General features: G+C 33.3%; 1 protein-coding gene and 2 long non-coding RNA genes across 5 annotated transcripts in view; all 3 read right to left on the bottom strand.

Annotated features, from left to right (window-relative positions):
- The window catches only part of LOC141704461 (uncharacterized), a 1,809-nt gene extending 47 nt beyond the window's left edge, over window positions 1-1,762 (bottom strand). The window contains exons 1-2 of the mRNA XM_074507713.1: window positions 317-1,762; window positions 1-211 (exon numbers count right to left, since the gene is read on the bottom strand). The exon at window positions 1-211 is cut by the window's left edge and continues 47 nt beyond it. Of these exons, the coding sequence (XP_074363814.1) occupies window positions 1-211; window positions 317-1,762 (1,657 nt within the window). The remainder of the gene's footprint in view (window positions 212-316) is intronic.
- Window positions 1,763-34,148: 32,386 nt separating this feature from the next.
- LOC141704464 (uncharacterized) lies at window positions 34,149-35,294 on the bottom strand. The gene is made up of 3 exons (XR_012567965.1): window positions 34,721-35,294; window positions 34,547-34,650; window positions 34,149-34,316 (listed from the first exon to the last, which is right to left on the bottom strand). It is a non-coding gene; the product is annotated as an uncharacterized LOC141704464 (long non-coding RNA).
- Window positions 35,295-36,098: 804 nt separating this feature from the next.
- Window positions 36,099-37,599, bottom strand: LOC141704462 (uncharacterized). Of its 3 annotated transcripts, XR_012567962.1 has the most exons (4): window positions 37,371-37,599; window positions 37,112-37,216; window positions 36,657-36,840; window positions 36,099-36,239 (listed from the first exon to the last, which is right to left on the bottom strand). It is a non-coding gene; the product is annotated as an uncharacterized LOC141704462 (long non-coding RNA). The 3 variants fall into 3 exon arrangements; XR_012567961.1 differs by lacking the exon at window positions 37,371-37,599 and having other exon boundaries at window positions 37,112-37,333; XR_012567963.1 differs by lacking the exons at window positions 37,112-37,216; window positions 37,371-37,599 and adding an exon at window positions 36,936-37,002.
- Between the last annotated feature and the right edge of the window lie 34,490 nt (window positions 37,600-72,089).

Genomic DNA, 72,089 nt, shown 5'->3' on the forward strand with positions numbered 1-72,089 from the left:
ATGCCATCGATAACTTCTCTTTTTTTACAGAATTTTTTGGACTTAGCTCCATTCTTATTCCCATTTCAGCCATATCAATACGAACAAATTCTCTATCTTTTGTCTTCCCGGGAATATTTAGCAATGTACCAGTTAAAGCCTCGCATATATTTTTTTCTATATGCATCACATCGAGGGTATGGCGAACTGGAAAAAACTTCCAGTACTCAAGCTGAAAAAATATAGACATCTTTTTTCAAATTGGTCGAGGTTCCCCTTTTTTCCACCGAGGTTGGTTTTGTGTCTTACCATAAACATGGTCCGCTAGTGGTAGTACCCTTTCTAACACCTCCTCTCCAGTTAAAGGAATAGGTTCTGATAACTTCTCCATGGTGTTATCAAAGGCTGATTTTTGCCTTCGATATGGATGGTTTCTGGGCAGCCATCTACGACGTCTCATAACCACCGTCTTTTTGTAAGTAGCCAACCTGGTAGCTTTTGTTTTATCAACATAAACTACACAAGCATTATATCCTTTAATGATGTTACCCGACAAGTTTCCTAAGGCTGGATAATCACTAATTGTCCATAATAAAATTCCTCTTAGTATGAAAGACTCTTTCTTAAATGCATCATAAACTTGTTTCCCATGCCACAATTTCTGTAAATCTTCTATAAGTGGTTGAAGGTATACATCAATATCATTTCCAGGCTGATTTGGTCCGGATATCAATAGACTTAGCATAATGTACTTTCTCTTCATACAAAGCCAATGTGGGAGGTTGTAAATTGAAAGCAACATAGGCCATGTTGAGTGATCACTTCCTGGTCCATGGAAAGGATTAAATCCATCGGAGGATAAAGCTAACCGAAGGTTCCTAGCCTCTGCAGCAAACTCAGGCCACCTTTGATCGACATCCTTCCATATCTTTGAGTCATCCGGATGTCTAATTTTACCATCATTTTGTCGCTCGGTTTTATGCCAAGTCATGTCCTTTGCAATCTGAGCTTTATTGAACAAATTTATCAATCTCGGTATCAATGGAAAGTACCATAGAACCTTAGCAGGGATCCCTTCCAATTCTTCTCCTTTCTTGTTTAACTTCCATCTAGATGCCCCACATATTCGGCAAATCGTCTCATCTTCATCCCTCTCACCGCGGTATAAGAGACAATCATTCGAACACACATGTATTTTTTCATAATCCATGCCTAAAGTACATAAAGTTTTCTTGGCTTCACCAAAAGATGAAGGCATACTGTTGCCTTCCAGAAGCATTGATGCAAGCAAAAGAAGGACATCGGAAAAGCATTTATCAGAAATACCATGTTTTGCTTTTAAATTATACAACTTGACTAAAGCTCTCATTTTTGTAAAACTCTCGCATCCAGGATAAAGTGGTTCATTTTCACCTTGAACATGATTCATAAAATCAGAAGAATCTAACAAAATATCCTCATCATCGACAATATCCTGCCCCATTCTCATGTTTGTAAGATCAACGGATGATTCTGAAGTTTCCTGTTCAGAAACTACATGACTCTGTACATAATTTGACTCTCCATGCCATATCCAACACGTATAGGTTTGATCAATACCATATTGATAAAGATGATCCTTAACAGTCTGAGCATTCCAAGATTTACTATGAGCGCATCTTAAGCATGGACAACTAATTTTATTTTCTTTAAACCCATTCAGAAATGCAAAATTTAACAATTCATCCACTCCAAGTTTAAATTCTTGTGTTCTTCTATCTGCTTTCAACCAAGATCTATCCATTTTTACTCAACCAAGTTTAAACCCATTATTTTGCTCAAATTCCACAAACATATATATTCCATAAAACTCGATATGGACCCTTATTAAAATTCTCCAAATAGATATGAACCCTAATTTCAAGTTCTCCAAATCGATATAAACACCAAATCCCCAAATTGATGTGAATTCAGCAGAAACTTACCTGAGTTCAGCAAAGTGAAGTTCCCCTGGATTACTTCAGACATCAAAGAACTGAGACAAATATATGGTTAAGAAATGGTGTATGAAGGAGACAGTAAAAGAGGCATAATAAAACATAGATACTTCAGACAGACAATGATCACGTATAATAATGCTAGTCAAACTACTTTATTGCTAGTCAAAATTATTTACACTTTCCCCCTCTTTCACCAGTGTTCCCACTTATATTTTTTTTGAAAAAAATAGAAATTTTCTTAAAGTAAAAGAATTTGGTTTCTTGGTTTATTTAAAACTCAGGACAACCGTTTCAACAATATTGCATTGTAAAAAAATGTAAACACAATGGTTTGTAGCATAGTTTATTTAAAATCTTGGACAACGGTTTCAACAATTTATCATTGTAGTAACACCTACAAACAAGTGTGTTTTCAATAAACCATTGTCGTATTATATCAACTTTTTCGACAAACACAAGGACTATAAATGATTTTGTAGGCTTCGAAGACATGCAACAAGAGGAACAATTGACATGTTAAAACTTACATTATTAAATATATATTTAAATATCACTAATTGTTTATGAAATAAATTACAAGTGTCTTCTTTTAATTTGTTACATTATAATCATATACTATATGTGCATTCAGTGGTTACTTTCGAACTATATAGTCGATAACTCTATATAAAAAATTCGGGATTTGTTAAGTTTTTAAATAGACACTATATTCGTTACAAAAGCGAAACGAGTCATTTTAATGTCGACAAATTTGAATATTTCGCCTTTAATTTTTGTTAATTTTTGTTTGATCTAGGGTTTAGGGTTTAGGGTTTAGGGTTTGGTGGAATAATTTTTTCTTATATAAGACAACGGTTTTTGCAATTTCCCATTGTAAGAACATGTAAATTATTGTGTCGTCCTTATCATGTCGTGTATTCAAAATCCAAACACAAATACTAAATTATTGTGGTGTGTTAAAAATTGTCGGGTGTAGCTTATATAAACAACTTTTTAGATACACTTAATTTATACATGACCTCGTTTACTTACTAATTCATTGCCTTTTTCTAATTTTTGGAAAATTACCTTCGAGCATGATACTCAAGATTCCTGGTATGTTATGAAATATTCCCTAAATTTTGCCAACATACAAGGAGAATATTTCATAACATACCAGGATTCTTGAGTATCATGCCCGAAAGTAATTTTCCAAAAATTAGAAAAAGGCAATGAATTAGTAAGTAAACGAGGTAATGTATAAATTAAGTATATCAAAAAAGCTGTTTATATAAGCTACACCCGACAATTTTTAACTCAACACGATAATTTAGTATTTGTGTTTGGATTTTGAGTACACGACATGATAAGGACGACACAATAAGGTACACGACACGAGATACACAACTGAGAAAATTCAAAATTATGAATTAATTAATATCGAAATTATTTAGAAAAAAAATCAAAATGTTACTTCAAAATTTTCCCAATCGTAGATTAAGGATAGATTTAATAGTAACCGTTGTTTAAAAAATATTTAATATTCTCTTCTTTTCAATTAATTTCTAAAAATTATGAATAATTCACTCATCAATCAATTAAAATACACCGTTGGTTTGGTAAAATACTAACAATCCAAGCCGTTGGTTTATTCCCCAAAATTATTTCACTTCCCCCTCTTTTCATTTTCATTCCCCCCTTTTGTTCCCCCCTTTGTGATTTCTCTTTTCTTACCCGATAATACTTCATTCCCCTCTTTTATTTGTCTTCCATTTTCTTTTCTTAATTTCTAATCGAAGCAAATCTAAGAAAGGTACTTGCATGTTTTAATCTGTTCAGTTCTTGGTTGTTGTTGCATGTTACTTGATTAAGCTTGTTCTGTTCAGTTCTTGTTTGCTCTTGCTTGTTCTTCACTGGTTATGTTCAGTTCTTGCTTGTTCTTGATTTGTAATGTTTTTACTTGTTTGTTTTGATTCTTATGCTCTTCTTTTCATTTTCATTCCCCCCTTTTGTTCCCCCCTTTGTGATTTCTCTTTTCTTACCCGATAACACTTCATTCCCCTCCTATTTCTCTTCCATTTTCTTTTCTCAATTTCTAATCGAAGCAAATATAAGAAAGGTACTTGCATGTTTTAATCTGTTCAGTTCTTGCTTGTTGTTGCATGTTACTTGATTAAGCTTGTTATGTTCAGTTCTTGTTTGCTCTTGCTTGTTCTTTATTGGTTATGTTCAATTCATTCTTGTTCTTGATTTGTAATGTTTTTACTTGTTTGTTTTGATTCTTATGCTCTTCTGCTGTGATTCTTTTATATTTTGGTTCGATTCTTGTGAAACCCTCGTATGTTATGTAGTTCTTGTTGGATTTTTATAAAACTCTCATATGACTTGTTTCTTTGGTATTTTTTTAATTGTTGTTACTTGCTACTGATTTAAATGGTTCACTTTGATGATGTCTTGGTTAGTTATTAGATTTTGTTTCTCATAAAACCCACATTATTAGAGATTTTTTGGTGGTTAGATTTTGTTTCTCATAAAACCCATATAATTTCTTAGCTTGGCAAATCCTTCCTTTTAATGGTTTGTGGTACACAGATTATGGCTCCTCCAAAGAAGAAGACACAAGCTTCTCATAAAAAAGCAAAGTCTTCTCCAAACAGAACAGCGATGAGAGTTGTGAAGGCTATAAGGAAAACACAATCATTGAACAAAGTTAACCCCTCTTGTTCTTCTCCTATATCTATCAAGAAGAATCTGATATCTGAAAATTTAAAGAAGAAGTTGTCAAAGAAGAAAAAACAAGTGGATTCTAAGAAAAAGAAAGTGGATTCTAAGAAAAATCCAGAAATACCGGAAGGACTAAAACTATTGAAACGTGGTTGTGTCACGATGCACAGAATTCTGAGACGGAAGATAATGAATCAAAAGCTTACTGTGACCTTCAATGCAAAAGGGGAGCCGTATGGTGATGAAGATGGAGAGATGCAGTCGTACATTGGAGTTTTGGCACGGACCAAAGTCCCCATTTGGCATGATGGTTGGAAGCAAGTTCCTGAGCAGACAAAGAATAAAATTTGGGACTGTGTGCAGGTATAGTAAATTGTCTACACACACATGCCTATCTTTCTCTTTGATATTGGTTTTTTTTCTTTTCTTTCTATAGATTTTGTTCATTCGTTAACTTGCATATTTGAATTTTTTTGTTTCTTATGTACGTAGATGGCCTTTATTGTACCTCCGACAGCAAGGAAACTGGTATGGGAATCCGCTTGTCAAAAGTGGAGAGAGTTCAAATCCCGGCTCACGACAGAGTACATCCTTCCACACCGGAATCAACCAGAAAAGCTCACTTTTCCTCCGATTGACTACACGTTCATAGAAAAGTCGCACTGGGAGATGTTTGTTGCTGATCGTCTCGGAGATGATTTTAAGGTAAACTTTTTATTATTTTTATTTATTTATCAATTTCAATAATTGATAGGTATTTAGCGTGATGTTTTAACCTTGTTGGTGCTTTTTTCTACAGAAAATTCATGAAGAACAGGTGAAAAGAAGCCGGATGAATGAGTATCATCATCTAATGTCTCGAAAAGGTTATGCCAACCTAGAAATGGAATGGGTTAGTGATGACAGCCTTAATCTACTTAGTCTTTGTATATACTTTGTGAGGTAAATATGAATTTGTATCTTTAAATCATTAATAAAACATGTCGTACATGCAGTTGAAAAAACATCCAGAAGAACCGATAGATCGATCGGATGCCTGGGTCCTTACAAGGAAAGACAAAGATGGTAATTTTAAAAATGAGAATGTTAAAGAAAAAGCTGAGAAAATAGTAAGTTATTCATTTATATTTCAACCGAGAATATTCATCATAGTTCCAATTTGATTTATAACTTCTTCTATACTGTGGTGTTTTTAGGAGTTGCTCAAGAAGAAGGTTAAAGAAGGGGAATTGGTAGAAGAAGGTAGAAATGATGTGTTAACCATGGCGCTCGGTAAGCCTGAGCATGGAGGCAGAGTACGTGGGCAGGGGAGCCACGTGAAACAGTCTATCTATTTTGATCTGCCGAGACAGAAAAAATCAAGGACTATTGAGGAGAGGATACATGAGGGGGTTAAAAACTTTATGGCTGAGGAGACTCCGAAAATTATAAAACAGAGAGATGCATTTTGGACTGCTGAAATTGAAAAGATCATAGCAGAATTGAAAATGGCTAAAGGTATTGGTCAAAAGGGTAGCCCAATCATTGATTCCCAACAAGGAAGCTGCTCAGGTTTAAAGGGCGTGCCTCAGTTCGTAAACGAGAATAATAGGAATGATATTGTGAGGAAAAAGCTGAACGTGGAATCTGGGGATGAAGGTTCAGATCATGGTGATGAGAGGAATGTAGAATGTTTTTCTAAGGACAATATTGGATATAAAAATATTGAAGAGGAGAATGAGCATAATGTTTTTTTTCAAAGGTGAGGAGGCCTTTATGGTTGACGCTGATAATGAGTTTGTTGAAATTGAGAATCATCCTAAAGGGTTGAAGTTGGATGGTTTATCCGGTGTTTGTCAACTGGTAATAGGATCAGTAAGCAACATCGTAGCATATGGTCGGGTTGATGAAATCCCTCTTGCTGAAGGATGTGAGCCGACTCTTCACGGAATATGCCTTTCGAAGGAAAATGCAAGAGTGTCCATTTCTTATGCAATTCAAGAGGATGCTAAGATCCCATTTCCCGTAGGAGATGGAATTGTAACTGTGAAACAAGCAATAGGTTCTTTTATTGCATGGCCAACGGATCTCGTGGTGGGGAACACAAGCAGTACCCAAATTTTGTCTACTCCAAAGGTAAAGATTGATGATAGTGTGTGTGTAATTGATATATTTTGTTATGTTTTTACTGTGTTAACGTGCATGTTTTTATTTTTAGAATGTCAAAAAGCGTGGTGCGAAGAAAGTTGGTTCCAAGAAAACAAAGAAGCATGTAGTGATAGAAACTGATGATGTGGAGGATGAGCTTCATGTAGAGATGGGTGTAAATTACCATCATCTTTAAAACGGTTGTGGATGTGGGCAAAGGATGCTTTAAGTGATGGAAGAACCGTAAGTTTTCAGTTATATGAACAAGCATTTGCTGTCACAAAGAAGCTAGGTGATCTTTCTGCAAGATATACATTCCCTATGTGGTAGAGGTGAAATATCCGGATCGATCATTACCATATTCATTCAGTAAGTTTCCACGTACATTAGCTTTTTCAATTTATTGTTAATTATCTTGAATTAAAAATGAGTGCATTCTTATTTTAATTGTTCTCTAAATAAAATTAAATTAGATTCCAACTATTGTTTAATTTGTTTACAGCTTCTTGTATGAGTTTTTGAAAAAGAATAAAATGACGAATATGATTGCTTTTGTGGATCCGGGTATGGCTGGAGCCATTGGTTGTGGCAATTCAGGGGAGAGGTCACGTGCGCTTGCCAACCGTTTTATGAATGCTAAGGAAGGACAATGCTTTCTTATTCCTTTCAATGACGTGTAAGCATTTCTCACTTTATAAGTACACTTCATATTTTATGATCTCATTAAGATGTTTAAGTACTTGTAATTTAATTTTCATTTTTTTTATATTTTTAGTGAATTTTAGAAATTTGTAGAATATATTTGTATGGATGGAACTTTAAATTTGGTAACTTGTAAATTAATTTGCTAACTTGTAAATTGTTAAATATATAATTAAATGAGATATAAGTAATTTATTTAATTATTTCTTCAAGTTACCTTTGGTTATTTTTGAGGTAACATCTAACTGCATAATTAAATTTCTGAATGACACATCTTCTCATGCTTTGATAGGAATCACTGGTCACTAACCGTTGTTGTTCCAACGACGGAGGTAGTATACCACATGGATCCTCTTAAGCGTCGTATTACAAGCGATGAATGGGTAGAAGTTGTTGATAAGTGAGTCAATATTTTTAATTGCTTTAGGTAATTTACGCAAAATGTTTTTTGTTGACTTGTACTACTTTCTAACAGTTCGATAAAGATGTACAAAGAGAGGCTGAATAAGGTGAATAAGGTTGCCAGGAAGAAAATTTGTTGGGAGAATATGGCGGTAATAATATTTTTTTATAATTTCTCATATATGCAAGTAAAATATGTGATTAATTTTATTTTCTATTTTTTTTCAGGGAGTTCCTTTGCAGACAGGGGTCCGGGACTGTGGCCTTTTTGTCATGGGATATATGAAAGAAATTTGATATGACAAAGAGCTTCAATTTGCAACTAAGGTATGATTTTTTCTTGTTTTTAATTTTAAATTACAACTTTATGTCGGCTGGTACTTTATTTTCACTATCAACACAGTAGCTTACAAAACTGTCAAAACTTTATTTGATTTTCAGTGGATTCGTAGAGGCAATCTGGCTTACAATGAGGATGACTTAAACGTGATTAAGATGGACTTCACCAAATTCTTCATGAAGTTTTATTCATGTTAAGTTAGTCTCGCGAATAGTTTATATGTAATTTGTGATGGTAAGATGAACTAGTTTAAGTTATATTGACGTTGTTGGTATGGTGTTTAAGTGGAGTTTTTCTGAACTTTTTGTGGTTGTTGAAGTTTGGTGGATGTATGTACTTATGGTTGAAGTGGATCTTTGGTGTAGTTGGTAAATTATGAAGTTTATCGGATGTTATGGTATTTATCGCATGGTACATTTGGTTTTTGAATGGTTTGGTATTTGATTTTGCAATTTGTATTTGTAAAGGCTTTATTTATAAATAGAATAGGTATAGGACCATTGCTATGTTTGATAGACAATTGTTTAGTAAAATAAAAATATCTATTGTGCTAAGTTATACTAGACAACAGTTGGTACATAAGTAAACCATTATCCTAAGCTATATCAGACAATATTTGGCACAAAAGTAAACCATTGTGCTAAAGATATTCGACAATGATGTTTTAAAAGGCATACACTTGTATGAACCAAACTTATACAACTGAATAGTAGAACTTAAACATTGTGCTTTAATGATTTGCACAATAGATCAAATTACTAACACCATTATATGTACAAATCCTAACAACACTCTGGGATCACTACATACCATTGTTAGATTAGCTTCTAACAATATCTTGGTCATTACAAAAACTATTGTGAGCATTGCTAAAACACAATACCCAAAAACAAAAAACTGTTGTCTAAAGTATGTCATACATTTGTTTTCTTAATAAAAACCATTGTGTAACTAGATGAAATAAATACATAAACCGTTGTAGGAGTCAATTCACATAACACTGTTTTTAACTATTGTGCCTCTACATTGTTACAACGGCTAGAAAACTGTTGTTTGTAGAATATTAGAAAGGGTCATATGCGTTGTGTGAATAAAATGAGATAAAGGCTTTATATTCAGTTGTGTGATGTATTTGTTACAATGGTGTATAACCATTGTCTGAGTACCAAACACACCGCCCCCGGATAGACAATGAAATATTCATCTTTTAGACAACGGTGTAAAACCATTGTCTGATTCAATATTTCTTGTAGTGCAAGTCATACCGGGGTTTGTGCACTCTGCTAAGCGATTGAAGATGGTGTGTAAATGACAACTAATATTGTCTCTTCCAGTAAAAAACTTTGGTTTGTTTACAAGATTTGAATACAGGAAGCTCCAAATATCTTGACGATAGTCCTAAAGAGATTTCAGGTAATTGTTGTCTAAGCAACAAGCGTTAAAATACTCATGTACTGATCCTTAAATCCCTTGTTCTACACATTGAGTTTGAGGTTTAGCCATAAAGATCGAGATTTTTGTCCACCAAAAAAAGCAGTTTGGTAGGTTTCGCGTGTAATATAAGCAGCTTACTATTTAAGGTGTCCTTAGTGATACCCATTGGCAATTTTTTTTTTGGTAAGAGCAGTTCAACATTTTAGTTATTATCTTTATCCATTGTTTAATCAACATGGTAGCCTAAATATATTGTAAAGCCATTAAGGCTAACATTCTATTTAAATTCCCTACTAACTGGTCTAGTTGCAGAGCTATTGCTTCTTTCTATTTAAATTTGTTGAGTTTCTCTATTCTTTAATAGTATATTCAGAATCATGATTTTGCTTTCTCAGGAAGGAAATTATGGAAAGATAAACAAGTGTATTACTTTCCCAGAGATGTTGGATTTGATTTCGTTTATGACTGTATCAGATGATATTACATTACCTATAGATATGCTTAATGCATCTTTCTCCGGGAATTACATTACCTACTTAATGTAAGGTCATTTTTTTTCCAATACTGTGAATCTTTGACGCAACAGTTCTCCAGTATCAGAATCAGAAACTTGTTCAGCAGTTAGACGTGCAGAAGCATGAGTTGCACAATCTTGAAGGCAGAATAAGAGAACTTAAGGACAAACAGTCCACATATGATGAGATATTAATCACAGTGAACCAACAATGGAATCAGGTTGCTTCATCTTTTGCACGTCTCATTATTCTGCTGTCACTATATAATTTATGTTATTATTATTTTAACTATTTTCCTTGCTCTTCTGATATAGTTGGTTGATGATTTTTTTTTCTTGGCACACGTGTTGGGGCTGGAAAAAGTACAATACGGATGTTGGATCGTGCATAACGTGTGAGAGGTTTTTAACGATATTAGTTTACTTTGCATAATACTGGTGATCCCATAAATGCATTGATTAATTGTATCTTATCTGTAATTTAGGTTCAGTTCCATCATGTCCTGCAGAGGAGATATTTCTTTGTAGAATATTAGAATTGAGTTGTGGAAAGAGACAAAGCTGAAAGCATAAGGCAGGTTTTGCATGGGAAGCCATCCGGAGAAGGTCGGGAAACTTGCCTATTATTAAGTAATACTATATATAAACATTGCTTATTATTATTATTCGCCAGATTATGGAACTCCTCTTGTTGCTTTCCGGCTATCTGCTCTATTACAATCTTAGATATTGTTGTTCTTTATAACCATTTAACATTGACAATGTGCTCTGTTACAATCTGGAGTATGCAGATACTGTTGTGCAGTTGTCTAAGATTGACAATATGATGAAAGAGGAGGCTAATAATCTGCATGAGGTGATTGAAATTCTACATTTGAAGCATAAAGAATATGCTGAAGATATGCAAGGCAGTTGGTTCCGGATAGATGACACTGAGGTAATGAGTCTCTTCTGAATGGATCATATATTCACAGTATTGGAAAAAAAATTGATCTTATCCCTTGTTTATCATTCATGACTAACTGTTGCAATATTTTTTGATAAAAGTCGGTTATTTTCTATCTTTATACATATAAAGAACATTAATAGATTTTAAAAACATGTAATTTTTAGATTTTTTATTCACAAGTAGGTGGTTGTATCTTCTTCGTGAGTGTAAATTGGGTATAACAATGATAGCATGTCAATAGACAAGTTTATAGGAATGTTTATTAGTTGATACGAAAAGAGTGAATATTGTGAGGATTCAAATCATGTTCCATTTTTTGAACTTGTAAGTTTGTGATTTTTTTCTTAATGTAGTGTACTATACATGATTAGAAAAGATCATAAAGTAATGTACTTCAGAACTATATTAGAGCTCACTACAGAACAGTACATTAGAAGGGTTTACTTGATATTCAATAATCATAATACTGAAATCTCAAGCTGCATAAAATTTCAGTGGTACTTTTTGTTTGGAAAGTAACTCTTAACTGTCACCCAACTCACGTCTTTTAAACTTACTGCTTTTAGGAAAATTAGATTGTAGTGCTGTAAAGTTTATAAATTTCTGTTTCCTTTTACCCTTTTGTTATCGTGCAGGTTGAATCTCCCTTTCCACCTTTTGATAAGATAGGCATCAACTCAGTACAGAGGGAGGTTGAAGAAATTATTCTCGATATTTATGTTAGCAGGGATGACTTAGCAAACATATAACAATAGTTTGGTTTTGAATGATTCTGTAATAAAATTAGATACTTGATATTTATGTTGCTGAATATAAGTGTTTAGTTAGTTCATTATTTAAATACTTTCAATGAATAAATACTAATGTCAAAAAAATAATTGTACATCACTTTTAATATATAAATATTGATGTCTAAAATGCAATTGTACATCAATTTTAGTGAAGAAAAACTGATGTCAAAAAAGTTGATATACATTGCTTTTTCCTAAAAAACCGATGTCAAAGACTAACATGTTCAACTCTAAAAGGAACATAGACATCACTTTGTTTGGGATACAACTGATGTCTAAGTGCCAACATAGACATCACCTTTTACTAAATAAATCGATGTTTAATATCAGATTTTACATCACCTATATGAAAATATTTGATGTCTATGTGGAAAAAAACATAGCCCATTATATGTTTAATTTGTTGTAATAGGTGTAATTTATTTATTAAATTATTTATTTCTAACATTTTTTTTGTAAAAAATAATGCATGGACATCACTTTTTTTCCCAGAAATGATGTCTAATTAAGTAAAGACATCGGGTTATGGCCGATGTGTAGAATAGACATCACTGACATCAACATCGGTTGCCAAACAACATAGACATCGACCAAAAACCGATGTCTATGGGCATTTTCCTTGTAGTGTTACAAGTCTTAAAGGGGGTGAAGAAATAGAGAAAACCATTTTCTACCATCAAAGAATTGCAGAATTTGTATCTTTAGAGTTACTAGCATCAGGACAAAGTTGTGGATCCAATAACTTGTTCATTCGTAGTATACAGGGGACGTGCCAAGTTGGAAGGCTTCAAAGTGAAGGCGGAAATTAATACTGACCAAAATAATGGAAGACATGGCACAAAACAAATTAGAGTCTGATTTAATAGCTTTCAGAACCCAGCCTACACTAACTAGTCCATATTCAAGTCATCTGTAAAATAGGTATTACAAAATTAAGGCAAGAGGGGTAAAAATAGAGTAAGCTAGATTACTGTTAGCATCCAAGTGGTGTTTTTAACTTCGCGAGGATTGGATTGCACGTATCGATGGTTGAATGTACATCCTGAGTGCATGTCCACTTTATGGTCATCTCGTAGATGTGAAACCAGAAAGGGAAGAGTGCCAATTACAGCACATTCTGATCCAGCATATGGGCAACTGTATGGTTTAAAACTGCATCCTTCTTCGTGTTTAAGTTTGTTGTCATATGGAAATATCTCCGGACATCCTAGTGTGTAATACTTACAAGGAAGTTGAAGCAATTCCGCTACATTCTCCTGAGCCAGGCACCTGATATATCCCAGTTCTTGTCTACAAGTAGGACATCGATTATAATCCTGCACTTTACAGGTTAAACAGAAACAAAGTGTGACCGTTGTGACACCGCAAGGATGCATTCTGTGGCGAAAGGTAAATCACTAGTATTGCCAACATTTGAGAGGAAGATAAGTCATAAACACTTATATGTGAAACAGCAGTATATTGAGTGGATAAATTGGTAGAAGAAATTAGAGCAACTTGCCTCTTCCATGTATGTGGATCTTAATCATACATGCACTCGTATACTCACCGAGCAGTCCAATTCTCAGTCCACAACATAGGCTTGTTGGGACCAATACACAAAGGTAGCATTCCACAAAGCCCATCTTTAGAAATCCAATAAACAGGTAATAGATAAAACAGAATGCACAACACCGCAACCAAAGAAAATGCAACTTTTCACATTAAAAAACAAACCTAAAATCCCAATCAGTTATCACGACTTTAACCTTTCTTTCTGGACCTATTTCAACCAAAGCATAAAAGATTTTGAAAGCCTCCAATGCTTCATCTTTGTTTTTTAAAAAATATACCCACATATATTAACTAAAATCGTCCATGGAAAGAAAAAAAACCTCTTACCAGATGCAGTTTCAAGATGAAATAGGCCACAAAGATCCTCATGAATCAGTTGCAGAACTTTTGTTACATTATTACTTGCCTTCGGGGGAAATTTCTTTCTAGTTTGCTTCGACATCAGACAACCCTTACACACCTCCTCTGGCTGATTGATCTTAGGCATTCCGTGTTAGTGTAGGTGCCCTAGAGGCAATACATTATTCTTTTATCTTTATGTCAGTTGATCATTCAATAAATGTATTTATTATGACCTTAATTACTGCGATATTTTGTTAGCATAATAAATGTCCTTAGAATCATGATACAAATTGTATAGTTTAAGTACATGACTTGAACTTGAGATTATATAATATATCATATTCTTAAAGGTCCCTAGTCGAGTATTATTATATAGGACAATAATAATACATAGATAGACTAGTATGTTGTTTGACAAGATAACCACATCTCATTGGTTATAAGTATGGGGATACTGAAGTCAATACATAGGTACATGTGAGAGTACATGGTACTGGACAGACCCACAGTGAGATTCTTCATGTTTAATAAAGTCATAAGAAAGACTCACAGTGATAATGGTGTAACGATCCTTTGACTTGAAATCATTATATTTCTATACGAGGATTAATATACTTTGACTACATTAAAAGTTACTTTTGATCGGGTGATGATAAAAGTGGACATCGGGTATATCATGAGTCGTATGAGAAATATGAATGATAGATAAAGGATTTAACCCTCCTATAATTAGGAGAGATATTATTGGCCTCTTGATTGAGTGAGATTATAAAAGCATGGCCATGCTCAAATAATGATTTGTTTCAATAATCTACTCATGCATCAAGTAAACCCAGATTAAATGTTGAAGAGGATGACTAAATACATGCCTCGAGTTTAATCTATAATATGTATGGTTAAAGGGATTATATTACACGGAAAAACATTAATCACGAAAGGTTTTATCTAATCACGATTTAATTATTGTTTAATTGGGTAACAATGATGTATTACTAGATACCGCTCATTGTTTATAATTTTATTAGAGAATAAAATTATTGCCAATTAAATAATAGCCTATAGGGTCGCACAAATAGAGCACTTAATGGAATAGTTAATTTAAATTATGGATTTAAATTAATTGATGATTATTTGAATTTTATTATAATTAAGTAAGACTTAATTGAGATAATATAAATTCGAATTAAAAGGAATGTTTTTGCCCATAATAATTAAGTATGACTTAGTTATTAATTAAATAATAGAAATTCGTTTTTATTATTTAATCCAATACCTACTAGGGTTGGGCTTTGCTATTATGGGCCTTTTTAATCAGTCATTATAAATAGATAATGAGAGGTTAAAGAGGCTTGAACGTTTTTAAGAAAACCCTAGCAGCAAAGAGAGGCAGAGGCAATTCAGATCGTCAAGAAGGAGGCTAGTACATCCATTCCGTAGTCAAGTTCGTGAGACGTTCTTGAAGGTGCTCGTGTGGATACCATAGAGGTGTTTCTCCGAGAGGTAGACACAAAGCGTGATAGCTAGGATCTCCGTTGAGTTCGTAAAAGTTAATCTCTTGAAAGGTATGATTCGTTATCTCCATAATCTGCCCATAATTATACATGGATCCTGTTTTTGGGTTTCGAATTTTTGTTTTATTTACGTTTATCCGCTGCGTTTTATGCCTTCGGAACCCAACAATGGCATCAGAGCTACGTGTATAAGGGGCTGATTTGGTTACGTGTTTACTGTATTTTTACAAGTATGCATGTGTGATGAGTCTGCCATGATAACAGTTATGTTATATGAGTCTGCCATGATAACAGTTATGTTATATGAATGATATGATGAATCTGTTAATGATCTATATGATGATACTAGTATGTTTAAGATCTGCCATAACTCATATGTATGCGATCTCTTAAAATATGTATACTGATACACTTATCGAACCGCGTGGTTAGGGTTTCGTTTTTAATTTGTGCTTATGACATATGCTTTACTTATTTATTATTCTTGATTGGATCATGATAAGTGATAAATAGTATGTCATCTTTATATGATCTATCATGTTCTTTAATGGTTACTGAGCATGGTGCATAGTTATGGCCTTAAGACCTTAGTTGTAATGGTTTATTCTTTTGGTTTGTAATAAATACGACTTGCATGTCGTTTTCTATTTGTAGTTGTTTTATCTCAAATGTAACTCGAGTTCTTTTGTAAGTTCATTAGTATAATTCTTAATGTAACATCCTAGAAGGACAAGGGAAAGAGGAGGCATCCTATGGAGGCCAAGGAGACAATGGAAGCAATAGAGAAGACATATGTAATAGTTATTTTTACACCATAGATTGACCTTGATCTTTTCATTAGCCTGAAAAGATCACATAGGATTGGGCCATAACTATTGCACGTTTACTTTACGTACTTTTCATATGATGTATAAATAGTATGTGTAGAGTAGAAAAATGCATGTTTTAATTAGATTAATGATGTATGTATGTATTAGATACATCACCCATGCCATGCCTTTAAACAAGATAAAATCTGTAACGACTCAAGATTTAAAATTAACAAACGATCATGAGATTCTCGTGTTTATGAAACACGGAATAAAATACGAATTTTCTTTATTTCTGACATGGGGCGATTTTGTCAACAACGGGTTCATAGAACTTGTAAGGCTGTGGGTTTTAAGCGAGACCGATGTGACTCCTCCACTACCTGGAAATCAAACCATTGACGAGTATTGATTTGAAGTATTTTATTCAAGGAAAAATTGGGAATCTCTTTATGATGGGATCATGATCGTTCTAAATTAAAATCCCTAAGTAAAAATATTAAGTTTTAATCAGATGCTTTCCAATGAATGAACACTCATTAAATCCTAGATCGATAAGGGGAAGGGCTGTCAGTGGCAGGGGACTCCTATCTATCATGGTGAAATGCGACGAATATAAACGGTTATATTCGGACGTTGTATCATTGGGTCTAACTTAACTGAGTCATCATAATAAGGTGAATATAAACGGTTATATTCAACTATTATGAACTTAGAAGCATAGAGTTTGGTTAAAAATCTATTAGATAGATAAGATCAATTGTTGTTCACCAAATTATCCAAGAATTATATATGATATAATTGACAACTGTTGTCTACCTAAATAATCATATTTTAAGGATACCAGTGGTTGACTTAGAACATGACGAAATATGGATCTTGGCTCACTAGAAAGATTTATGGGATATACTTTCCGAATTAATAGTTAGGGCTATTAATTTGATAAAAAAAAATAGTGGGAGATATATTACGAATATATCATAATCATATGAACATAAAATTTTAACTCAGACAATCTAATGTTTATTTTGCGCTTTTATTATTGTAGATACTGAGTAATGGCAAACAACACAAACACACTATCCGTACGTTCAGTCCTTGAGAAGGACAAGCTGACAGGAGGAAACAACTTCCTAGACTGGCAGAGGAATTTGAGGATTGTCCTCAGGCAGGAGCGCAAGCTTCATGTCATTGATATTCCTCCTCCAGGCCCCCTTCCTGAGGGTGCTACTGCTGATGAACGAGCAGCACGCACAAAGGATGAGAATGATGCAAATGATGTTGCATGTCTTATGTTGGCAACTATGAGTGCTGAGCTTCAAAGACAACATGTGCATATGGATGCATATACTATCAATGAGCACTTGCAAAGCATGTTTGCAAGCCAAACTCGTCAAGAAAGGTTCAACACGAGTAAGTCACTTTTTAATTGCAAACAAGGGGCGAGTGAACCAGTTGGCCCACATGTTCTGAAGATGATTGGTTACATTGAGTACCTTGAAACTTTGGGTTTCCCGATTGGTCCGGAAACTGGTATTGACCTAATCATGAATTCTTTGAACAACAAATTCACTCAGTTTGTTGTGAACTACAATATGAATGAATTTGACAAAACACCTACTGAATTGTTGCATATGTTGAGAACATATGAGACCAACATGAAGACAGCTGAACCTGCTCCCATACTGATGGTGGGAAATAAAGGTAAGGCCAAAGGGAAGGGAAAATGGAAGGGTAAGAAGAAGATTGGATCTGATTCTACAACCAAGCCAAAGTCAGGTCCCAAACAGGCTTTAAAGCCTAAAGGTGGTGTGGCCAAGGGTGAATGTCACTACTGTAAGAAAGATGGTCACTGGAAGAGAAACTGTCCAATTTACTTGGAGGATCTGAAGAAAAAGAAAGCAGTTCAGATTTCTGGATCAGGTATTTATGTTATAGAAGTCAATTTGTCTATTTCTACATCCTGGGTATTTGATACTGGATGTGCTTCTCACATTTGTATAAATGTGCAGGGCCTGCAGAGAAGTAGAACTCTGGCTAAGGGAGAAGTGGACCTAAGAGTATGCAATGGAGCAAAAGTTGCTGCTTTAGCTGTAGGGACTTATTATTTATCTATGCCCTCTGGGCTTGTTTTAGAACTAGAAGACTGTTTTTACGTGCCTGCGATTCGCAGAAACATTATTTCTGTTTCTTGTTTGGACAAGAAAGGTTTTTCGTTTACAATAAAGAACAACAGTTGCTCTTTTGCTTTGAATGATTTAACCTATGGTGTTGCGCGTTTATTTAATGGTTTATATGTTCTTGATTTAGATAACCCTGTCTGTAATATAGAAAACAAACGACTTAAAATAAATGACTCAAATCAAACATACCTCTGGCATTGTCGTCTAGGCCACATAAATGAGAAACGCATATCCAAATTACATAAGGATGGATACTTGGATAAGTTTGATTTTGAATCATACCAAGAATGCGAATCTTGTTTGCTTGGTAAGATGACTAAAGCCCCTTTCACTGGTAAGGGTCAAAGGGCCACTAAACGTCTGGAGCTAATACATAGTGATGTATGTGGCCCAATGCGTGTAATGGCTAGAGGAGGCTACTACTACTTCATAACATTTACTGATGATTTCAGTAGATATGGATATGTATATCTTATGAAGAACAAATCCGATTCTTTTGAAAAATTTAAAGAATACAAGGTTGAAGTAGAGAAGCAAATTGGCGGAGATGCAAGTATTAAGATCTTACGATCCGATCGTGGGGGTGAATACTTAAGCACCGAATTTAGAGAGTATTTGAAAGAGTGTGGTATTGTATCGCAACTCACTCCGCCAGGAACACCTCAATGGAATGGAGTTTCAGAGAGGAGAAATCGCACCTTGTTGGACATGGTGCGATCGATGATGAGTCATGCAGATCTTCCAATTAGTTTCTGGGGTTACGCTCTAGAAACAGCGGCTTTCACACTTAACCGTGTTCCTACTAAGAAGGTTCAAAAGACTCCATATGAGATATGGAAAGAGAAACGGTCAGGCATGAACTTTATGAAAGTTTGGGGATGTAAGGCATTTGTGAAACGTCAAGAATCTGACAAGCTTGGACCTAAATCCGAAGAGTGCATTTTTGTAGGATACCCTAATGAAACAAAGGCGTATTATTTTTATAGTCCTTCTGAGCAGAAAGTGTTTATTGCTCGAGATGCTGTCTTCATGGAAAGAGATTTTGTTTCCAAAAGAAACAGTGGGAGAACTATAGATCTCGATGAAGATCGAGAACCGCAAAATAGTATTGAACCTGAAGTGGAACAAGAGCAGAATAATGATAATGCTCAACAAACACAGGTTGTTCGTAGATCTGGTAGATTTCGCCATGAGCCAGAGAGATATGGATTTCTCATGACTCAGTGTGGTGATTTGATGCTCATAGATGAAGATGAGCCTCTCACATACCAAGATGCTATGAACAGTCCAGACTCTAAGAGATGGCTTGAAGCCATGAAATCCGAGATAGATTCCATGTACGAAAACCAAGTATGGACTTTGGTTGATCCACCTGAAGGGGTAAAACCCATAGGGTGCAAATGGGTTTTTAAGAAGAAAAAGGGCATGGATGGAAATGTTCAGACCTATAAAGCTAGGCTGGTTGCAAAAGGTTTCAAACAAATTCATGGTATTGACTATGATGAAACTTTCTCACCAGTGGCTATGGTCAAGTCTATAAGGATTTTACTTGCCATTGCAGCATTCCATGATTATGAAATCTGGCAAATGGATGTCAAAACAGCCTTCCTTAATGGAAGCCTTGAAGAGGATGTGTACATGACACAACCTGAGGGTTTTGTCGATCCAAGGAATGCTGGCAAGGTATGTAAATTGCGTCGATCCATTTATGGATTGAAGCAATCCTCTAGGAGATGGAATATCCGTTTTGATGAAATAGTCATAGAGTATGGCTTTGTTCAAAACGAAGATGAACCGTGTGTTTACAAGAAGGTTAATGGGAGCTATGTGGCATTCATAGTACTATATGTTGATGATATACTACTAATGGGGAATGACATACCTTCTCTAAAGGCTGTTAAGACGTGGTTAGGGAGCAATTTCTCCATTAAAGACTTAGGAGAGGCATCCTACATTCTAGGAATGAGGATCTATAGAGAAAGATCTAGAAGGATGATCGGTCTAAGTCAGAGCACATACATTGATAAGGTTTTGCATCGTTTTGGAATGCAAAATGCAAAAAGGGGATATGTCCCTGTGTCTCAAGGGATAACGATCTCTAAGGACCAATGTCCGAAATCATTGGATGAGAAGGACCACATGAATAAAGTTCCATATGCTTCAGCAATTGGATCTATCATGTATGCAATGGTATGTACTCGCCCAGATGTCTCGTATGCTTTGAGCATGACGAGCAGATACCAGTCTAATCCGGGTGAAGGTCACTGGACGGCAGTTAAGAATATTCTTAAGTACCTGAAAAGAACTAAAGATTCATTCTTGGTGTATGGAGGAGAAGAGAAACTCGTTGTAAAAGGTTACACCGATGCAAGTTTCCAAACAGACAGAGATGATACTGTATCACAGTCTGGTTTTGTGTTTTGTCTAAACGGAGGTGCTGTAAGCTGGAAGAGTTCAAAGCAAGAAACAGTAGCTGATTCTACAATGGAGGCTGAGTACATTGCAGCTTGTGAAGCAGCTAAGGAGGCCGTTTGGATTCGAAAGTTCATTTCTGTTTTGGGAGTGGTTCCATCGATCGCAGATCCCATTGATCTATACTGCGATAATAATGGAGCCATTGCACAGGCTAAAGAACCTAGATCACACTCCCGGGCTAAACATATACTCAGGAGATTTCACCTTATTCGAGAGATTAATGAAAGGGGTGATATACACATATGTAAAGTGCACACAAATGATAACATTGCAGACCCACTGACCAAAGGCTTGTCGCAGCAGAAGCACGATGGTCACACTAGTTCCATGGGTATTAGATATATGGGTGATTGGCTCTAGTGCAAGTGGGAGATTGTTAGTGTAGGTGCCCTAGAGGCAATACATTATTCTTTTATCTTTATGTCAGTTGATCATTCAATAAATGTATTTATTATGACCTTAATTACTGCGATATTTTGTTAGCATAATAAATGTCCTTAGAATCATGATACAAATTGTATAGTTTAAGTACATGACTTGAACTTGAGATTATATAATATATCATATTCTTAAAGGTCCCTAGTCGAGTATTATTATATAGGACAATAATAATACATAGATAGACTAGTATGTTGTTTGACAAGATAACCACATCTCATTGGTTATAAGTATGGGGATACTGAAGTCAATACATAGGTACATGTGAGAGTACATGGTACTGGACAGACCCACAGTGAGATTCTTCATGTTTAATAAAGTCATAAGAAAGACTCACAGTGATAATGGTGTAACGATCCTTTGACTTGAAATCATTATATTTCTATACGAGGATTAATATACTTTGACTACATTAAAAGTTACTTTTGATCGGGTGATGATAAAAGTGGACATCGGGTATATCATGAGTCGTATGAGAAATATGAATGATAGATAAAGGATTTAACCCTCCTATAATTAGGAGAGATATTATTGGCCTCTTGATTGAGTGAGATTATAAAAGCATGGCCATGCTCAAATAATGATTTGTTTCAATAATCTACTCATGCATCAAGTAAACCCAGATTAAATGTTGAAGAGGATGACTAAATACATGCCTCGAGTTTAATCTATAATATGTATGGTTAAAGGGATTATATTACACGGAAAAACATTAATCACGAAAGGTTTTATCTAATCACGATTTAATTATTGTTTAATTGGGTAACAATGATGTATTACTAGATACCGCTCATTGTTTATAATTTTATTAGAGAATAAAATTATTGCCAATTAAATAATAGCCTATAGGGTCGCACAAATAGAGCACTTAATGGAATAGTTAATTTAAATTATGGATTTAAATTAATTGATGATTATTTGAATTTTATTATAATTAAGTAAGACTTAATTGAGATAATATAAATTCGAATTAAAAGGAATGTTTTTGCCCATAATAATTAAGTATGACTTAGTTATTAATTAAATAATAGAAATTCGTTTTTATTATTTAATCCAATACCTACTAGGGTTGGGCTTTGCTATTATGGGCCTTTTTAATCAGTCATTATAAATAGATAATGAGAGGTTAAAGAGGCTTGAACGTTTTTAAGAAAACCCTAGCAGCAAAGAGAGGCAGAGGCAATTCAGATCGTCAAGAAGGAGGCTAGTACATCCATTCCGTAGTCAAGTTCGTGAGACGTTCTTGAAGGTGCTCGTGTGGATACCATAGAGGTGTTTCTCCGAGAGGTAGACACAAAGCGTGATAGCTAGGATCTCCGTTGAGTTCGTAAAAGTTAATCTCTTGAAAGGTATGATTCGTTATCTCCATAATCTGCCCATAATTATACATGGATCCTGTTTTTGGGTTTCGAATTTTTGTTTTATTTACGTTTATCCGCTGCGTTTTATGCCTTCGGAACCCAACATTCCGTTCATCATTCGATCCTTGTTCATTAGTGACAAAGCATGATAATGTACATGTCCCAAACACATATGCCACAATTTTGATAACTCATCTTATTTTGACAGTAAGCACTTCGAATTGGCAGTATTAAGAACAATTTTATAAATTCTATTTTTAGATCGCTTTACCTTCATGAGGAGTGAGTCTATTTTGAGATCGCTTTACCTTTATGGGGAGCTATTTTATTTCCTTCCTCCGACCGTTGTCCAAGACTTATTATATTATTCCGAAGAGTAGGGATATGTTATACATCGTCAAGGATTCGAACTTCTCTATTTTTGCTAGTGAAAGATACAGAACCCTTTACCTCTATCTTCATAGTAGAACCATCCCTAAAACTCAGTAAAACCCGTCATATGACTACTTGTTCCGTTATCCAAATACCAAATGTTCTATTTATTTTGAAATTTTATAAATTGAGAGGGCATTACCTACTTTTCATATAGGCGTGTAGCATCTGCATCATCATACTTTTCCAAGAGAAGAGTTGATTCCTCATCTTCATTGGCCTTGGCCATTTTATAACTTCCTTTAAATCTCTTGTACGCCTTGGTTTATGACAATCAGCAGCAAAGTGACCATAGGCAGAACAGTTGTAACACTTCAAAGCACTTTTATCATGACCTCCATGATTTATAAAACCTGACGATTAGTTATATGTGTTCATGCAATTATTTATTTTTAGACAATGTTCACGAGTCAACAACAATTTCCCATCACTACTCTCACATTTCTGCCATTCTTCCTCGGTGAGCATGAGTTGTCCTCCATTTGATTCACCTTTCTTACCCCCTTTCATTCGTTCTTCATGAGCTTTCAGATATCCTACTACCTCTTCCGCATATAGAGTTTCTAAATTTCTAAAATGCTCAAAAGTCAAAACAATTTGTAGTAATTTGGTTGGCATTGCACGAAGCATTTTTTTGACCACATAGGTTTCTTTCATTTCTTCGCTGAGTGCTCTTATATTAGTCACCAACCCATTCAACCTCAGGTAGAAGTGATCGAGCTGTTCGCTGTCTTTCATGCACATTGATTCAAACTCTAGTCTCAATGTGTGAACCTTAGCCTTCATCATGCGTTCTGCACCTTCACACATAGTTTTCAAGGCCTCTTAGGCCTCTTTTAGTGTTCCTTTTTCCGCAATTGAGGTACCATATTATCTGTCCGACCGTGATACAAGTTGTGTACTTATTCTTGGCCAGTGTTAGATAGCTCAAACCTATCGACCCTCCTTGTTTGGCTTTGTTTATATCCATTACTGATATTTCCGACTTTCACCGAGAAATCCTAAGCTCTGATACCAAATATTGTCAATATATTTATATTAACTAAATGATATAAAACTAAGAAAAGCAAAACACAGCTTTCCAAAAAAATACACCTTCTTATTTCTGCAAACTGAGGCAATATAAAAGAAATACACTAGGAAACTGAAAATACTAAAAAACAGGACACGATCACCTGCCCACAACCACCACTAACTCTATTTCCTTTACTCAATCAAAACTCCTAAAACAACGGACTTGAAAACAAACACTACACAAAATATATTTTGGTAACTCTTTATTCGAAAATAACGTATAACCCAAAGTTTAAGATTCACCAACAGTACTTTCATGTTTCTTTGGGTTATTTTTGTTGTAGTATTATCCCTTATTGTTGGCTATACTATATGCTCATCACGCTTTTCTCATGGGGATATTCGAATTTATGTATACATAGTTTATTTTTCCTTTATATGTGTATTCTAATGGCTTACAATTTGTGAGAGAAATCCATGCTTATAACGATCAAAGACAATCCTAATATCTGCACGTTCTTTTTTATATGATAACATTAAACATAATGTATTATATAAATAGTTTATTATGAGATATATAGCTAAACCCATATATAATGTACTTTTCATTTACCTGCCATGTTTAATCCTAACACCATAGTGGTACATGTTAGTATATTTGAGATACCAGGAGATTGTTGGTACCCTTAAACCCCCCCCCTCTCCCCCTCTCCCTCTCTCTCTCTTCTTGTAATTTTTTTTATGTTTTTTCTTAAATTTAATTCTGATGAAAAACTACGTACATTTGGGTATTGTTTATAATTTTTTACTATATCTGTTTTAATTTGATGCAATCTATTTAGATGTCTCTATATATAAATTTGTTGGTTTTTTATAATTTTTATGACTTTATTTGTTATGTGAATTAAAGTGAATGGTCCACACTATGAATGGTTGGATAGTGCTAAGGAGATTACTCATCTTCCTTCGGATGTTTCTACTAAAACTGCTTCACTAGCACCTTCTACTCCTTAAGCAAGTACTAACTCTTTCTATATATTTGTATATCTTTATATATGCTTATACTTTTGTATTTGTCTCCTTATTTCCTTGAAGGCTCATTATATATGCTAACTTTGCACGTAGTTAAGGTAATTGACAGGGTTGAAGCCACTTTTATTTAGCATTTTTTAAATTCTAATAGAAAGAAAGGGCTTAGCATTCTAAGACCAAAAGCTAGGAAGGAAAGACATAGAGTAACTTTCTCTTTAGGTACATGTATATCTCTAGTTTTTTCTTTTACATTTTTGCTATATATTCCTGTTTCCTTCCGACAATTTTATATCTTGGTATATAATTCATCTCCATACAACTACCACTACAGGTTTCTTTGTCGGGTGCACAAAAATGTTCATTTCTGCTCTTGTTTTTCTCATTCATGCTCACCATCTTCTAAACAAATAAGTCCAAGTACAGTATATGATAACAATGTTTCCTTTGTATAGGTCATTTAGAGCTCAATTCCCTAGTGTTAATCTGATCTTATTATGCTACCAAGTCCGTGTAACTAACAAACATATTTGTTTACTTTCTTCCTCTCGAGCTTGATTTTGTCATATCTCATAGGGGAATCATACTTACATGTGCATTTCATTGCATCAAGTAACTATTTAACGGACGTAAAAGATCAGTTTTATACTCGTGAAACCACATCAACTAACTAAAAAATATTGCTTAAGCATACAAGTCTTCCGAATAACTTAAAACGTAATCTACTACAAAGCATGTTCTTTTTGTAACCAACCATATAATAATGTCTTAAGCTGGATAGCAAAAACTTAAGTCGGATTACCATCAGCTCTGTGTCGCTTGAATAGGAGTAATTTTCTCTCGTGTTGGGAAACATTTTTAGGTGGTTGCTCTTCCTTCGGTACCTCGGGGCAGGCAACTTGCCAGGTAAAAATGTTTTAAAAGACTTCTTTCTTGCCTCAGCTTCCTCTGATGCAAACATACGAGCTGCTTCAATTCACTCCTGTCATTAATAATATATACTAGTTAAAAGCGTTTCCATGAAAATATTTATACTACCAATTAACAACATATGTGTATATGCCATAAAAATATATATGTTAACGCACATGCAATCACCCGGCTAAAAGAGAATCTATACTATCATATATGTCAAAAATATGAAGCAAGCACAAGAACATTAAAATTTTAAACCACAGAACACATAATTCTCATAGTATAAGTATAGAGGCTCCAACTATAGGAAGATAACTTTTTGTTACATGTAAAAGTTACTCTAACCTGTGTCAATAAAGACAACCACTCAGTTAATTGGTAAAAAAGGACGGACCTTTTGTTATACTTACTTGAAATCCAACACGCACAGTGATTTGAGTTTATGGATAACATACAATCGATAGTTAGGTTTCTTGGTAATGTTGTTATCGATCAGAGGAAGGAACATGAGCTTCAAGAGATATACAAGCGGAGTTAACATTCTATTCCATTCCGCCGAACAATATAGAGCAATAAATTATTGTTGTCACTAGCTATCCAAATGTTTTTGTGACAGTAAGATGTAAAGAAAAATTGGATAATAACATATATGTAACATAGTGGCATAAAAAAATAAACAATCATGAAAAGAACATTGTAATCTATAAAAATAATTTAAAGGTTTATATCAAATTAGTGCTACTAGAGATATTTCTCCTCTGCTGCTAATTCTGCAGGGTGTTTGTTGCTTTTCTGATCTCGTTAGGTTGTATGTCAAATTCTTCAGCTGCAAAAAGTAAGGCGACTCTGATTTAGCAAAAAAAGTAAGAAGACATTGAACTAAAAACCATATTTAGATAAAAAATATTATTAAAGAAAGAAAATTAGAAGTCTAACCATCATCTTCAATGTCAATGATGATAGTTTTACCCTTGTCTAAACAAGGTTTTTTTCTGCTTGTCCCACAGTATTTGTTGTTGGTTCCGGCCTCCTCCAAGTTACACCCTTAGGCAGAGTTGTCACAGCCTCTGGAAAGTTCACAATCAACCAACTTTTAATTCTTTCCCAACATCTTCCAACTCGTAGAGCCAGTGACCAAGGATACATAGCAAACTTGGAGGAAGAACTAAAATAAATTAGTTTTCACAAAATTAAATTTCTTGAAATATTTCCTGTAGGTAGATTTTGGAGCATTTTCTTCATTGTTTAATTATTAAGAAAAGGATACAAAGAGTAGGTATAGTAAATATATATATTACTGAATACTCCATAAGCATAACATTAGAGGAAAAATTACTAGATTGGATTTGGCCCAGAAATAACTATTTGGGGTTTCAAGGGGAGAGGGAAAGAAAGGGATGCTTTTTAAGAAAACAAGAGGTTCTACACCTTGAGTAAGGATAAAAGAGGCTTTATAAGGGGAGGGAAGGAGGGCTAGGACAGGGGAAGAAGGAGGCTAGGAGAAGAAGGTGGGCTTTGAACTTTAATGGACGGTATAGATTAAAACCCTAATTTAATAAACGGCCTAGACTAAATAATTTAAAAAATCCCTAATTCCAATGGCTGATTAAAATCCTAATTAAAATTTACAAATCACATATCTAGCAAATTCAGTGGTCCAAAAAAAAATCAATCATATCATATTTCTGCAAATAAAACTTTAAATCATGAAAAATAAATAATAAATACTAGAACATTTTTTACCAAGTTAATATTATATTTTTAGTAAATATTATATTTAAGAGACTGCAAATTATTTTTCTTAATTTTGATGTTGATTATTAATAAAAAAATATTTAATTTTGGAATATATTTTAGTTTTTACTATTAATTTATTATATGGCACTAAAATATAAAGTTTACTTTCTCTTTACAACATTTCTCAATAAAAAATATTTTTTAAAAATAGGAAGTGGTATATTTTATTTATTTATGAGGCATGCATATAAATATTATCTTTTCTTAATTCTATTATATGATAAAAAAATTATTTTTCTTTTTACGAAATGAATATTATTTTATACTACTATGATACAATGTGATTGCAATATAATAATTTTGTTTATGCAAATCACATTTATCTATGTGGGTCTTGTGTGTATATTTTAAAATTTATAAAATTTAATTTATTTCACAAATTTGTAATGCAAAATGATTGAAATTTAAGAAATAATATAAATAAAATGTATTGAGGAATTAAATTATTTCTTAATTTAATGTATGGACTTAGAAATTAAAATATACTTAAAAAGGAATTAAAATGAGTATCTTTTAATTGTTAATCTTTAGATATTTTTAAGAACATGAACGATAAATGTAAAAGAATATAAATAAAATTCGTTATTATATAAATTTTACTACTTTAGTGTACCGTAACTGTAATATCCGGGATATCGTGTAAAATTATTTTTATCAATAAATGAATTATTATATTATTATTATTATGTGAATTTTGGTGAATTATCTGATGATTGATATTTATATTTACATGTTTATATTTGATAAGATATGAGTATATTAATTATACTATGCCCAGAATAAAATATAGATAATTGTGATATTTTTCTGGTAATTTTTGGATCATTATATGATTTTATAATGATTTATAGATTTAATAATTATTTTTTAAATAATTATAAAAATTACATTATAAAGTCGAGAATCGTCCAATCTCAACCATTTTTACATATTTACAACCCGAAACTCTTCGGAAAACTCCTTCCTAACCTAATCTGGTAATTCCAGACATTTTTCGTGTTTTAACTTTTTCGATCCGGATTACGGTTTAACCCGTACGCATCCCCGTGTACAATATTCGATACGCTAATTATTTCGATATATCAACAAAATCCGTATTCTTGAAAGATGAGATAATATTACATTATCTTCATATAAAGTGTTTTATAAAAAGCCCGGTTTGGATAATTATCTAATATGAGTATTAAATCAGATCGTTTTTTACATTTACTTAGCGGCTAATAACTAATTTATCGATCTAAAATGATCCAATACGAACCAATATTCCATAAATATATGAAGCCCTTTTATTATTTCATTTTATTCGTATAATCATAATGGATGAGTAGAAATATAGAATTTACAGTGAAAAACCCCAAAAACGTCACGTTCTTCATAATCAAACGCACAAACGAAGGCGTTATCGAACTCCGATTTAAGCGTGCAATATATCAAATCGAAGTGTTGAAAGATTCTTTCTGAATCCACCATCTATTCAAGTGTAGAAATCAAGGTATTTTTCTTATTTAATTTTTTTAATTCGAATTATTTATTGATTAAATTAGGAATTTTTGTTCTTGATGTTTTTGATGTGATTTGATGGCATAATCATGTAGGTCTTTTCTTCCTGGTCATTTTGGTATATTATATGATGAATTTGGAGTGCAATAACATGTAGAAATTGATGTTTGATTCTCGGATTTTAAAATTAAGGTTCATGATGTGAATGTTCTAAAGGTTATTGATGTATTGGAAAGGTATTTTGTTTTATTAAAATTGGTGTTGTTGACATAATTTATGTATACATATTGTATTTAGAGGGTATTCTAGAATATATTGAAATGTGACATAAAAGTGTTGGTGGGTTAATTTGAGATTTGTTAGTGAGTAGTAAATAGCGGAAAATCATATTAGTTTTAGGATAAATTAATTGCATTATTTGAAAGTAGAGTAAAATTTAATTGCAAAGTGAATCGAAGATTTGGTATCCAAAAGAATAGATATTATTTAATAAATCTATTTTATAAGCACAAATATGAATTGATAAATAGCATTAATTTTAAATCAATTAATATTGAAAATGATTAGTATACGCTAAAGGAACATTATTAAATTTTATTAAAATATGAAGTGAAATGTTTGTTCAATTTATGTAATAATTTTTCAAAGTGTAATTATTGATCTAGTAGTCAATATTTATGAATTATTAAACTATTAAATAAAAATAATATAAGAATTCTTGGTTTAATTATTTTATACTGAAATATTTTGTGTGGATTATTATTTTTAGAATTTCTCCACGCGAGAAGTATTTAAGTAGGAAGAGGTGAGATTTCTTGAGCAGTGCGCTAATAAACTGAAATATTGCAAGTTTTATCTCCTCCCTTTCCTAATTTTGATGTTGGTAATTGTTGTGCCTATTTTAAATTAAAATTTACAAGTTCATTATTTGAGCTTTATTCGCGATATATATAACACTAAACATTTTCCCTCGTTCGAGACAGCCGGTTAAAATGCCTTATTTATATTGACCAAATAAATTTATTTTCTTACGTGACTATCCTATTGTTCAGGACAATTTTTTTTTCCTATTGATGGACATAAATTTCTATGTTCATCAAATTTATTTCAAAGTCTTGAATCGATTTATTTTCGGGATCAATTTTTTAATTTCTATCAAGTTTTAAAATAATAATTTATCAATTCGTTAACCCTTCCAAAACTCATGAATCATAAATCGATTACTTTTTCTACCTTTATTTTTTCAGATATATATATTCTCGTGAACGTGGGGTTTGACCTCCGATTATATATATATATATATATATATATATATATATATATATATATATATATATATATATGATTAAAGTTCTATGGAGTCCACCATTTAATTGGAGTCCTCTGAGTCCGTCTATATTTTACAAATAAAATATTTTTTAAAACATGTTATATTGAAAAACATGTTTCACAAATATCATTATTTCAATAAAATTATACAAATCTCATACATTTACAAGTACAATATATTTGTTTTGCAACATGACCATTTATGTATTATAAACTAAACGTATTTTGTTAAATAATATATTTTGTAATATTATACTTATAAAATGTATACAATGTGCAAGATTTTCAAACAATCACTACTAGAAATAGTGCCTACAACATCACCCCTTTAACATCGGTTAGAAATGTCAACGATGTTAATAGCAGTTTTAATATCGATTACTTTAAAACCGATGTTAAAGGTGTTGTAAGACATCAGTATCGAAACCAACCGATGTCTATAATCATTTTTTTTAAATAAAATTAAAAACGCCCGCTTCATTCTTTCCCTCGTAAATACACAAAAAAACTCCCCATTAACCAAATTTTTTATTTTCAGTTCCCCCCCATTAACCAAAACGGTTTCCCCCCCCCCCTCTCTCTTAGCTCTCTCATTCTCTCATCTCTCTCTCATTCTCTCTTCTCTCTTCTCTCTCACTGTCTTGTCTCTCTTCTCTCTTCTCTCTAATTTCTCACTGTCTCTCTTCTCACTCACTCTCTTTAACCTAAAACCCCTAAAATTTATATGAATTAATAAACTCGATTAATTCATAAATCGAGGTTGATTGGTGCTGAAGAGCCTTGAAGGAAGTCTGGACCACTCGATTAGTGTGTGAAAAGTATGTTTTTTTGAATTTAATTTCAAATTTTATGTTTTGATTTTAATCGGGTTCGTTTTTTCTATTTTATTTTTTTCGAGTTTGATTTTAGGTCTCTGGAGCTGGGTTTGGTTAATATTGACGTGGGTTTGCTCGATTAGGTAAGATTTCACACGCATTTGTATGTTTTTTTACTTTAATAGATGCATGTGTTCCTCTTTGTTCTTGTTTAATTTTAATAGACGCATGTGTATGGATCCTGTTTAGGTTATATTGAGTATGTTCTTGTTCTTGTTATGTTTAGTTTATGTTGTTTATGTTGTGTTCCTCACTGTATGTTTTTGTTCTTGTTTATGTTCTTGTTTGTGTTCTTGTTTAGTTTAGGTATGGAATTGTATATGTGTAAACATGTGTAGTTGTAATAATTAATTTATATGTTTAATTATGCGTGTTACAAGCATTCATATTACAAGCTTGACGAGGATGATATGTATTATGTTTTACTGTTATATATCTGATTTGGCATACATCATTTGACAAATTTTGTGTGACAGGAGTACTTACTGGGTCTTCTGGAGTCGAAGACAGTGATTTATGTAACTCATCAAGTTGAGTTTCTACCTGTTGTAGACCTCATCCTGGTGAGCTAGACTTCTTATTTGTCTCCTTCATCATTATATGTGATCATATATTTTTAGATAATTCCATCTTATTAGGTTATGAAAGATGGCCGGATCACACAATCCGAAAAATATGGCAAATTACTTGATTCAGGGAATGACTTTATTGAACTCGTGGGTGCACATAAGACAGCTTTATCTGCACTCATCTCTTTAGATGTTGGGCCAGCTTCTAAATCTTCTAATCTCGGTGAGAATAGAGTACAGGGAGTTTTCGGGCCTCGTAACAGACTGTAGATGTTCAGAGCGCTGAACCACCGGATGAAACAGTAGGGACGAAAGGACACCTTGTTAATGAAGAAGAAAGGGAGAAAGGGAGAGTCGGTTTCTTAGTCTACTAGAAATATGTGATAACAGCATATCGGGGTGCACTCATAGCCGTTATTCTGTTGTCACAAGTTTTTTTTTAAGTACTTCAGATTGGAAGAAATTACTGGATGGCTTGGGAAACTCCTGTGTCAAGGAGTGTGGCTGCTGCAGTTAAAGTTTCTACTTTAATAATAATTTATGTAGCCTAGGCAATCGAAAGTTCTTTTTGCATACTTTGAAGATCCCTATCTTTTGCAATCGTTAGATACTAGACAGCAACACTACTCTTCTACAAAATGCATGCTTGCATTTTTCATGCTCCAATGTCTTTCTTTGATTCTACTCCAAGTTGACTCATCATAAATAGAGTAAGTGCATTGAACGGATGGTACATTTAATACAAAAACAGGATGTCTCATGTAAACTTCAGTGTTGGTATAGAAAATATTCAGAAGCATACAAGTTTCGAGCATAATTTTATTTTCCATAGTAACTTGTCCTTTATCCTGAGCTATATGTCATATTTTTATACTGCACCAATATTATCTACCTTCAGCACGTGAGCTGGCTTGTTTAGTTGGAGTGCGTCAAGCTCCAGGTATACAAAATTTTTCCGAAACAATCTCAGGATCAACCACGATAAGGAGTTTTGATCAAGAAAGCAGATTTCGGGAAACAAATATGAAACTAATCGATGGAAGCTCCCGGCCAAAGTTTCACAGTTTTAGTGTAAGGGAGTGGTTGAACTTTCACTCGGATATATTGTCTTCTCTAACATTTTTATTCTCGTTAGTTTTCCTGATATCTATTCCTCATGGAACAATAAATCCAAGTATGTGGTTTGATTCTTGGTACTTTTCTATAGCACATAATTTTTTGTTTTGCATCTGATTTTGCTCCTCCACATTCTCAGTTTTTTCGCCAACGTTCGTGACATATCGGTTTGCAGTCATAGCAGGCTTAGTAGTTACTTATGGCCTCAACCTAAACCAGTTACAAACTTGGGTAATATGGAGCCTCTGTAATCTCGAGAATAAAATTATATCAGTTGAAAGGATGTTCCAATACACTTCCATACCAAGTGAGCCTCCTCTTATCTTGGAAATCAAATAGGCCAGTTGATCACTGACCATTGGATGGTAAAGTTGATGTCTACAACCCACTACGCCATAGATGGCCTATAGCAATAGCAAGAAAATGTTACAATAGAACTAAAAAAATGTTACCACAGCCAATAAAAGCCCTAAGGTAACATAAAAATTAAGTTACTTTTTTTCGAGTTACCTTTTGCCCCTAAGGTAACATTCTTTTGCCCTGTTGCAACCTTGAATTTTGTGTTACAATAAGCTTCAAAGGTAACATCAAAGTATGTCTATAGTATCACACTATACATATTACCTTTACACTTAAAATTTGAAAAAAGGGCCCCACATGTAAGGCCAATGTGGGTCCCACACGTAAGGCCAATGTGGGCCCCACATGTGGGTCACCAAATCATTATAACAATTGTTTCCCTACTGTAACAGGTTTTAAATGATTTGTATTATATTATACTAACTTGTTTGTAATATTGAAGTACCTAATCTAACATATTTCTCAAAAAAAAAATTTTGACATGATTTGTTTGTAAATTGAACATGCCATAAACCTCTTTTTCATACAAGTCAATAAAATAAACAATTCAAACGACCAAACTTCAAATCGGTACAAACCCCCGCCAAATACTGTTTCAATTTTCACACAATCACCATCAACTCCACATAATCCAAAAAATAGGTACATAGTCTATAATCTAGGACGATATCAACTCAAATTTGACGATCAGTTTGATAATAATTTAGCAAGGCACGAGCTATTCTGATATGTTCCTGCTCATCATTATTTTCTTATTCAGAGGATAAAGTAGCATCCTGTTTACCCACTGCAGGAAACAAATCAGTGAATATAAATTCTAAGTAAAAGAGTGCACTGGAATTAATTAGAAACTAGATATATGAGACTGAAAGAAAAATCCAGGATACAACTAAAGCAATCAACTGCCATTTGCACAATAAACACGTGGTACTAATAAACCAAAAATTTAAAATAATATGCATATTCGGAATTATGTAGAAAGTGAGTGACATGTATCAAAGTTTGCATGATCATAACCTGAAGCTTTGACACTTGACCACCAAACAAATTATCTTCAAGTGAAAGTGTAAGGTTACGAGTTTCCTTGTAAGAATCAGTCGGCATCTTGATGTAAAATAGACCTATAATCAATGTTATGAGATGATTACAAGTCTTAAAGGGGGTGAAGAAACAGAGAAAACAATTTCCTACCATCAAAGCATTGCAGAATTTGTATCTTTTGAGTTACTAGCATCAGGACAAAGTTGTGGATCCAATAACTTGTTCATTCGCAGTATACAGGGGACGTGCCAAGTTGGAAGGCTTCAAAGTGAAGGCAGAAATTAATAGTGACCAAAACAAAGGAAGACCTTGCACAAAACAAATTAGAGTCTGATTTAATAGCTTTCAGAACCTAAGGATTGGAAATAGAGTAAGCTGGATTACTGTTAGCATCCAAGTGATGTTTTTAACTTCGTGAGGATTGGATTGCATGTATCGATGGTTGAATGTAGATCCTGAGTGCATTCCAGTTTGTGGTCATCTCGTAGATGTGAAACCAGAAAGGGAATAGTGCCAATTACAGCGCATTCTGATCCAGCATATGGGCAACTGTATGGTTTAAAACTGCATCCTTCTTCATGTTTAAGTTTGCTGTCATATGGAAATATCTCCGGACATCCTAGTGTGTAATACTTACAAGAAAGTTGAAGCAATTCTGCTACATTCTCCTGAGCCTGGAACCTGATATATCCCAGTTCTTGTCTACAAGTAGGACATCAATTATGAACCTGCACTTTACAGGTTAAACAGAAACAAAGTGTGACCGTTGTGACACCGCAAGGATGCATTTTGTGGCGAAAGGTAAATCACTAGTACTGCAAACATTTGAGAGGAAGATAAATCATAAACACTTATAAGTGAAACAACAGTAAATTGAGTGGCTAAAGTGGTAGAAGAAATTAGAGCAACTTGCCTCTTCCATGCATGTGGATCTTAATCATACATGCACTCGTATACTCACTGAGCAGTCCAATTCTCAGTCCACGACATAGGCTTGTCGGGACCAATACACAAAGGCAGCAGTCCGCAAAGCCCAGCTTTAGAAATCCAATAATACAGAATGCACAACACCGCAACCAAAGAAAATGCAACTTTTCACATTAAAAAACAAACCTGAAATCCCCATTGCAATTAAATAAAGATTGGTCTAAACAACCAGTTTGCATTATCCACTTCTATATCAATACAAAACAATCCAAATTCAACAAAAACAATCTTTCGATATAAAAATCAAAACTTTAGAAGTTAAAATATTGATAAAGTTACTGAATAACCTGACAGAAGTAGTAGAATTATCAGAAAGTTGAGGCTGTGGTGGTGATAAACTGCAAAAGCACCGACCCCTTTTACCATAATCACTAACCAACTCAGCCCTTTTCTAGAAACCCCTCTGAATTCTACAAGACCATATAAAATCACAAGCAAAATCAGCAAAACAATAGACACAATAAACATACAAATACAGGAAATATGAATGTATATGTGTAGAAAAAGATGGGTAAAGAATAATAGAAGTACATGAGTGGGGAAGTAGCAGAGAGATTTAGAAAGTGAGAGAGAATTGAAGTGTGACTCATCCTTCTTCGATTCTTAAGCAAACCCCAAGATTTTGGTTTTTAGAGTTTACAATTCTCAGTCCACAGCAGTGCCTTCCATTGCATGTTTCTATCTGAAAGTTGAAAGTTCCAAGAATTGGCACTTATTTATACAAGGCACTTGGACAATCGTATAAACACTCAGACATTTTAGGCCAAAAAGATGTAAAAAAAAATATTGCCCCGACTCTGATACTTCTTACACATGCCCGTGTTTAAACACTACTCTAACAAAGAACATTTCATATTTTGCTACTTCACATCACTATACTTAAAGCTTTCTTCAGAACTTATGATAATAGAAAGCATCACAAAGTCATATGTAAGTAATTACAGATTAAATTTGTGAAAGTAATTCAAAGCACATTGTTAATTTGCAACACAATACAATCAGAAAGTACATTAGATCTGTAGAAAAAAACAATTTGCCACATTATTACTGCAGCAGAAATGCATAATCTAGAAATCTGTAACAGACACATGTTCAGTACCTGACAATATTTCCTGCTGCATCTCCTTTAGTAAAGAAATTTCTCTAATAACAGTGCTTGGCACTCCTTCATCTTCCTGCTCTAGTCGAATTTTCTTTAAAGCAATGGTTTCATTTGTGACGCGGTCACGAGCCATATAAACTACTCCATGTGTTCCTTCACCAATCTTCTAAACTTTTTCATACTGCAATGTTTAAAAATTCCGGTAAACATAGGAAGAGAATATTAACAAGTACAATAAGATGGATTCTATTTAAACTTTGCAAATGATAGACTGACAGGTTCTGAGTACATTCACTTGGCTAGCCGATTCTGCTTCCTCGGCCTCTAAGAAAGTTCTTAAAATTGCAACATCTGCAAAGGCTTTTCCCAGGTCTTCAGCAATCTGATAGGTCTGAAGAAGAGAGGAAAAGAGCAATACAGACCTACTGAGAGTAAAATAAATGCATTCTTACCAAAGTGAATGCTTGTCCTGTGCTCACTCCCTGTGCTTGGTACTGAGAAACTTCTGCAGAAAAGCGATTCAATAGATCCCTCTCTCTCAGGCATAGAATATCCACCTGGGAATGATCAATTGTGAGCAACAAATGTTACATAAAATTCAAAACTTCAATTTGAAACTTAAAATTCTAAAAACAAACTAATATATCAATATGCATAAAAACAGTGTAGCGTACACACAAAATCAGAGAGAGGAGGAGAGGTAGGATATACATATACACACAAAATAAGAGAGAGAGAGAGAGAAGAACCACAAAAGGATATGACCCAAAATTCGCTGTAAATAAAAAATCCCCAATTCCAATTTAAAACCCTAATTTTGTTTGAAATTCGAATCTGTGAGACTTTATCGATATAAACCCCTAGCTCGAATAATCAATCTGTGAGGTAATCAATCTGTGAGGATGATTAGATTCGATTCAATTGAAAGCTTATTGAGGGAGAGACCGTGTGAGAGGAGAGAGTGATCAAGAGAGAGGGAGATTCTGGAAGCCGAGAGAGGGAAATTTTTACTTTGTCTGCGAAATTTCCGCTTCTCCAAATATTTTAAGCCGAGCCTAACATTTCTAATTTCACTTTATTTTTATTTTTTTATAAATTTTTTAATTTAAATACTGTTCAAATTTTCCGTTAATAAAAAGTGTGAGTTATTATATAGTACAGTTTATAAAATTAAACAAAAAAATATAATTTATTAATCTTAGCTAATATTAATATTATTAATTAATTATATTACCAAAATAAATTAATTTTGAAGTCATATAATTATATAAATTTTATTGTTTGTAAAATATTATTTTTTATCCATTAACACCTTATTGTAACATAGTATGGTACCGTATATAACACTTTGAAACTATAGTAACATGTTATAAATGATATGGTAACATTAAAAATACTATGTTGCAGTAGGCTAAGATGAGCATAGCTAAGGTAACATAATTTTGTAACACGCATGATTAAACCATTGCGATAGGCCATCTATGGCGTAGTGTTTAACAATTTCCAAGTAATTTTACATGATCATATAACCTATAATGATTAGGTGAAATACTGCAGCTATCTTTATTCTGAAAAAACGTACTTAAAACAGTAATGGAAGATAATTGTTTGAAATCATGCCTATCAACAAGAACATTGACCAAGGTTGGATTCTCATGCTTCTTGTATGGGAACTTAAATAAAATAAAAAAATTTCCTTCTCAAATCTAAATAAGCAAGGATTATAGTCATGAAAAATTTGACTAAATACCTCAACTTGTGGTTTTAGTGATTGAACATAATTAATGATTTCATCGAACATAACTGCTTTACCAGTGAACTGAAATCTTGAGTGAACTTCAAAAGAAACACTTTACATATATAAGGAGCTATAGTTAACGGTTACCCAATTATTTTTTGAATAAACTAACCTTGCTGCAACCTGGTACAAGATCCTGAAGAAATTTCATTCTTTCACTGATCTTCACAAATATTCACAACACCAATAGAGACCCGTATACAAATATTGACAAATCCACTAGGATTTGTATTGAAAACATCTAAAAAGTATTTTGTGCCACAGAAACTAGCATATAAATGTTGTGCAACTATTACATAAATAAACAAGAAACAGGGAAAGAGACTCAAATACGAGATCAAAAGCCGAGGTTTGCACTTCAAACCAACGCAATGTATTATTGAGATTGGATTGTTGAACCTATCGAAAAAAATTGTGAAAAATAAATCAGAAAATCAAACACATAAGAATCACATAAAATATCAAACAATACTAATATATAACTTACAGCCCGAGAGAGCAGCTTGTTTAGCAGTGCAACACTCCAAAAGAACACCATTTCTGAAACTAAAACTGCATCGTTTCATAAACATACATCAACACACAAATACAGATCTGATTTGTTCACATTAAAATTTAACAGGGAAAAATGAAAAGAAAAAAACAAGGTATTGAATTTCATAAAACTGATTGGAAGGCCTTAAAAAAATTAGGGTTCCAAATCAGCTATTTAAACAAATTAAAATTAACTGATTAAAAAATTAGAGTTTCAGATTAAACCCCCTAATTCAAAAATAGAATTTTAAAGAATACCCAATTCAAGATTTGGACTCCTTAAGCTTTAAACTCCGATTTAAGCTTTAAATTAACTCCGATTCTGACCTTTTTAATACTTTTTCAACCACCGAAGAAAAGAGAGCGCAGTTGGGGAGAACTGGGTTGGGGAAGGAGGTATTAGATCAATAGAGAGGAGAGAGTCAGGCATAAAGAGCAAAGAGAGTCAGTTCTCTAGTCGATAGAAATGAGTGTAGAGAGTTCTTCGGTCAAGTGAGTAGAGAGAGAAGAGAGAGAGAAGAATCGAGAATGATTAGTATTTTTATTTTTGTTTTATGTTTTTAGATAAGGGAGGGGGATATTTGGATACTTAAAAAATTTGAAGGAAAAATTGGGGGATTTTTAAGAGGGAACGAAATATTTGGTTAATGGGGAAATGGAGGGCGCTAAATCATTTTTTTTAAAATAGACTTATAACATCAGTTGGGCTAAAAAATCAGTGTTTATACTAACAAAAGACATCGGTTGATTAAACAATGGTATGCAAAAATCATTGTTTGATGACTAACCATACAGGCCAAAACTGTTGTCTCAGACTACAAAAACTTAGTTAATTAACAACGGTTTTAAAGTGTTGTGGTTAAAGACATTTTACAATATTGTGTGACTTGGTAATTAAACATAAAAAAGACAACACTTTCAAAAAATAGCTATAACTGTTGTTATAGAACCCATCAGACAACAGTTTTTCATGTCAAAGAAATCCACCATTGTCTGTCAATTTCAGACACCGGTGTTTTTTTCCACCGTTGTTTAAGAGGTGTTGTCTGATAGCAAAATCCTAGTAGTATCAGTAACCTTATCTTTATACCTAAAAGTCATCTATCCCTTAAAAGTCATACATGATTGCTTGATAACCCTATTCTTACTCCTAAAACATGATACCATGTTATACTTTGAACTTATGCTCACCTTCTTTATATTTCAATACATATGTCTTATCTATCTATCCTACCAGATTTCCCGTCTTATGAAGTAATAACACCTATGAGAGTGGATTCGAGAGCTACAACATATGGTGAGTGCACGAGATATTAAGAAGGGTGATGAGAAACCTAAAGAGAAGATTCATGTGTTTCGTAGAATAACTGCTACCAGGTTATATGGAGCTACTAGTAAGTATTCCACCTATGGTTATCTTGTGGTGTTGGATAGATGGATTTCAAAGAAGTTTGAGAAGATTGGAAATCAAAAGTTTTCTTGGAAATAGATGATGATGTTATGACCAAGCATGATACTTATAGAAGTAATGTGATGTGATATTAGTCGACCTTGTTTTATAAAATAGATTTGATGGTTATTAGATAGACTTGTTATACTCAATAATCGTAAGAGATAATGATAAGAGTGTTACTAGTATGGAAGACTGGAAGTGAAGTTATGAATAAGATAATATGCAACGGTAACTAGAGTTTTTGTCAACCAATAAAGACAAAATGAACCCAATAAAGGGTAGAAGGTATATGGAAAGGAATGAGTTCATATCTGAATGTTTCCTAATTTGATACTTGGTAGTTGATGAGAAGGACTGCAACCAACTCATATAGTAATGACGACTAGGCTTGTGATTTCCAAAATTTTAAACAGTTTTCAAAAGAGATTTTCTTAACAAAAAATTTCTAAAAGTCTTTTAAACAAAACAAGTTTTGAAAACTTGTTTGTCAAACTACTAATTGAGTTTCTTGTTTGCTATAAGATTCAGATTATCCAGAAGAATACTTGTTCTAGAAGTTAGTATGCTTCATTTAGCAATCCAAGTGGACCCGCTATTATGGAAAAGATTTAATTGTTCCTAACAGGAGTACAAATATTGCTTGATAAGTTTAATGACGGAACCAATGTACGGAGAAACTATTTATCCAATTTCTGAGACTATTAAAGTTCAAAGAATACGTCAATTTACAAGAAGCTGATATGTTGAGAGAATCTTCAGACTTTTTAAAAGGAAGAATGTAATTAACAAAGGAGTCGATATGTTGAATGATCGATAGCATAGGAAAAATTTGAAGTTATGATTGTGAATCTCGTAAGAGTGCAAATAGGGTTGAATTTTACAAATATTGAGCATGGAAGCGTGATGCTAAAGATATAAGACCTAATGAATGGGAATTTATTCTAATGATCAATTAAAGAAGCTATTTCAGTGAACTTTCTAAAGCTAATATATGACTCAGAATGGGATCTATTGATCGGACAAGCGTTGAAGCTGTAAATAGATGAAATGTGGATGGCGACCAATGATATCATTCTTTTCTATACTAATATATATTATTATGAATCTTGAATAAAGTATGAACTTCTTTCATGATCAGCTCTATGAGGTGGTAAGGAAATTGTTGTATTTCTTTCAAAATCATTTTTCCCTTAAATTTTATTTTCTGAATGAGACAAGCAGTGTTATGATGTGACACTTTGTTGAAATGACGAGGAGTTTGGTGGGACGCCACCTAATCATGTGTTGTATGCCATATATTATGAAAGACTGGCCATCTTGAGTACAAATATGGTTGTCTAACTCATATCCAAATCATCATATATTCCTTCCAATTGTTTTCTTGTACTCTTATTCCTTACAAAAAGGGTTTCCAGTCAGAATCATATACACAAATTCCTTCATGTGTAAGGTCTATTCTTTGAATATTTTAAAAGGAAGTTAAATGAACCCATATAGCAGATTGAGTTATGTGGATAAGTGCAAGCCAATAAAGGGTGGACATTTACGTGCAAAGAAGAACCATTATGCCTATGAGGACATCAAATCAGAAGCGGAAATCTTTATACATGATACGTTGTAAGTATGAGATTTTAGCGTGAATTGGAGTAATTAACGAATCATATGAGCTAAATTAACTAGAAGAATAAGAAAGTGAAGTTGCGTATATCGGATAAGGCAAAGAATTAATTGGACAACGGAAGCGAATGAAGAAATACTTAATAATAACAAGATAATCGATTAATACATTATGAAAATGAAACATACCTCAATCATGTGAGAGATATTTTTCATGAAGATTCAAGATCGAAGAAGTTCTAGTTATGAATAAACTTCAAGGGTATTCTTCAAGGAATGGTTGGGTTTTCCCACTAAAGTAAATGAGTTATGGAAAATTTGATACTCATAACCGAACCGGTGAAGGAAGTTCAGTATAAAAAGGCATAAGTGGAGATGAAGGTATGGTGGTTTTACTGTAATAATTTTTAAGAAATGATGCTTTAAAACCAAATAAATTCTTTTATAAGATCATGATAGTTGAGACCATGTGTTGGTTATCAAAAGTTGAACAAGTTAACAAATAAGAATAAGTGTATATTTTCAAGGATGGATAAATTGTTAATTAGAAATCTTGAATCGAAACACGAACTAGAAGGATTCTAGAATAATTTATAATTATACTCAGTAGTGATATTTTGTTATAATCAGAAGATATGAGAAAAGGTATGGTATAATAAGAATTGTTCGCTATAATCTTAAGTTGAACTAAAGATATGAGTTATACGGGTTAGTATTATGTATGGTGGTGAAATGGTGAGTTCTGTGGCTATTCAATCCAATGAGGATAACTGTGCTAGATGCTGACCTAGTAGTCTTTAACATACTAGAAATCCTATGTTTGAATTAGTTGTTTATGTGGAAACTCATTAACACAAGCAGATTCTGATATTGAGCATAGTCAAGTTTACTTTGTATATCTTATTACTAAGTCATAAACTAGATTCTTGTTTCTTATCTGTCAAATTCTGATGTCAGTAAATCATTAGAATGAACTAAGTGCTGATAAGCCTCACTTATCAAAAGAAAAGAAAAGAAAAGAAAAGAATAAAATTCAGGTACTCCTTTGAGATCGAGAGTAAAAATGTGGAAGGGAAGACCCAAGTGCATTGTTGGTATTAAGTAATATGCATTAGAAAAGCAAAAAAAATTCTTGGTGACTTTTCACACTCTATGATTACTGGAGAAATACTCTGATAACATCATAAATTCTGATAAGCAGGCGTGACTCACTTACACTGAGTGTAACTCCTTAGTTTTGATGATCACAACACAGCAAGTCATCATGTTGTTATTTGAGAATGTTTGCAGGATATAACAGCTTAATGTCATTATTGTTTAAGTATCATGACAGCAAGCTATCATAAGACAGTAATCTATTTCAGCAAGCTATGATCAACAGTGTCAGAATAACAGCAAGCCAAGATGCACAGTCCAGATTCAACAAGGAAGTCGAATTTCATGGAGATTTTATAGGATCTTCATATATATCAGTTGTAAGGACTTCTCTAATATAATATACGTGCATGATATATAGAGAGCTCATTTATAAAATGTTTTTACTTATTCAAATTGATTTCCTAAAGAATAGGAGTTTGTTTTTCTTTCAAACTCTATCTTCTATCTACTGATTAAAACGTTTTATACTCTACAAAATAGAAGAGATATTTTCTGTACGTTGAACATCTTTCTTTCTCTTCTATCTAACGTACACATGAACGTTGGAAACCATCCTAACGATCTTAAACGGTAGAATTGGATTCTAGCCGTTGTAAGTTGTTGAGAATGTTTCAAATGTTAATGTGTGGTTATTTATATATGGTTTCTTGCAGTTTTTATGGGTGAATGACTTTGCAAGCAAGAACACATACAACTCCTGATCTTTATTGATTTCAAAATACTCTCGAGCTCTAAATATATACACGTGTTTTATCTTAGAGAGAGTTTATAGTTTGAGTTGTAATCTTTATCATTGATTTGTATTGTTCAAATTGTATTGATTAGTTGCTGGATAAGTTGGCTAGGGAAACAAGGGTTTAGTGGTACTTGCTAGAGGAGTTTGTACTACGGGGTAGTATAGTACTTAGAGAGCATGTTCTTAAACAGGGTTTCAGCAAGCCATTATCAGCAGCTGGGATAAAGGGAGATATATTGTTGTATCTTGTAGTTGTAACCTTCATTGATCAATAATATATTCTCTTACCAAGTTGGTAAGGGACCAGGACGTAGACCATAGGGGCTTAGGGGTCGAACCTGGCTAAAATTCTTGTGTGTTCTATTTACTTTCCTGCACATTATTTTCTGCATTGCATTTAGTCATCTCAGCTTACTATCATTGTCAGATTATAGTTCAGTTGGTAAAATCTCAGTAAGCTATTATCGGGTAAAATTTAAAAGTAATCCTAGTTAGCCATAATCACCTATTCACCCCCCCTCTAGGTGTAATTTCAGTTGGTATCAGAGCTTTGGTATACTAATCTTTCTGTAACAGGAATAGTATTCGATCAAAATGGCTGACAAATATCCCGAAGGAACCTCAGATTACCGAGCACCTCTCTTGCTTGGTACAGAAAACTATAACTGGTGGAAAGGTCACATGGAAGTGTATCTATCCAGGGAGCCACTAGCTTTGAGAGTTGTTCAGAAGGGTCCTTTTGAGTTCAAGGACAAAGAAGGCAAAGTGAAAGACGTTGATGATCTCACAGAGGCTGAACTAATCAAATACAGCTTTAATGGAAAGGCTAGGAATTCTCTCATGAATGGGTTATATCCTAGTGAATGTGATAAAGTCTCTTCATGCAAATCAGCTACAGAGATATGGGATACTCTGGAATTGTATCACGAAGGATCCAAGAATTTAAGAAAGGTGAAATTGAGTAAACTAATGAATGAGTTTGGAAATTTCAAGCTTCAAGATGGAGAAACTATTCGAGAAAGTCAAGCTAGATTCCAGATAAATCTGAATGCCTTAAAGCAGCTTGGCAAACATATCCCACAAGAGAAAATCAACATGAAGATACTTAGTGCTGTGCCATTTATCTATGAACCAAAGGTAACAGCTCTAGAATCCTCTCCAACTATTGATAATATGGATCAATTGGCTATTTTTGCAGAATTAGAACAATTTGAAAGAAAAATCAAGGAAAGTCAATCAAGTTCTATGCAAGCTCCAGTTGCTCAAATGAAGCAATTAGCTCTTCACACTAATGATAGCTTACTGGAATCTGAAGATGAGTCAGACGAAGAACTAGCTTTAATATCCAGGAAGATCAGAAAGATGATCGAGAAGAAGAAAAAGCTGAAAAGAGATAAAGGAAGATTTTTCAACAACAAGAAGCCCAACAAGGATTCTAAAGATCAGACATGCTTTGAATGTGGAAAGCCAGGCCATTATAAGCGGGACTGCTACAAATTGAAGTCAAAACAGCAAACTGTCTTCAAGGATAAGAAGAAAGCTAAAGCTCTAATGACTTGGAGTGATGATGACTCGGTTTCCAGTGATGATTCAAGTGGAGACATGGTCAATCTTGCCCTAGTTGGACTTGATGATGATTCTGTTCGAGGAAATTCAGAAAGTGGATACCTAGATAGTGATTCAGAAGAAGATCAGAGTGAGGTAAACTCCTGTAAATATAATTTATCTTCTGAAAATATTGTTTTGGAACCACTAACCATGCAGCAATGTAAGAATGTATCTATGGGTGAATATTATTCTCTTAAAGCTGAAAATAGCAAGCTAAAAGAGAAGAATAATTATCTCAAGACTATGGTTCAAGATTTGATGAGCAAAGTAGATACTTGGATTGACAAGAAGGTACCTACACAAGCTGACAAAGAGGCTGAAATCAAGGATCTTCAAGCTAAAGTTAGTCATGTGGAAAACTTCAACAAAATTCTCCTCAAAAGAAACAAGACTCAATTAATGGAGATCACAGAGTTAAAGAAGGAGATTGAAGCAAGGGATGAATGTTTGGAGCTGTTCAAACTCAGAGAATCAATAGATGCAACACCTTCAAATCAAGGAGAAGAACCATCTCAGCAAGCTGAAATCATAAGTCAGCAAGCTGAAAAGATTGATCTGCTCATAAAGGAAGTGGAGGATCTGAAAAAGGGCATGGGATTGTTTGTTCAAGGAGAAGAAAGTCTCAAATCTATGATGAACAACACAAATATTCCATTGGTCAGAGAAGGAATTGGAATGAATGCAAACAAGAAGGACAAAGCTCTAAGATATGAAGGAAAACATGGCATTCCCTATGATTATGCTATGCCTTGGAAGATATGCAACAGATGTGGAAAGAAAGGGCATCTTGAAAAGCATTGCAAAGTTCAGAGTGGACAAAAATCATACCATGGAGGAAACAAACAGAAAACAGCTTACTATGATCAGAATGGCAGAACAAAGACAGCTTACCATCATCAGGCTGGCAGAGTTAAAACACCTAAATTTATCCAAAAATGGATAAAGAAATCTGATTTACATGTTTTATATGTTTTATCTGCTAACCATGTCGGACCCAACAAACTTTGGGTACCAAAAGGTTGAGTTGTTTTATTTGTTTTGTAGATGTGTCTTGCCGCTCGAGTCAAATCAACTCAATGGATTTTAGATAGCGGATGTACTAGACATATGAGTGGAGACAGAGCACAATTCTTGAGTCTTCAGATGAAAAAGGGTGGAAGAGTGACTATTGGTGATAGCAAAACTCTTCAAATTCTTGGAAAAGGTAAAATAGGTAATAAACACATTTCAATTGATAAAGTTCAATATGTTAAAGGCCTTAAATATAATCTACTTAGCATAAGTCAGTTATATGATGATGGTCATACTGTTAACTTTGGTATTGATAAGTGTATTACTACTATTGGTACTAACAAAGTCCCCCTAGTTGCTAGAAGGGAAGGAAATATATATATTTTGGACTTTGAGTTGCAGAAAACAGCTTGCTGTCTTGCTGCAATAGACACTGATCCTTATGTTTGGCATAGAAGATTGGGTCATGCTCACATGGACTTACTTAACAAGCTTTCAAAGAAGAAGCTAGTCAGAGGTTTACCCAAAATCAAGTATGTCAAGACTGAGGTGTGTTCGGCATGCCAATTAGGCAAGCAAATTAGAAGTACTCACAAAGCAAAGAAAATGGTATCTACTTCTAAACCCTTAGAACTTTTACATTTAGACTTATTTGGTCCAGAAGCTTATAAAAGTATAGGAGGTAAGCAATATGGTTTTGTAATTGTTGATGATTATTCTCGTTTTACATGGGTATTGTTTCTTAGAACTAAAGATGCTGCTTTTAATGAGTTTGAGAAACTAATTAAATTACTTGAGAATAAGCTCAATACAAAGCTTGTAGGAATAAGGAGTGATCGAGGTGGTGAATTCCAAAAAGACTTTATTACTTACTGTGAAGAAAGAGGAATATCACATGAATTCTCGGCTCCAAGGACTCCACAACAAAATGGTGTGGTGGAATGCAAGAATAGTTCACTGCAAGAGACAGCAAGGACTTTGTTGCAAGAAAGCAAGTTACCTAGAAGTTTTTGGGCAGAAGCAGTCAACACAGCATGCTATGTTCTGAATAGAGTATTGATAAGACCTATTTTGGACAAGACTCCATATGAATTGCTCAAGAAAAAGAGGCCCAACATCAGTTACTTCAGAATCTTTGGCTCAAAGTGTTTTGTGCTCAAGACAATTGGTAATGATGGTAAATTTGATGCTAAATCTTATGAACCTATATTTCTTGGTTATTCTATGAATAGTAAAACCTATAGAGTTTATAATTTGTCTAAGCATATTGTTGAGGAATCTATAGATGTTACTTTTCAAGAACCTAACAATGATCTTCCAAGAGAAGAGGAAGATGATGCAGGTGAAGCTGGACAACAGCAAGCTGAAACAGAGAAGGCTACTCCAAAACAGTAAGCTGAAACAAAGACTGATTCAGGAAAATAGCAAGCTGAAATTGAAACTGCCTCAGGAAATCAGCAAGCAGAACCTTCTACTCCAGTTGATGATGCAATTGTAAAGATGGCAAAGATGACTCTTGATGGTCCTAGAGGAAATAGAGCAAAGAATAAAATGCCAATATATGATGGTGAAGACTTAGCTCCTCCATCTAAGATAAGGAAGACTTCACATGAAGATATTGCAAAGCATTCATTGCCAAAAGCTACATGGACAGTGAAGAATCACCCTCCAGAACAGGTTATTGGTGATATTTCTGATGGTCTCAAGACAAGAAAAGGCACTGCAAATTTTTGTGCTTATGCTGCATTTTTAGCTCAAGAGGAACCCAAAAATGTCAAAGAAGCACTTGAAGATGAAAATTGGGTCACGGCTATGCAAGAAGAACTCAATCAATTCGAACGATGTGATGTTTGGGAACTGGTCAAGCCACCAAAGGATGCTTCAATCATTGCTACAAAATGGATTTTCAAAAATAAAGTGGATGAATTTGGTACTGTTACTCGAAATAAAGCAAGGCTCGTAGCACAAGGGTACAACCAACAAGAAGGCATTGACTTTGATCAAACTTATGCTCCAGTAGCTAGATTGGAATCAATTAGGATGCTTCTTGCTTATGCATGCTTCAAGAAGATCAAGCTACATCAAATGGACGTCAAAAGTGCTTTTCTTAATGGATTTCTGGAAGAGGAAGTTTATGTTAAGCAACCCCCTGGTTTTGAACATGAACAACATCCGGACTATGTTTACAAGCTCAAGAAGGCATTAAATGGCTTAAAGCAAGCACCAAGGGCTTGGTACAAGAGGCTTAGTAAGTTTTTGATCAAAAATGGCTTCATTCGAGGTAAAATTGATCCTACTTTATTTACTAAGCAAAATGGTAATGATATTTTGATTGTCCAGATATATGTAGATGATATAATCTTTGGATCCACTAATGATTCTATGTGTGAGTGGTTTTCTAAGTGTATGAGCAGTGAATTTGAGATGAGCATGATGGGTGAGCTCAATTATTTTTTGGGCTCCAAATTAAACAATCTAAAGATGGAATTTATATGCATCAATCAAAATATGTCAAGAATTTGCTGACCAGATTTGGTTTTGACAATGTCAAGCCGAAATCTACTCCAATGAATCAAAATAGCAAGCTGACATTGGATGAAAAAGGTAAAGATGTTGATATCAAGAAGTATAGAGGTATGATTGGTAGTCTTTTATATCTTACTGCTTCTCGGCCAGATATTATGTATAGTGTTTGTGTATGTGCTCGTTTTCAAGCTAAGCCTAAGGAATCACACTTAAATGCAGTTAAAAGAATATTTAGATATTTAAGTGGGACTATTAATCTTGGGTTATTTTATCCTATTACAAGCACATTTGATCTTGTGGGGTATAGTGATGCTGACTATGCACGTTGTCAAACTGATAGAAAGAGTACAAGTGGTGTTTGTACATATTTAGGACAAAGTCTCGTATCTTGGCAAAGTAAGAAACAAACTTCAGTTGCATTATCCACAGCAGAAGATGAGTATTTGGCAGCTCGTAGCTGTTGCTCTCAAATTTTATGGATGATTCAGACTCTACGAGATTTTGGAATCAAGTGTGGCAAAGTTCCAATCTATTGTGACAACACTAGCACCATCAACATATCAAAGAATCCGGTTAATCACTCAAGAACAAAGCATATTGATGTTCGTCATCATTTCTTGAGAGATAATGTTGCCAAAGGTAAGATTGAATTAGTTTTTGTACATACTGAATATCAATTGGCAGATATCTTTACAAAACCCCTTGGCGAAGCAAGATTTTCAACCATTCGAAGGGAACTTGGCATGTGCAGTGTATAATGGCAAGCTATCTTTGGAAATTTGGTAATGTTGGCTTACTATTATTTTTCATATTAGCTTACTATGATTGGTTATTTAAAATGGCAATTTTGTGTTTAATGTAGTTTTTTAATTCTGACATGCCATTATCTGTTTATTGCTGCTTACATGTTTATGTGTTTTGATGCTGTCAACACTTCTGATCAGCCTTCAACCTAGATCTTTTTGATGCTTTAAGGGGGAGTAATTTAGGAGACTTATTTTATGATGCTTATGTTTATTTCTGTTCGGTTATTAAGATTATCTTCTGTTGACTTATGGTTAAGAATTTCTGTTGACTAGTTGGCTTATGTTTAATCTGTGGTTTGCTACTTGGTTTATGATGCTACTTGGTTTAAATTGACTTTTGGTTTTTAAGACTTGATGTAATGATTTATGCTGGTTGTTAGTTATGATTGGATATTTGGATATGCATATGTGTCATTTATATTAATTGCAGTAACATGTTATAAGTTTTTGAGATATGCATAGATTTAGGGGGAGTTTTTATAATTCTCCTAAATGTGTGTAATCATCAAAAATGGGGAGATTGTAACTCCTTAGTTTTGATGATCACAACACAGCAAGCCATCATGTTATTATTTGAGAATGTTTGCAGGATATAACAGCTTAATGTCATTATTGTTTAAGTATCATGACAGCAAGCTATCATAAGACAATAATCTATTTCAGCAAGCTATGATCAACAGTGTCAGAATAATAACAAGCCAAGATGCACAGTCCAGATTCAACAAGGAAGTCGAATTTCATGGAGATTTTATAGGATCTTCATATATATCAGTTGTAAGGACTTCTCTAATATAATATACGTGCATGATATATAGAGAGCTCATTTATAAAACGTTTTTACTTATTCAAATTGATTTCCTAAAGAATAGGAGTTTGTTTTTCTTTCAAACTCTATCTTCCATCTACTGATTAAAACGTTTTATACTCTACAAAATAGAAGAGATATTTTCTGTACATTGAACATCTTTCTTTCTCTTCTATCTAACGTACACATGAACGTTGGAAACCATCCTAACGATCTTAAACGGTAGAATTGGATTCTAGCCGTTGTAAGTTGTTGAGAATGTTTCAAATGTTAATGTGTGGTTATTTATATATGGTTTCTTGCAATTTTTATGGGTGAACGACTTTGCAAGAAAGAACACATACAACTCCTGATCTTTATTGATTTCAAAATACTCTCGAGCTCTAAATATATACACGTGTTTTATCTTAGAGAGAGTTTATAGTTTGAGTTGTAATCTTTATCATTGATTTGTATTGTTCAAATTGTATTGATTAGTTGCTGGATAAGTTGGCTAGGGAAACAAGGGTTTAGTGGTACTTGCTAGAGGAGTTTGTACTACGGGGTAGTATAGTACTTAGAGAGCAGGTTCTTAAACAGGGTTTCAGCAAGCCATTATCAGCAGCTGGGATAAAGGGAGATATATTATTGTATCTTGTAGTTGTAACCTTCATTGATCAATAATATATTCTCTTACCAAGTTAGTAAGGGACCAGGACGTAGACCATAGGGGCTTAGGGGTCGAACCTGGCTAAAATTCTTGTGTGTTCTATTTACTTTCCTGCACATTATTTTTTGCATTGCATTTAGTCATCTCAGCTTACTATCATTGTCAGATTATAGTTCAGTTGGTAAAATCTCAGTAAGCTATTATCGAATAAAATTTAAAGTAATCCTAGTTAGCCATAATCACCTATTCACCCCCCCTCTAGGTGTAATTTCACCATGTGCACTCATATTTAATTTCTTTTCTATATTAGACTTTTATGTGCCACAAGAAACTACTCCCCATAAATTATGAATTTATGATGTACCTAAGAAGGCGGCTTTCCAGACACAGAAATGTACTTAGTTTGGTCATTTTATTGTTGAGAATGATTTTAATTTATTAAATTAATATAGATAATCTCCCTTTGTTCACTTAACAGTGTATTGATTAACTCTTGCCATTGTAACTATTAGCTTTATCTCACATTAATTTAGTTTCGAATGAATGTGTGCAAGATCATCTGGAGTGTGTATTCACTAAGGTTTCTTTATTTTAAGCTAAGAAATGAAATTTATTATAACTTACTTTTTACATGATTTTTTTTAATATAGTGTTGTGTTCAAGTATTATTGACGTATCAGTTTGACTAGCAGGTCCTTTTTTAATCGTGTTTAGAAGGCTTTTTCTTATGTACCAAAACTTCATGAATTTTGCATAAGTCAGTTTTGGGGAAATTAACATATGGTAGACATAATTAGGAAGACATGATTTTACTTGCGGAGGTTGGATGTAAGTTGACAATTCGAGTGAGATATTCTTAATTCTTCCAAATTTTTAAGGTATGTAAAATTCAATCTGATCGATGCTCTGATCTTTAACCTTCTTAGGCTTTAGATGTCAACCACAATTGAGCAATCTGAAATTTTAAACATGGCTTTCTAAGAAAAAAATGTGATAGATGAAACAATTTATGAAGAATATTTTTATGTTCGTTCACTTGAGTGGTTAGTCCAAAAATTTGTGAAAAAAGTCGAGAGTGTAGACACCGCAATATTTTTTTCCGTAATTTATTTGCAATATATTAGGTAAAAGTGAATATATATGGTATACTTCATAAAAGCACTATAATAAAATTAAACCAATACAGATATTCTTCGAAAATTTCGTAACATATCATCTGCAGACAACAGAGAGGGCAAGTTGAGTTGATAATTTCTTCAAAAGTAGGAGGCCAGCCATGGAAATAAAAATGTGTTCTTATCCTTGCCTTACCAATCCATACCATAAAGGGAGTGGGGTGAAATGGTCGAACTGCATTCCAGCTTCCTCGGTTGTGCTGCCTGGTGTACTTCTGAAGCGTTATCACCATACTTTGTAAATTAAATTTGAAACCGGAAATTCTTTAGTCCATGGTAGATGGAGTAGCAGATTCTTCAACACAAGCTCCATTATATATTGGGGCTGAATATATGAAATGCTAGAAATGAAAGGAAATAGTTGTGTGAAAGTTGTCCGAAGGATGTATAGGTTATTTTCTGGATCTTTCCTTTGTAGAAGATGCTTACAGGCATCATAACACAATGCATGATTATACCTCTGATTTTGCAATCTTCAAGGAAAGCCGAGAATTTGTGTTGGGCAATTGGGTCCAAACTACTTTCATGAATATGGATATTTGACCAATCTATATATTGTAGGATCTTACATATATGTTTTGGAGTTTGATAGAACACCCATATCTGAAAGAAGTTTGCAAAATCTATGAAGTTATCATTCAAGAGTAAGGAGAAGATGATGATGACCAAATCTATGTCTAAGTTCAAGATGTGGTACTCAGGTGGTGCCATTTTTCTCATCTTGTACTGATTGTGCATAAAACTGTGTATATGTTATTTGTTTTGAGAAGCATAAATGGTTATTGTAGAAAGGGGTATAAATATATTGACGGGCCTAAAATATTCTAAAAGGGATGCTTAGTAGGTGTATTTCAGGGATTTTAAATGATCTTTTGGATGTTAAGATATTCATATTTACTTAAATTAGATTTTAAGAAATTTAGAAAATCTTGTCGTATTCAATTAGATGAGAAAAGTTCTATGGAGACCACTTTTTAATCGGAGACCTTGGAGACCACATATGTTCTGCAATCAAAACACTATAAAATTTATTATTTTGTGAAGTATGTTCTACGAGTATCACTAATTCATTAAAATTATTGAAGATCATTTAAGTTTAATAAGTAAATGTGTATGTTCTACAAGCTGAACAAATGTTCCACAAACTTAACATGTTTTGCAGAATAAAGTATTTTTGTAATATTTTATATTTTACATGCAGTACATATATGATATTCAAGATTTTGAATAAAATAAGATCTTTGTAGAGCATGATTTACAAAATAATATGTTTTGGAATATTTTTATGCAACATTTAACTTGCAGAACACAAGTGGTCTCCAAGGTCTCCAAAAAAAGTGGTTTACATAGAACTTAACCCTAGATTAGATTTGTTAATTGTTTTTGAAAATATTGGGTATTCCACTAGGATTCCAAAATATTAAAATTCCAGTATATTAGATTTGAATTGTAAATTTAAATGTAATATCAATGTATTGGAGGATTTTTAAACTAAAAAAAATGGATTTTAATATATTTGCTACAACTTTTTATAATTTATCTAATTTCTAAATCTCTCAATTTCAAAGTATTTATAAAAGTATACACATACAGAACACGTTTTATAAAAGTAACAATCTTTTGAAGTTGGTATTATTAGCTCAATAACTCTAGCAACATAATCTCTATTTTTCTAGTTTTGGACCCTTTTCAACAAGTAAATGTTATTAATCTAATTTCTAAAAATAATATCTTTTTTGCTAATTTTTTCAAAAAAATCAAATGATATAACAGAGAATTGTAAATTAATTTTTTAAAAACTTTAGACTACTTTGTATGGGGTTGTAGATATGCAAATGGGTGATTCTATGTTTACCATATGTACCATTCTTGACTATTTTTTTTGACAAGGCCATTCTAGACAATTTAAATTTTGTAGAATGATTGACTTTAAAGATAAGTCTAGGGGCTGCCTTCATCACTTCTTTGTGCAAAGTTAGTAGTTTTATGTGTAAACCCCGATGTGCTTATATAGATTATCTGGGTTTATGATCTAAACTCTGGAAACAGGATGCTAAAGCCCTTTCCTGCAATTATTTACTTTCTTTTAGAGCCAAGAAAGGCCCTTATCAAAAGCAAACCCCCTTTATTTGGAAAGGAATTTATCATTTCAATCCTTCTTGCTCTTTCGCTTCTTATCGGACGGTACTATTGCTCTTCCCGGCTTGTTGACCATGACCTGCGTTACAAATTAAGATGCAATTTGTGTTAGATCATTAGTAACCTACAATTTTTCCACTCTTCCACCATACACACCATCTTTCTTTACATCTTAATTATCTTCCTAGCAGTACACAATAACTTAACATGAACATATCCACTTAACACATTATGTGGGACCTAAATGTGTGACGAATTTTTATAAGCCTATACCATAGAATCTTTGTTTAAACTTGCTTTCCTTAATTCTGGAAGTTATGTGTGTCATAAGTGGTGCAATACTTCTTCTTTTACAATATATCGCACACTGTGAAGTCCACCATAACCCTAAAAGTCTTAATTCTTATTAGGCTGCGAATTCCACATTTTGCCCTTTATTATTAATTGTACTGCGAATAGGCCTTCCTACGTATTATGTTTTGATCAAATCACCCTAAATATGCATCAAAATCCATTTAATTTTTAAGAATGATTCAACTGTCATAATTTTACAAGAGCCATCCTATCCATTTTATTCAAATCAAATATCAATTCGTATAGATTTTTAGTATGTGGAAAAATTAAGAAGGCGCCAACGATTAAGATCACTTAGATAAACCCAACTTATTAAAATGCTTCAACATTCGAGACTAACACCCACTATCAAAATCATATACATTAATTATTTAAACTAAATTTAAGGGTGTGTGATTGTTGACGATATTAATACTTTTTTGAATACTATATGAGTGTATTTCTAATAGTGTAAAAATTTGTGAAAACTGAAAGTTTTGAAAGTTTTGGTTAGTCGTACAAATTATGTGTTGTCTGTTGTACTTCTGAAGTCTTATCACCAAACTCTATAGATAAGATTTGAATGCAAATTTCTTTAGCTTCTAGTGGATGGATGTAGCAGATTCTTCAACACATGCTTCATTACATATTGAGCTCAATATATTAATGATTTAGCTCGCCACTGTACAATACCAAAACTTTCATTGGGTTACGAGCCCAAAAAAGTTTTCAGTCAAACACCTTAACAATAAAAATATTTTAAATATGTTACTCCCGTTAGTCCCCTTAAAATGGATAATAAAAAAGTGACGTGCAACTGATCAGGCATCAAGTTTAATAACGAATTTATCACTGATCAACTCTATATCATTTCCGGTAAGGTTACCGACTAATTTCTTAAAAAAAAAATTCTTTTTCTTTTGAAAAAAAGAAACTCAAATAACTTTTTCGAAAATTTAAATTGATTGAATAACATATATTTAATAATAGGTTTTTTCAACTTCGATAATTGTATCTATAAGTCATATGTCATAGCCTATTTGTATATTCGAGGATTCAACTCAACTCAAATAAGAATGTAATAAGTAAATAGTGGATCTACCGTCAGAGAGATCTCGCAAAGTAACATCTGTCAGAGGATTCAGAAACAAGGTTCATCTACAGACTTGAGGAGTTAATTCACTGGAAGAAGCTCAAGAAATTGATCAAGCCTCAGTGATGCAAATCAAGATTGTGGATTTAATCCAGTGACAAAGATCTCGTCAGATTATCATTAATTACAAGGATTTAATCTGAAGAAAATCAAAGTGTCAAAGTCAAGACATGAAGAAACGTCACGGAAGTTATTCACTCATGAACCAGACAGTACATCGAGTGTCAACATTGAAGTGGTGGAATTGATTCATAATTGACAGTGATTTTCAGAAGATTTTCAGAAGAATGGTTGTTGCTCAAGATTAGTATTAATTCTCTATTAATTAATTAAGTCATATAATTTAATTAAGAAAATAAATTATATCTGCAAAGATTAATTTATTGATTAATTGAATTAATTGATTAATTAATTCTGAATTAATATTAAGGTTTTTCAGAATTTTAATTGGATTAAAATCTGCATTAAATCAGCAAGACAATTGAAAATGAACTAGCATGACAATCAGGATTGTCATACCGATTGTCATGCCAGACCATTTTCAATAGTCTCACCGAAAGTTACACTGGGAGGAGATTGTCTTGCTAGTTCATTCTGACAGTCTTGCTAGTTCATTTGATTGTCATACCGAAAGTCTTACTAGCTGTTGAGATTGTCTTGCTAGTTCAAAGGATAGTCTCAGCGAAAGTCCTACCAGCTATGGGATTGTCATTCCAGTTCATTTCATTCTGTTAATTGATTAAAAAGACAGAAGCAACCATTCAAGAATTAACAATTTCAACAGAAAAGAAGTCAAGAACATACAGAGAGAAAAAGCAGCCAAATATTTCATCTATCTGCTAATTCAAGATCACAGTTTCTAGTTTGTAATGTTAAATCCAATCAACTAGAAATCATTCTCTTGTTCTTGTGTAACAATCTAGCGGATCAAAATCCCTAGAACTTAATCTCAAATTGCGTTTAGCATTTGAATCTTTTATTACAAAAATAGAAAAAGTTCGTGTCAAATTTATTCTAGATTTGTGATAATTAATTTGAGATTAATTCCTTGTAATCGATACAGTTGTTGTAACACCTTTCAAGTTTAATAATATTTTTATTTAACTTGAATTTTGTTTCACATTTTTATTCCCCATTTAATTCAATTAAACGGTATTGTTTGCATTCAACCCCCCTTCTACAAACAAATTGGGACCTACCAATTGGTATCAGAGCCTTCCGATTAACGAACAAATCAAGATCCTACACTTTTATGATTTTTCAACTCCTTGAATTTTTATTCATTCAAAAATTCATAATGACTTCATAAAAAGTTGGAACCGTTAAAATTCCACAATTTGATAAAGAGAATTATATTATGTGGAAGAAGAAGATGCTCTTATTTTTACAAGTGGCAAATCCCAAATATTCAAACTTGGTAAAGAAGGGGATAAGAACTCCGATGGTTATTGAACCGGAGGTGATAGTAGATGATGTTGTGGTCACCAAAGCCAGAACCTATCCTAAAGATCCTGAGGATTTTTCTCCTGCTGAAAAAGATGAAGCCTCCTTGGATGCCAGCCTTCAGTTAATTTTAATTGATTCCCTTGATCCCTTGATGAACAGAAATGTGATGAACTGTAAAAATTCCAAACACATGTGGGAAACTATTGAGGTGATCAATGAAGGCACATAGGAAGTTAGGGAGAACAAGTTGGAGATCCTAACCTGTGAGTATGAATATTTTAAATCAAATCCAGGAGAAGGAATTACTGAAGTGTTTGAGAGGTACAATGCGTTGATCAACAACCTGAACATAAATGGGAAATATTATTCAATCAGGGAGGTCAACAAAAAGTTCCTTTTAACACTGCCAACTCATCTTGAACACAGAATCACTGCCATTAGAGAAGCTAGAGATCTGAGTGAGATTTCTTTGGACAGGCTCTATGGAGTGTTAAAAACCTATGAGTTGGAGCAGATTCAACAGAAGGAAGTCTACGGGAAGGATAGAATGGTCAGCACATCTACTGCACTTGTAGCTGCAGGTCAACAACAACAGCAATCTCAACAATTGGAGAGAATGGTACAGTGTTCCAAGGCTGAGGAAAATATGTTAGTAGCAGAATATGATCCTCCTACTACAAATCAATCAAGTGATGATTTTTATTCCTTGGAAGAGCTGGAGCAATTGGAAGACGAGTCAATGGCCCAAATTGTCAAGAGATTATCCCATGTCAGATTCAAGAGGAATCCCAAGCTTAAGTACAAGTCCAACTACAACAAATTCCAGAAAGGTGGATCTTCATCCTCTAACACCAACAGTGGTGGATACAAAACAGGGATGGTTGATCGGAGCACCATCAGATGCTATAACTGCAATGAGTTGGGACACTTTGCCACAGAATGTAGGAAGCCAAAGCAAGTAACAAAGAACTCTGAAAGGGCTTATCTGGCAAAGGAAAGAAGCTGGGATGATACTGACAATGACGATGAAGATGAAGGAAATCTTGCTCTTATGGCTATTGATGGAAAAGCTTCATCGTCAAGAATAGAGGTAAAACTTTCTGATGCTGAAATGGTTTATCATCTAAGAGGTAACTTAGATTGTGCACGTCGTGATAATGAATAGTTAAGTTTATAGATCACAGACCTTGAGAAAGAGGTCAATGAATTAAGACTTGTGCATATTAATCAGACAAATTAAAAGAACAAGTATCTTTTCTAGAGAATAGAGTTGACTGTTATAGAAAACTCGAAACTATTCTCAAAGACAAGATCACCGGTCTTGAGACTAAGGTTAGAGCCTACTTCAATTCTTGTTCGAAGGCTAAAGAGTTCTACAGTAAGCAATCTGTTAATCAAACATCTGGAATAGGTTATGATTACAATGTTGCTATTGGAGAATTAGGCATAAACTCCCCTCCTCGTGTCTATGCTAAAGGGAGGGAAGTACCACATGTGCTTAAGGATGTTGATGAACCCCTCTATAAACCATCAATTGCTGAACCATTTGATGCGACCTCTTCTGTTATTCAAGAAGAAATACGTGCTGAAGATCTTGCTAATGAGAAGGTTGTTTACAAGTCAAGTGTGTCGAAAGTTCCAGTCAAAGTTGTGAAAGCAACTGAGACTAACTCAGACACACATGAGTTGGATACCAAAAATGCCATGTCTACCATGCATAAATTGCATGCTGTTAATCACTCTCATAAAACATGTGGTGTTTCTAATTGTATGTCTTGTGCTTTTAATATGATGTATGCTTATTTTAATGGTAAGCATATTTCTAATGATAAGACTACTCCTCGTCAGCATGTGAATAACAAGAAGCATGATAGGTCTAAGACTGCCAGTCCTTCTAAGGCTAGAAAGGAGACATTTGTGCCTAAGCTTAACCAGAAATTTGATAAGGCTATTTACAAGTTCAAATGTTCAGTCATTGAGAAAGTTGAGACAATTAAAATTAAAAATGTTGTTTTGCCTGACAAAGGACAATTCTACAAGTATGCCGGGCCCAACCAAGTTTGGGTTCCGAAGAAGGTCTACTCCTTTTGTAGTGCAGGGCATTAAACATGTATAACCGGTAGTGTGGATTCTTGACAGTGGATCATCAAGACATATGACCGGAGATAGAGCCCTGCTATCAAATGTGGTTGAGAAAGCTGGCTCCATGGTTACCTTTGGAGATAACAGCAAAGGTTTATCTGAGGGATATGGCTGTTTGCTAGCTGGGAATGTTATCATTGATAATTTGTATATTGTGCTAGGTTATTATCAGGAAGCAATATCCAACATATAGCACCAGTGATGAGACTTGAGATTATTACGACATATCAGGCACCTGCTACACATTACACTTGGAATTGAACTCTAGTAAGATGTGCACAAGTGTACTCCTGTTTGGTGAGTCAAAAGAGGAATTCAGTGCACCACAGTTCATGGACTTTGCAGTTGTAAATCTATTGGACTATGCAATCTCTTCTTCACAATCTCACTTCAGGTTGGTATGAACTAGTACACTGCTCAAGCAATCGTCAAGGACATGGTATGGCACTCTAACTGCAGTTACAGTTTTATATGAATAAGTAGAGTCGTCATATTAATAACTATCTTATCACTAGGCACAAACATATTGTTTTATATCTGCAGTGATATATTGATAATGCTATCATTGAACTCAAACTTCTTTATACATTAGTGATTTCTTATGTCATATAAAATCTTTTGAAATCACTATTGTAAATCATTTTCTCTCTATTACCATATGTTCTGTGATACAGGTTCAGTCTCCAATGACTTTCTTTCATTGACAGTCATGAGGTTGAAAACCCACAACATCTATCCCAGACTGTAAAGACAAACACAGAAACAGAACCAACCAACACTCTCTTACCACTAAATGTAGTACGAATGAGTGTGAGGGAGATAGTGCCTTAATACACCACATAAGGAAGGTTCTGTAGTCAACCCAGTAGCTCTGTCTCCTACATAGATGAGTAGTATTTAAATCGAGACAACTGCTAGCCCCTATACATCTTCTCAAAAAGATGTAATGGCTGAAAAGGGACAAAAACAATTACTAGATTCATTCTCTCAACAGGGTGCATCTATTGAAATTTGCCTGTCGGCCAGGGTATCCGATGTAGTGTCACCACTTCAAATATAAACAATTCTTGATGCACAAGGAAAGGTTACACACACAAAGGATGAGTTGACAGAAATAAGAGTTTCGACCATTTTAAGGTCAGATTCGATTGTTCAAGGTTCGTTAATGGACCAATTGCCTTTACAGGTATTAGGAGATGATACTGATCCAAAAGCCATATGTCAGTGGTCAGTGTCTACCTCCCCAGGCTTAAATCCCCTGGATGCATCTGCGGATAGTGGATCTGACATAGGCGCAGATCGGCAACTTGTTGACAATGATTCAGATATTACCAGATGAGTTACAAGAAAATATCTTCACAGACATTAGAAGGGAACTTTGATCTTTATGCTAAATTCGTTGGATCATTGTTTACCTTCCCAGAATTCAAATCTGGAACCCTAAAAGGGAAACTAGCAACTTGTAGATTATGACTCAGATTCATCTGATGAGTTTAACAAGGATGGGGATTTGCGAACTCCCATTGCACCACATGTGACCTCCTTAAGGATGGCTAAAGTGATTTTCCTTGCAGGTACAGCTGGATTATGGAGCTATGAGAGAAGAGTGATACACTTGTGAGAATGAGTGTAAACACGAGTGGAGAGAAGAGTGAAACACATGTGAGGTACACTTAAACAGAATCAAACACTCACAGTGAGGAAGAATGAGAAACTACTTGTTATTTCTTTTCCAACCAAGTGAAATATGAGAACTCCTTCAGACGACGGCATACATTCCTTCTTTAAGGGGGAGATAAAAGCTTAAGTAATAGTTTGGAGGATTCCTCAACTAAGGGGGAGAAGTAGCAGGGAGGAAGAAAAAGATCCTATATATGTACACTACAGCACACCATGTTGTTTGTAACTACGGATCCTATTGTACGGGAGAGGTGGTAAACACAAGGTGATTTTCTAGTAAGGGAAGAAGCTGTTTTCAAAAGGGGAGTACCATTGGCTTTTATCTGCGGATCCTATTGTACGGGAGAGTGGTAAACGAAGGTGATCTTCTTTAATCAGTTGATTCTCATAGGGGGAGAAGCAAGAGAGATATGGGCTTCTCAACAGGAAATGTGGTTGTACAAATGAAGATGGAACTACTTGAAGATATGTTCAGTCTAGAGGAACATCTACTTGGAATCTGGAAAATGTTAAATCTAGTCCATAACTTTTCTACTATTTACTTTGTATTTCTGTTTATATCTTTTTCTTATTTGTTAGTTGAGTTATCCTATAGGTATTTGTGTGTTATTGTCTAACAAACAAATAGGGGGAGATTGTAAGTCATATGTCATAGCCTATTTGTATATTCGAGGATTCAACTCAACTCAAATAAGAATGTAATAAGTAAATAGTGGATCTACTGTCAGAGAGATCTCGCAAAGTAACATCTGTCAGAGGATTCAGAAACAAGGTTCATCTACAGACTTGAGGAGTTAATTCACTGGAAGAAGCTCAAGAAATTGATCAAGCCTCAGTGATGCAAATCAAGATTGTGGATTTAATCAAGTGACAGAGATCTCGTCAGATTATCATTAATTGCAAGGATTTAATCTAAAGAAAATCAAAGTGTCAAAGTCAAGACATGAAGAAACGTCACGGAAGTTATTCACTCATGAACCAGACAGTACATCGAGTGTCAACATTGAAGTGGTGGAATTGATTCATAATTGACAGTGATTTTCAGAAGATTTTCAGAAGAATGGTTGTTGCTCAAGATTAGTATTAATTCTCTATTAATTAATTAAGTCATATAATTTAATTAAGAAAATAAATTATATCTGCAAAGATTAATTTATTGATTAATTGAATTAATTGATTAATTAATTCTGAATTAATATTAAGGTTTTTCAGAATTTTAATTGGATTAAAATCTGCATTAAATCAGCAAGACAATTGAAAATGAACTAGCATGACAATCAGGATTGTCATACCGATTGTCATGCCAGGCCATTTTCAATAGTCTCACCGAAAGTTACACTGGGAGGAGATTGTCTTGCTAGTTCATTCTGATAGTCTTGCTAGTTCATTTGATTGTCATACCGAAAGTCTTGCTAGCTGTTGAGATTGTCTTGCTAGTTCAAAGGATAGTCTCACCGAAAGTCCTACTAGCTATGGGATTGTTATTCCAGTTCATTCCATTCTGTCGATTGATTAAAAAGACAGAAGCAGCCATTCAAGAATTAACAATTTCAACAGAAAAGAAGTGAAGAACATACAGAGAGAAAAAGCAGCCAAATATTTCATCTTATCTGCTAATTCAAGATCAAAATTTCTAGTTTGTAATGTTAAATTCAATCAACTAGAAATCATTCTCTTGTTCTTGTGTAACAATCTAGCGGATTAAAATCCCTAGAACTTAATCTCAAATTGAGTTTAGCATTTGAATCTTTTTATTACAAAAATAGAAAAAGTTCATGTCGAATTTATTCTAGATTTGTGATAATTAATTTGAGATTAATTCCTTGTAATCGATACAGTTGTTGTAACACCTTTCAAGTTTAATAATATTTTTATTTAACTTGAATTTTGTTTCACATTTTTTATTCCGCATTTAATTCGATTAAACGGTATTGTTTGCATTCAACCCCCTTCTACAAACAAATTGGGACCTAAAAGTATCTGACGAATAAATTTTTTAAATGTTTATTTTTTTATGAATAATTACACTTTTACTTAAAAAATAAATATTTTTTATTTTTACTAATAATTTTTTTAATTTTTTTGAAAAGTGTGTACGCCAATTCAAGAAATATACAAAAATCCAAAGGATAGTTCATGATACTATAGGTTGTTGAAGGCCCCACACACCAACTTAGGGGCTCGAGGGTTAACAAAGACATATCATTACGAGAATCAATGACACTTGAAATATGTGTACACCAATTCACGAAATATACAAAAAGCCAAGGTCCCAACTTGACAATAAAGAGGGCAATGGATTTCAAAAGGATATTACTATACTCATACTTTTAAAATCTTAGAAAAATATATACCCTATATCGGTTCTCCCATACTATCATACTTGCACTCGTATATGGATTGTGAGTATTATAGTGCTCAATATTATTTACTTTTTAAACATTAATCGATTTTCAACGATCGAGGAAATTTGAAAGCTCGAAGAATTATTAGTTCTCCACTCTAGCAAGCTACACCAAAGAACCGGGTTTAGTTGTCATACCACATTTTGGAATGGCTTAATATCTCCAAATTTTTAACATTAAGTAATTATTAACTCTGATTAAAAATTTTGTGAATAATTGTGAATACAATATCAGTGTATTTGAAGAAATAATGTCTTTATCTAGCATTATGATGAAGGTAAAATATAATTTTAGCTTATATAGTATGATATTTATAAGATGATTTATTATAATATTTTGATCAAATAACCTTAAATCCGCATCAAAATCCATTTAATTCTTCAAAAGGGATCAAGTGTCAGATTTTTTGAAAATCGATCATATCCACTTCAATCGAATCAAAATATTTATTTTTAGTATGAGAAAAAAATTAAAAAGGCACCAACCATTGAAGATCACTTAGACAAAACTTACAAAACGCTTCAATATTCGAAACTAACACCTAGTGCTAAAGTCATATACATGAACTATTAAAACTCTTAAGAGTATATGATTATTGACCAATATTAATAAATTTGTGAATCATATACAATATCAGTATATTTGTAGAATTAATGTCTTTATCTCGCAAGATGACAAATATGAAAAAAGGTTTCGAATATATAATACCAGTGCACTCATATTTAATTTCTTTTCTATATTAGACTTTTATGTGCACAAGAAACTACTCCCCATAAATTATGAATTTATGATGTACGTGAAGAAGGCGGCTTTCCACACAAGAAATGTACTTAGTTTAGTCATTTTATTGTTGAGAATGATTTTAATTTATTAAAGTAATATAGATAATCTCCTTTGTTCACTTAACAGTGTATAGATTAACTCTTTCCGTTGTAACTATTAGCTTTATCTCACATTAATTTAGTTTCGAATGAATGTGTGCAAGATCATCTGGAGTGTGTATTCAACTAAGGTTTCTTTATTTTAAGCTATAAAATGAAATTTATTATAACTTACTTTTTACATGATTTTTTTTAATATAGTGTTGTGTTCAAGCATTATTGACGTATCAGTTTTGACTAGCAGGTCCTTTTTTAATCGTGTTTAGAAGGCTTTTTCTTATGTACCAAAACTTCATGAATTTTGCATAAGTCAGTTTTGGGGAAATTAACATATGGAAGACATAATTACGAAGACATGATTTTACTTGCGGAGGTTGGGTGTAAGTTGAAATTCGAGTGAGATATTCTTAAATCTTCCAAATTTTTAAGGTACGTAAAATTCAATCTGATCGATGCTCTAATCTTTTACCTTTCTCATGCTTTAGTTGACAACAACAATTGACCAATCTGAAATTTTAAACATGGCTTTCTAAGAAAAAAATATGATAGATGAAACAATTTATGAAGAATATTTTTATGTTCTTTCACTTGAGTGGTTAGTCCAAAAATTTGTGAAAAAAGTCGAGAGTGTAGACACCGCCATATTTTTTTTCCGTAATTTATTTGCAATATATTAGGTAAAAAGTGAATATCTATGGTATACTTCATAAAAGCACTATAAGAAAAATTAAAACCAATACAGATATTCTTCAAAAATTTTGTAACATATCATCTGTAGACAACAGAGAGGGCAAGTAGAGTTGATAATTTTTTCAAAAGTAGGAGGCCAGCCATGGAAATTGAAATGTGTACTTATCCTTTCCTTACCCAATCGACACCATAAAGGGAGTGGGGTGAATGGTCGAACTGCATTCCAGCTTTCTCGGTTGTGCTGCCTGGTGTACTTCTGAAGCATTATCACCAAACTTTGTAAATTAGATTTGAACTGGAAATTCTTTAGTCTATGGTAGATGGATGTAGCAGATTCTTCAACACAAGCTCCATTATATATTGAGCTGAATACATGAAATGCTAGAAATGAAAGGAAATGGTTGTGTGAAAGTTGTCGAAGGATGTATAGGTTATTTTCATGATCTTTCCTTTGTAGAAGATGCTTACAGGCATCATAACACAGTGCATGATTTATACCTCTGGTTTTGCAGTCTTCAAGGAAGGCGTAAAATTTGTGTTGGGCAATTAGGTTTAAAGTACTTTCATGAATATGGATATTTGACCAATCTATATGTTGTAGGATTATAGATATATGTTTTGGAGTTTGATAGAATACCCATATCTGAAAGAAGTTTGCAAAATCTGTGAAGTTATCATTCAAGAGTAAGGAGAAGATGATGATGACCAAATCTATGTCTAAGTTCAAGATCCGGTACTCAGGTGGTGCCATTTTTCTCATCTTGCACTGATTGTGCATAAAACTGTGTATATGTTATTTGTTTTGAGTAGTGTAAATGGTTATTGTAGAAAGGGGTATAAATATATTGACGGGCCTAAAATATTCTAAAAGGGATGCTTAGTAGGTGTATTTGAGGGGATTTTAAATGATCTTTTTGGATGTTAAAGATATTCATATTTACTTAAATTAAATTTTAAGAAATTTAGAAAATCTTGTCGTATTCAATTAGATGAGAAAAGTTCTATGGAGACCATTTTTTAATCGGAGACCTTGAAGACCACATATGTTCTGCAATCAAAACACTATAAAATTTATTATTTTGTGAAGTATGTTCTACGAATATCACTAATTCATTAAAATTATTGAAGATAATTTAAGTTTAATAAGTAAAATGTGTATGTTCTGCAAGCTGAACAAATGTTCTGCAAACTTAACATGTTTTGCAGAATAAAGTATTTTTGTAATATTTTATATTTTACATGCAGTACATATAAGATATTCAAGATTTTGAATAAAATAAAGATCTTTGTAGAGCATGAGTTACAAAATAATATGTTTTGCAATATTTTTATGCAACATTTAACTTGTAGAACACAAGTGGTCTCCAAGGTCTCCAAAAAAAGTGGTCTACATAGAACTTAACCCTAGATTAGATTTGTTAATTGTTTTTGAAAATATTGGGTATTCCACTAGGATTCCAAAATATTAAAAATTCCAGTATATTAGATTTGAATTGTAAATTTAAATGTAATATCAATGTATTGGAGGATTTTTAAACTAAAAAAATGGATTTTAATATATTTGCTACAACTTTTTATAATTTATGTAATTTCTAAATCTTTCAATTTCAAAGTATTTGTAAAAGTATACACATACAGGACACGTTTTATAAAAGTAATAATCTTTTGAAGTTGGTATTATTAGCTCAATAACTCTAGCAACATAATCTCTATTTTTCTAGTTTTGGACCCTTTTCAACAAGTAAATGTTATTAATCTAATTTTCTAAAAAATAATATCTTTTTTTGCTAATTTTTTCAAAAAAATCAAATGATATAACAGAGAATTGTAAATTAATTTTATAAAAACTTTAGACTACTTTGTATGGGGTTGTAGATATGCAAATGCGTGATTCTATGTTTACCATATGTACCATTCTTGACTTTTTTTTTTGACAAGGCCATTCTAGACAATTTAAATTTTGTAGAATGATTGACTTTAACCATAAGTCTAGGGGCTGCCTTCATCACTTCTTCTCTTCTTTGTGCAAAGTTAGTAGTTTTATCTGTAAACCCCGATGTGCTTATATAGATTATCTCGGTTTTTTTTATCTAAACTCTGGAAACAGGATACTAAAGCCCTTCCCTGCAATTATTTACTTTCTTTTAGAGCCAAGAAAGGCCCTTATCAAAAGCAAACCCCCTTTATTTGGAAAGGAATTCATCATTTCAATCCTTCTTGCTCTTTCGCTTCTTATCGGACGGTACTATTGCTTTTCCCGGCTTGTTGAGCATGACCTGCGTTACAAATTAAGATGCAATTTGTGTTAGATCATTAGTAACCTACAATTTTTCCACTCTTCCACCTTACACACCATCTTTCTTTACATCTTAATTATCTTCCTAGCAGTACACAATAACTTAATATAAACATATCCACTTAACACATTATGTGGGACCTAAATGTGTGACGAATTTTTATAAGCCTATACCATAGAATCTTTGTTTAAACTTGCTTTCCTTAATTCTAGAAGTTCTGTGTGCCATAAGTGGTGCAGTACTTCTTCTTTTTCAATATATCGCACACTGTGAAGTCCACCATAATTCTAAACGTCTTAATTCTTATTAGGCTGCGAATTCCACATTTTCCCTTTATTATTAATTGTATTGCGAATAGGCCTTCCCACGGATTGTGTTTTATCGAATCACCCTAAATATGCATCAAAATCCATTTAATTTTTAAGAATGATTCATCTGTCATAATTTTAGAAGAGCCTTCCTATCCACTTCATTCAAACCAAATATCAAATTCACATATATTTTTAGTATGTGGAAAAATTAAGAAGGCACCAATGATTAAAGATCACTTAGATAAACACAACTTATTAAAATGCTTCAACGTTCGAGACTAACACCCACTATCAAAATCATATACATTAATTATTTAAACTAAATTTAAGGGTGTGTGATTGTTGACGATATTAATAATTTTTTGAATACTATATGAGTGTATTTCTAATTAGTGTAAAAATTTGTGAAAAGTGAAAGTTTTGGTTAGTCGTGCAAATTATGTGTTGAAGTTGAGAGCTTAGAAACTGCCATATTTTTTACTGTTTCTTTGCAATATAATAGGTAAAAATTGGTTAATATAGTATACTTCATAAAATCATTATAATAGAAATTAACACAAGTACATATATTCTTAAAAAATTTTGTAACATATAATCTGCAGACAACACAGAGGGCAAGTGAAGTTGATAATTTCTTTAAAAGTTGAAGACCAGCCATGGAAATAGAAATGTATGCAATTTTATGCTTGCCCCTACCAATGGACACAATAAAGGGAGTGGGGTGAATGGTTGAACTTCATTCGAGCTTCCTCAGTTGTGTTGTCTGTTGTACTTTTGAAGTCTTATCACCAAACTCTGTAGATTAGATTTGAACCGCAAATTTCTTTGGCTTCTAGTGGATGGATGTAGAAGATTCTTCAACACATGCTTCATTACATATTGAGCTCAATACATAATGATTTAGTTCACCACTGTACAATACCAAAACTTTCACTTGGGTTACGAGCCCAAAAAAGTTTTCAGTCAAACACCTGAACAATAAAAATATTTTAAATATGTTACTCCCGTTAGTCCCCTTAAAATGGATAACAAAAAGTGTCGTGTAACTAATGTGGCATCAAGTTTAATAACGAATTTATCATTGAACTTTGTATCATTTTCGGTAAGGTTACCGACTAATTTCTTTAAAAAAATATTTTCTTTTTCTTTTGAGAAAAAGAAACTCAAATAACTTTTTCGAAAATTTAAATTGATTGAATAACATATATTTAATAATAGGTTTTTTCAAAATCGATAATTGTATCTTACGAATAAATTTTTTATATGTTTAATTTTTGTGAATAATTACACCTTTACTTAAAAAATTATTTTTTTTTACTTTTACTAATATTTTTTTTGAATTTTTTGAAAAGTGTGTACGCCAATTCAAGCAATATACAAAAATCCAAAGGATAGTCCACGATACTACAGGTTTTTGAAGGCCCCGCACACCAACTTAGGGGCTCGAGGGTTAACAAAGACATATCATTACAAGAATCAATGACACTTGAAATGTGTGTACACCAATTAACGAAATATATAAAAAGCCAAGGTCCTAACTTGACAATAAAGAGGGCAATGGATTTCAAAATGATATTACTATACTTACACTTTTAAAATCTTAGAAAAATATTTACCTAATATCGGTTCTCGCTTACTGTCATACTTGCACTCGCATACGGATTGTGAGCATTATAGTGCTCAATATTATTTACTTTTCAAACATTAATCGGTTTTCAACGATTGAGGAAATTTGAAAGATTGAAGAATTATTAGTTCTCCACTCCAGCAAGCTACACTGAAGAACCGGGGTCTAGTTATCATACCACATTTTTGCATGGCTTAATATCTCTAAATTTTTAACATTAAGTAATTATTAACTCTCATTAAAAATTTTGTGAATACTTGTGAATACAATATCAGTGTATTTGAAGAAATAATGTCTTTATATAGCATTATGATGAAAGTAGAAAATAGGTTTAGCGTATATAGTATGATAATTATAAGATGATCTATTACAAAGTTTTGATCAAATCACCTTAAATCCGCATCAAAATCCATTTAATTCTTCAAAGTGGATCAAGTGTCAGATTTTTTGAAAATTGATCATATCCACTTCAATCGAATCAAAATATTTATTTTTAGTATGAGAAAAAATTAAAAAGGCACCAACCAATGAAGATCACTTAGACAAAACTTACAAAACGCTTCAATATTCGAAACTAACACCTAGTGCTAAAATCATATACATTAACTATTAAAACTCTTAAGAGTATATTACTATTGAACGATATTAATAAATTTGTGAATCATATATAATATTAGTATATTTGTAGAATTAATGTCTTTATCTCGCATGATGACAAATATGAAAAAAGATTTAGAATATATAATACCATGTGCACTTATATTTAATTTCTTTTCAATATTAGACTTTTATGTCCACAAGAAACTACTCCCCATAAATTATGAATTTATGATGTACAAGAAGAAGGCGGCTTTCCAGACAAGAAATGTACTTAGTTTAGTCATTTTATTGTTGAGAATGATTTTAATTTATTAAATTAATATAGATAATCTCCCTTTGTTCACTTAACAGTGTATTGATTAACTCTTGCCATTGTAACTATTAGCTTTATCTCACATTAATTTAGTTTCGAATGAATGTGTGCAAGATCATCTGGAGTGTGTATTCAACTAAGGTTTCTTTATTTTAAGCTATGAAATGAAATTTATTATAACTTACTTTTTACATGATTTTTTTAATATAGTGTTGTGTTCAAGTATTATTGACGTATCAGTTTTGACTAGCAGGTCCTTTTTTAATCGTGTTTAGAAGGCTTTTTCTTATGTACCAAAACTTCATGAATTTTGCATAAGTCAGTTTTGGGGAAATTAACATATGGTAGACATAATTAGGAAGACATGATTTTACTTGCGGAGGTTGGATGTAAGTTGAAATTCGAGTGAGATATTCTTAATTCTTCCAAATTTTTAAGGTACGTAAAATTCAATCTGATCGATGCTCTGGTATTTTACCTTTCTCAGGCTTTAGATGTCAACCACAATTGAGCAATCTGAAATTTTAAACACGGCTTTCTAAGAAAAAAATGTTATAGATGAAACAATTTATGAAGAATATTTTATGTTCGTTCACTTGAGTGGTTAGTCCAAAAATTTTTGAAAAAAGTCGAGAGTGTAGACACCGCCATATTTTTTTCCGTAATCTAGTTACAATATATTAGGTAAAAAGTGAATATCTATGGTATACTTCATAAAAGCACTATAATAAAAATTAAAACCAATACAGATATTCTTTGAAAATTTCGTAACATATCATCTGCAGACAATAGAGAGGGCAAGTAGAGTTGATAATTTCTTCAAAAGTAGGAGGCCAGCCATGGAAATAGAAATGTGTTCTTATCCCTGCCTTACCCAATCGACACCATAAAGGGAGTGGGGTGAATGGTCGAACTGCATTCCAGCTTCCTCGGTTGTGCTGCCTGGTGTACTACTGAAGCGTTATCACCATACTTTGTAAATTAGATTTGAACCGGAAATTCTTTAGTCTATGGGAGATGGATGTAGCAGATTCTTCAACACAAGCTCCATTATATATTGAGCTGAATACATGAAATGGTAGAAACGAAAGGAAATGGTTGTGTGAAAGTTGTCGAAGGATGTATAGGTTATTTTCTGGATCTTTCCTTTCTAGAAGATGCTTACAGGCATCATAACACAGTGCATGATTTATACCTCTGATTTTGCAATCTTCAAGGAAAGCCGAGAATTTGTGTTGGGCAATTGGGTCCAAACTACTTTCATGAATATGGATATTTGACCAATCTATATGTTGTAGGGTCATACATATATGTTTTGGAGTTTGATAGAATACCCATATCTGAAAGAAGTTTGCAAAATCTATGAAGTTGTCATTCATGAGTAAGGAGAAGATGATGATGACCAAATCTATGTCTAAGTTCAAGATCTGGTACTCAGGTGGTGCCATTTTTCTCATCTTGTACTGATTGTGCATAAAACTGTGTATATGTTATTTGTTTTGAGAAGCGTAAATGGTTATTGTAGAAAGGGGTATAA

Source organism: Apium graveolens, unplaced genomic scaffold, assembly GCF_009905375.1.
Source record: "Apium graveolens cultivar Ventura unplaced genomic scaffold, ASM990537v1 ctg7873, whole genome shotgun sequence".
Lineage (NCBI taxonomy): Eukaryota > Viridiplantae > Streptophyta > Magnoliopsida > Apiales > Apiaceae > Apium > Apium graveolens.